The following is a 65,910-nucleotide window of genomic DNA, read 5'->3' as shown; positions in this document are numbered from 1 at the left end:
AACTTTATTTAACAAGGGCAAATAGAGCCTCTCAAGATAGCTTAGAAATAACCTACAAGGATGTCGAGGCATGGGAGCGCAAGTTTGGGCTTGGGGCTCACATAAGACAGGGGCGGTGGTGGTGCAACGCAGCGTGGGCAGTCAAGGATGCAGGCACTAGTGGCACATGGGGCATTGGGCAGGTAGGCGTGGAGGCATGGGTTGGGCTCAGGGCTCCTTGGAGGTGCGAAATCAAGACTAGAGTAGGGGCGATGGCAATGGGGTGTGAGGCGATAGCGAGTTAATTAGCGACACAGAGTTAGGGTCTGAGAGGGAGAGTGATTTGGGTTTGAGATCGAGGAAGAGTGGAAGTGAGAGGAGTTAGGATTCGAGAGAATTTATAAATTAAACATGAATTTTTTTGTCAGAGACGCTAAGTTGTGGGTAGAATAGATGGACGAATCGATTTCACATTAGCGTCAATCATTTCCAACTCTAAAACTGTCCGGATGCAAACTTAGCCGGTGAAATTAGCATCGACCAAAATCGACACTATTTGACAACTGGACGACGCAAATTAGAATCGATAAAACCAACATTATCTTTAAGTGAAATACAATTAAAAGTCAACGCGGCTTAACATTGATTTAGCTGAGGGTGCATTAGATATTTTTATTGTAATGAACTAGCTATACAATATTTTTACAAAATTCAAACCAAAGACATTAGTTTCTTTCTTGTACTCAGAAATGTATGTATAAATTAGTCACACGTTAAGTCCGCCAACTCATGCATGCAAAGAAACAATTTAATCGGGTTCTTAAAACTAGGGATCAATAATCAAAAAGATAATGCACATATTTTATCGTGGTTCATATCCCACACAACCCGAGAGGCTAGCATTTATATATAAGTAGTTGTATACTCCTTGTAATATCAAAATTATGGATTGAGTTGAGACAAACACTTGCCTCACGTTCCTGCATGACAGGCCAATCACACATCCCACAAACGAACAAAATTAAACTGGGATTCTTTCATCAATACTCTAACAAGCTTTTTGTCCTTCCACTAAGAATCACCACACCCTACCATGTGGAGCAGGCCTCTAATTTAATCATACATAACAATTAAATTATATACCACATGTTCATGCTCAAATTAATACTATATTATAAATCGTAACACATAGGACTCTTGAAATTAATGCCAACCCTTCACACTCGCTTTGTCACTGCAACTTCCCCCTTAAACTAATCAAATGCTTAGCTCACTAAACCCCTAATTCATTCACTAATTAGAATATATAATGTTTTTGGCTCTGCCTGTCACAACCGTGTTCATATGGGCACGCGGGACACTTGCCAAACCCCGTGACGCATGTACACATCACTTGTGTCTATATGTTAATCAAAAGAGAAATTATCAGTAAACAATTAAACATACAACTTTTTACAGACATTCATTAGTCACACATTTTTTTTTGGCAGTTTTTAATCTTCACATTTTGCGGCAGTTATAAACCTCTCAAAAAATTGTATGTTTAAAGGTGTTTACCTGAAATGATTGTATGTTTGTTCTTTGTTGTAATAAAAATTATTTGTAGCTTTTATTTATTGAAAAAATTGTACATCTATTAATTATTGAAAAAAAATGTGTATATATATATATAAATGCAAAAAAAACCACAAAAAGAAAACGCTTATCGTCGGATATCATTTTCAAATAGTAGTCAGAAGTCGACGCTTATTGGTCGGCCTAGGACTAACAATTCATGAGGTCAAGGTGTGTGGGCTCTTTGCACCTACGGATGCAAATTAAACTAAGTCATTCCCATCCCGACATGGTGGCCCGATTCAGCCTAGCCTGGTCGGGAAGAGATTCACAAAATATTATGGTTTTTGACCTTACCATCAAAATATTATGGTTTTCGTCCCTATTTTTATATATAACTTTGGTTTTATTACTAGTGATGTGTCGAACAATGAGTCATGTCACCATTGATGACATGTGCCTAGAGTAATCATATGGTGAATTTTGCTTCCAAATCAAAAGCAAAATATCAAAGCTATTAGTTACCAATGTTGTGTATTAAATGGAAAGCAAAATATGTCACATAAGATTAGTTTGAAAGATGGAATGTAGGGGGATTAATGTATGATATCTTGATTGAATCTTACAATATGAATAAGGGTATGTTTGATTACAGTTTTATTTTTTGAATTTAAAAAATATTTTTAGAAAAAAATTATAAGTTCATTTAAAAAAAATGGTTCGAGCATATGTTTTTCAAAGCTGAAAAAATTGTGATTTGAAAATTAAAAACCACAGAAAATTTCTTTTAAATATTTTAGTTTTTTAGTTATAAAAATTGTAAATAAGACCTGTTTTTAAAAATTATTTTTAAAATCCGTCCATACCCAATAATTTTTTTTAATCTTTCGATGTTCTAAAATAAGTTTTTTACTTTTCAATTTTTTAAAACTGAAAAATTGTTTTACAAAAATTGTTAACAAACATGTCATTATTGTAAGAAATGCTAGTCACAACACGTGATATTTCCGGCCAAAATGGTATTGTCTTGTCTCATGTGGAAAAGGATAAGGTTAGAAAAAAATTTATTTTTCATTTGAGAGATAAAAAAAGTGCAAAAAGCAATTGACAATAGTTAATTGCACATTATAACCTTCATATTAACACATTGCAATGGACGGCTTTGATCATGCATGCCACCTGTTTGTGGTTATGAAGAAGTGATTAACACATTCTAAATGAACCCCTCAAACAATGTCAAAGATGGGCTCCACTTCAATATTTGAATCTTTTAATTTCCCCTTCCTTTCTTGATTATTGCATTTTCCTAGCTTCAAGTGCTGTTTGCTTCAATATCTTAGTCAGTTTGCATTTTTAATAAGAAACAAACCAATAGCCCTCTACTCTATTAAAAAAAATCAAATTAAACCAATAGCAAAAGGACAAACTATATAACTTTATATCTGATAGGGTGGGGCTCTTAAACCCGATCACCAACCACAGTGCCTACTTAATAGGCTTAGCTGTAGAGTATAGAATTTTATGCTGGCTATGCACCATCATCACCCACACGTACATAATTCTAGTAAGGTGATGATACATAGATACATTGTTGTCCTGACATTATACCGAATTTGAGATTAGTGGGTCATCAACGAAGGAAGAGAGGAAACACCATACCATTAAATGTTAACAATATTTCCTACAGCCCACACACATATTTATGTCATATAAAAAAAATAAAAAAGCTTTCAGGTCTTGACACTATCATGTATTCTGTATTCATGTTCCCTTCTAAAAATCATCATAAGTGGTGTGTTTAAAGGATGTCCCATAAAAGTGCATGTCTATTTATATTTTCCCGTTATTAATTAGAGAATTTCAGATATATAATTTAGAATATATATGTATGGGCTTTGTCTAGCATCAACTACTTATTGATAGTACACTAATACACCTTTTATAACTTGTAAATGGAAAATTTGTAAACTAGTGGTAAAATTGTTACCCAAAAATTATTTGTTTCCCAGCTAATTCACAACAAATTAGGAGTAGTGTTTACAATCATCAATCATCGCACGAACAGGCGGCAGAAGTTGGACAATCCCATATGCACATATTTATATACATTGCTGCACTGTACATATTAAAATAACATTTAATTTGTAGTCACAATATATTATTGTGAAATGTGAAGTTATTGTCATTTGTCACCACATTTTGCTGCCTAATCTCTCTTAACTATAACTCCCCCTTCTATAGTAGTATTTGTTTAATATATAATTTCTGTAATTATAGTGCAGTTATTATCTTTAGTCTTTACTCTTTAGTCTTTACTTCACCTGCAATTTAACAACAAGAAGATACTCAAGGAAAAAATATACAAAACAAGTAATTGATAATATAGACCCGTTTCTACCGGGAAATGTGGGCATGTTCAGTATGAAATTGCTGATGAAGATCTTACTTCATAATTCATATTCATATATGCAAGATGATGCACATTGGTAGTTGCAAAATTGAGATCCCTTTCCATGTGGGCAATCCTAATTTTATTTTATATCATCTTTTAGTCCAACTTGATACACATCAACTGAAAAACAGGACTTAAACCCTTACGTTCTGGGTCACGTGGCACTGTTCCATGTGCTATAAATGACTTTAGTTCCAAGGGTGCAAGACTTGTTCAATCCATTGGCCTTCATTTGGGGGATTCATTTAGAGATCCTATGCCACTTCCTTTAGGTACATTTCAAGTTCAAGGAAAGCAACTTCTAGCCGTTTGTTCATATTTGTTGGGATGTCAAGTGTGAGTAAAGAAGTCCCACATTGGATGGTTAGAGGAGAGATGAGCACTTTATAAGTGAGAGGACCCATACACCCATTGCCTTAAGGTTTTGGGTGAAAGATGTGGTGTCCAATCCACTTTGGTGTGCTCATGTAAGCCCAATGTGATGATCCCCCGGTTTATCCTCTTGCGGCCCAACAATATCTTCTAGTTCCTTTTGTCTTTCATTTTGTCACACGCTTACAACTAAAAGATAATAGACCTAAATCAATTCTTGGAAATGATATACAAAATCCGATTTTATAATGAGTTGGGATGAAGAACTTCCTTCTTCATAAACAATTCTAAAACCAAATTACTCATTCTTAATTGTTTCTAGCTTCATGTATAATTGATTTTTGTCTTTAAACTCACTTATCAAACATGCACTAATTGATAAGCTAAGATAGATAAAAAGAGACAATGAATCTTAATATGTATATTATATATGTGCAGTATTGCTGGCAATTGCAGAGGCAGTGTTCCTTGAGTTTGAATTTGGCTACTAGAATTAATGCCACAATCCCAATGCCCGTACTGTGTAACATGTTAGTATAGTTGTCCTTGTGCAAGATGAAACGTGATCATAAATGAAGCCACTACACTTGGGTGCTGTTTGTCAGTGAGGGATAATTAACAACCATTTGCATATTTAAACTGTCACCAATTTGATGGTTGTTCGGTCTTATAATAGTTTAGTGATTTTGTTTATCCGCGAATCTGCCTCATATGAAAATAAAATTATTCTTAACAAAAACTATGGGCTTGAGGCCCATTATTCACCTCAATAATTGAACGGTCTCTACCCTGGCGAATGACCACAATATAAGCATATTTTCTGTATGAGTTGACTGACATTGTCACTCTTAAAGTTTTTGGGGCTTCTTATTTCCTTGTTTTATGACACTTGTTATGACGGTCTTCCACTTAAAATCAGTTTTGAGAGCTTAGAGCTTGAAGAATTTTCTCAACTATACTCTCACCTAACAGTTAACATATGCATATTCCGCTTTTATCAGCTTCATTGACAATCACAACTTTCATTATCTACATCAACAATTATAGTTCAAAAGAAGTATGATGCAATTTGAAACAATTTAACAGTGCACGAGTTTACGCCCTCTAGAGATTAATCCTTGAACCTTGCCCTTCCTAACCCGTATATTTTCAGCTTTTACTACTTGATCTATCATTTGGAGACAAGAACTAGGAACTACTACATTTTAATGAGTCAACAATTTGAAAAAGGTCGAATGATTAAATGAGACCTTGAAAACAAAATAGTAACAAAGTTGGTGCATGTATTTTTTTTTTGTCTAAAAAATTGATGTCTATATTTTCAATGGGCCGAACCTTTAAGGGCTTCCGTTAATGTCTCTAATGAGTAATGACAATAAACAGATATGACTGGAACCGTGTAAGATGGCATGTAGTTGGGCTTTGGGCTTGTATTTCTCAATATTTTGAAAAGGAAAAACATAAAATAAATACATTTTTTTAAATAGTAGTGATCAATTAGAACTATCATATAATATAAAATTAAAATTATTAAATTATAATATTATTTAATTATTCATAATATTTTTCCGCGTTATTAGTAATAATTAATATATTAAAGTAATTTTAGTATCTGATATTTAATTCAATTAATAAACTTAAATTTTAATACTATTTAATTCAAGTAGTAATTAGTTAATGTTATCATTACATAATTTTTTAATATGTATACATAAAAAATATTAATTTATTTTAATGATTAGTTTTATTATAATATAACTTTAATATTTACTATTTTATAATAAATATATTCAATAATATGAAAATTATTAAATAAATTTCACAAGTCTACCTTAAATCATTATTAGTTCAGACGTTAATACTCTCTCAAGTCAAATAATCAATAAATGAATTTAATATTTTTAACTTAAACCACAATTAAGTTTTGATATTAATATTTTCTCAATTTGATTTTACCAATATATATACTCAATCAATTAAATTTTTACCAAGTAGACAAGCAAGATCCATGTAAAGTCTTTTTTGAAGAGTCATGTAAAGTCATTTATAGGAAGAAACCACTTAAAATTTACACCCATAAAAAAAATTCAATTACATTTTAACTTTACTATATATTTCTTTGCTTCAATTTATTAGCTAAATTTAGCAAATAGCAAAAACACAATAAGAATTAAGAAATTGACTGTTAGTCAAGAAGAGGAAGGCAGTACTTGATGCATCTCCGTAACTGACCGTAGCAGTGGATCATTCGTTGACTGGTTGACATACATTCTTGTCATTTTCCCTAAAAATAACAAATCATCAAATAAAATAACAAAACCCAACAAAATGATGGTTAATTCAAGGGATACATGTTTGATTATTCTTAAACAATCTCTCGATCGATTTTGAGTTCTATGAATGTGACAAAGACTCCACTCAAAGAGTTAATCGCACCATTATGTGAATGTTTTCGACTCGAACATAATTATGAGGGTCGTGGCATAGGATATTTGTAAGCAGGAAAACAAAAGAATAAAAGAAAAAGAGGGAAAAGCAAAAGCGAGCGAGAGGGAAGGAAACAAGAGTGTGAGAGAGTCACTGCACACAAACACACACACACACACACACACTCTCTGCGCTAACCTACCTCCTTCTCAGATCTTCCATTTCTGCACTCAATTTCTTCATCAATGGAACAGGTTCGTGTTTACCTGCAATGCCGCACCGTTTTCCATCTCCGATTTCGCTTCAAACGCTCACCGATTCTGTGTTTTCTGGTTTGTTTGTTTGTTTGTTTTGCAGTATGAGAAGGTTGAGAAGATCGGCGAAGGAACCTACGGCGTCGTTTACAAGGCTCGCGACCGCGTCACCAACGAGACCATCGCGCTCAAGAAGATTCGTCTCGAGCAGGAGGATGAAGGTGTTCCCAGCACCGCCATACGCGAGATTTCACTCCTCAAAGAAATGCAGCACAGGAACATTGTTAGGTATACTCTCTCGCTCTCACTCTCTCAGTTTTTATTTTATTTTTAATTTTAATTTATTTATTTGGAGCAATGCAGTGTGAATTGGTGGTTTTGATGAAGTTGTTACTGTGTGTGATTTTTTCTTGCTATTTGGAATTTTGACTTTGATGCTTAGTGTAATATTGGATCTGCAAGCGTGTATCAATGCTTATCGTTTTCGTCATGATGATTGGTAGGAACCTAAGAGGTGGTTTGATTGTGATATTGTTCTTCATTAAGGTGTTGTTGGTGATTGTTTCTGACAGTTTATGTTTTCTTTTTTAACTAAACAAGTCTTTGCATGTTTTCATGTCGCTCGAATTCTGAGTGTTGATAATGTGTTTGTTATGGTGTGCTAACTATGAGTATTGTTTTTTGTTATGTCATCATCTCCTGATAGCCTGTGCTGACATTTTGCGGTGTTGGTTGGATACATGGATCAATTGAGACCTGCTTTTGATACTTCAATTCCATTATATGTTAATCTTGTGGGGTTTGGTTAACTGATAGTTGTAAAGCTATATGAAGATCTCATTTTAGTGACGGTATAGCTGTGAATAGTTCATGTGGGTAAGGTGACTGCGGTGCATCAACAATTATGTGAACACTTTCATTTTGAGTCCTGCTTTTGGTCTTGCTAAGTTCCCATATTTAATTTACATGTGGTTTTATATGTCCTGGCATTACACTCATAAGCATCATAGATTCTGTTTTATCTTCTATTATAGCTTTACAGAAGGCATGCTTCTGGGTTATTATATAAGTTATCCTATCAAAAATTGTATTGTATGACCCAAGAAAACTTATTGATTTTAAGTTTCTCTCACACAGCATCAATTCCTTTAAATTATGTTGTTTTGCTGTGTTGCTGTTGTAAATCTTTTTTCTGTCTCTGTAACCATTTCCTTATCAAGTTATGCCTGATGATTTTGTGGATGACAGGTTGCAGGATGTAGTGCACAGCGAGAAGCGATTGTATCTGGTATTTGAGTATTTGGACTTAGATCTGAAGAAGCACATGGATTCATCTCCTGAGTTTGTGAAAGACCCGCGACAAGTAAAGGTGGGTTAACTTCTATGGTTTTCTGGACTGATTAGTTAAGTGATACTGCTACCTTCCTCTCCCTTCTACTCCCTTCCTATCTGTTTTATGTTAAATTGTGGTTGATATAATATTATGTACACCTTAATATTCATCATTAATATAAAATCTATTTTGTCATGGATTCAAAAAGATATGCCAATTTTGGTGAAAAGGGGAAGTTAATTTGGAATTTGGAATTTGAATTCTTCAATGATCCTTTCTGCAGATGTTCCTTTATCAAATTCTCTGTGGCATTGCTTACTGTCATTCGCATAGAGTTCTTCATCGAGACTTGAAACCACAGAATTTGTTGATAGACCGTCGTACTAATTCACTAAAGCTTGCAGATTTTGGATTGGCTAGGGCATTTGGCATTCCTGTCAGGACATTTACTCATGAGGTTTGTGCACTGCCCTATGTACATAATCAAATTTTGAAATGAATGGGTTTTGCATAATAAACTGATTTATGATCACGATGCATTTTAAGTTACATATTTGGAACTCCAAACATAGCTGAAACTGTTACTCTGTTGTGAACTATGACTGTACGACTAATCTTCAAAAGTATATTTGGTAGTTTTTTTTTTCAGCTTCTGATCTAAAAACTATCTATATTTCGGCTTTCTTTTTTTGGTTGGGCCAGATTCATTGTCTGTTTTCTTCGTAGACGCAACGTTGAACTCAATGGTGTACTAGAATCCATGTGGAGTGCCTCACTTAGTAGAATAAGTCTTGACTGTAGTTTGTCTTTCCTCTAATATTTTAATTTGGATATTGGTTTTGAGAGCTTACCTGAATTTTACCACAAGATGACTATCTGACTTGTAAAAAATGAGTTTTCTTCATAATTTTGCAAATCAATGTCTGGAGATTTCCTCCTTAGGAGTGCTGAAGCCTGAAAGGTCATTGGTCACTTTCTTATTATCCACCTATCTGGTATGCAGAGATTGTTTCCGTGCTGAACTGCTGATTACATTAAATTGAAAATTTACTACAGTAAATATATTAATAGCATGAGTTCCACAAATAATAGGTGATAGAGAATGGTAGTAAGATTTTCCACATTGTATAATCTGCCATTCAAGGTTTGCTCAACCAATCAGATCAAACTGTGTCAACTAAAAGGTAGTGTTCGATTTCTGTTATGATCCTTCATTGGTAGGTCATCTGGGCATACTACTGTGAGCCTTCACTAGTGCCATGCCCTCACCTTGGATTGGGGAACCTACCCTTCCAAACTTCTATTAACCTAAAAATATCTGTTCTTACTATTTTGAATTAAAACATTTGAAATTACTTAATAACAAATTATGTCAGTATACATATAAAATATTGTTGGAAGGTATTGTGATAGTCTGGTGAAAATATTTAATATTTATCCCATATCAGTGTTTATAGTAATTTGTTATTGCTTCTAGGTGGTGACATTGTGGTACAGAGCTCCAGAAATATTGCTTGGATCTCGTCATTATTCCACCCCTGTTGATGTTTGGTCAGTGGGATGCATATTTGCAGAGATGGTAAATAGACGACCTCTATTCCCTGGAGACTCTGAGATTGATGAATTGTTTAGAATATTCAGGTGAATATCTTTACTTGCTCGTTGTTTAATTCTCTTCTTAAAAAATGGCACATTCTTAAGTATTTATTTGGGATTTAATAGTAGAATTTGAATCCTATTTGGTAATGGACATCTTTTTTTGGTGAGTATGCAGACACTCATACACATATAAGTGAAATGAGTTTTGACATGTTGGTAACATTTGATAGCCAAGGCTCTTAAGTTAGTTGTCAGTTTTGATATTGTCTTATTGAGCAATTTGCCTGCTTGGCCTCATTCTCACGCCACTGTCTTTTTTATTCCCCTTCTCTGCAAGATATGTTGGAAATTCTTCCTCCGTTGCGAGATAGATTAATTAAGCACTAATGATGAATATGTAGAGATTAGTGAAATAAAGAAAATGGACTGAACTGGTTTGGAGCTCTGGAAATGCTTTCACAAAAATTAATGGAAATATAAATATATTTCTTCATAAAGGGGCAACATTACTCATATGTAAAAAATATATGACAAAATGATTCTCTTACTGAACTATAGTTAACTTGATGTTTGTCTTCGCATGAAACTGTCCTCTCGCAATTAACAAAACTACGCCTGGGTTACAAGTGAATAATCAAAGCTACATATGTATGTTACTTATTTACATATTGTTCCTGATATGAAGAATCCTGGGAACACCAAATGAGGATACATGGCCTGGAGTAACTTCATTGCCTGATTTTAAATCAACATTTCCCAAGTGGCCATCCAAGGTAATTAAATAACTAGTTGTCTTTGACCTGGTTATCTTTGGTTCTTTACTGCAGAAAGAATTTAACCTTGTCTTTAACTTTGCAGGACCTGGCATCTATGGTTCCAAATCTTGATCCAGCTGGTCTTAATCTTCTTTCTGTAAGTGCAAGATATAATGTTATTATTTTTCTTAGCCATCATTTAAAAACAGTGCCAGTCAGTTTAATAGGTCTAAATGTCTAATTCTCCACTTTGACCTATTTCCTTGCGTCTCCAATTTACCCGTGCTGTTAAATAGTGGCTATTTGCTGTTAAATAGTGATTGTAGCACCACAATAATGCTATTGCCTTGTGGAAATTATGAAATCCGCTATAGCAACACATTGCGATATCTGCACAATTGGCATTTGAAACACATCATTACTACTTCGTCGCATTCTCTTAGGAATATTCAACTCCATTAAATTTTTAACTGAAGGAGAGATTCCTTTGTTTTTTCTCATCAACTTTAGAGGGAGATTTTAGTAGATGATCCTAGGAATACCTTATTTGCTTTTTAAACATAAGTTTGTTAAAAATTCGACTTCCTATCTATGGTGCTTACTATATTGTATGTGTCTGTATCTATTGCTCCAGAGTATGCTTTGCTTGGATCCCACCAAAAGAATCACTGCCAGGAGCGCTGTGGAGCATGAATACTTCAAAGACATTAAATTTGTACCATGATCCCTTATCTTCATGGCAAAGGTGTTTATAAATATGTGCAGAATTTATGGGTTTTGACTATGCGAGAATGCTTGCTATCTTGGTATTTTCTTCTATGCTTGGGACTCAGTCACATTTCAATTTTGTATTTTGTCCTTACAAATATTTCAGAATCAACTAGAGTGTGAACTGTGTGATCAAATTGCGCATTACCTTTTTGTCCTGTCCAAATCTCAATATAGTACACCAGCTAAATTTTCAGTTTGCTTATGTGTGGTGGTAGTGGTAGAGTCATGCCTTGTTTACATTTTCATCGATTGTTTGCAAACAGACTACCGACTCAAATGAAATCTATTTGCGCCAAAGTAACAGTACCTCTACGCATTTCTCTTGATCAAATCAAATAATTGATCGCAAATCTCGGAAGTTTAGTCAAATGCTAGGTCCTTTATTTTACCACATCAAACTACAAGAGTAGAAGAAGAAATCAGATATGCTTAAAAGTGTGGGATGCATTTGAGTGACTGAGAAGGATGGTAATATATGAGGAAATATGAAATGAAATAATTTTCACTAGTTGTCATAACCTGTTGCACCTCACATTCGATGCCTTATTTTAACAATCAATAATGAAAAGTGACACTATGTACCTTTTGTCTTTTTCCAAAAAGTTACTTTAGACTAAATCTTTCGGTGCGAACGATCGTCATGTTATGTGAGTTAGCCAAACATATCTCACTCAGCCGGAATGGATATTATAATGATTGTAGGAAAATTTTGCAAATGTTTGATTGAGATTTCTAAGACTACTTTAATGAAAGTTGTTATACATTTTCTTTTTATTCAATTTATAACACTCTAGCTAGCCTAAGAGGTCATTATTCCGGTAATATTACGTTATTTTTAGAGGTATAATATTACGTTATACATAGTGTAGGTTTGTTTAAAAATCTTTCTACAATTAATTCTAAAGTCAATATTAATTCAAGGATTCAAGGAAAAGGCTTCCGTATGTAAATTGTGTAAAGAATGATACAAAAAAAATATATCTAACCACGCTAAGAGATTGAATAGAGGCACAGTGAATTTTATATTCAGCTGCTTCCAGTTTGTATTTTCTATATTCTTGATCATATGAATATTACAATCCCACGTTTACCAAAATTAAATTAAATAATACAGAAACATATTTTATTTTATGATTATAATAAGTACACTAAACAATAAAGGCAGCCCAAATTAAAATCAATTTTAAATTTATAATAAATCCTTTAAATAGCATTATCTTATTTTATTTATTTAATACAAATCACAGACCAATTTTCATCTAACATCATTTCTTGATTCGTAAGCTCTAATTTCTTCCCAAATTTCTTGTAAATACACTCTTGATTTATCAACGATATATAGCTGCTGGTATATGTATAGCCAAGAATCTAAATAAAATGGAAAATTATTACAAAGTTTACAATTGGTTTAACAATTGCCAGCAACAATGCTACAACTATCATTCATATTATTACTCGGACCATAGCAGTTTTCTCATAAAAAAATAAAAAGAAAACAGGGTAGATAACTTAATATCCACACTCTTTGAAATTGTGTACTTGTAACCTTGAAACCCACCATGTTTAATTGTGATTGGCATATCAAGTTACTTGTAATGCTGAGATACCTCCCAAACTAGCTTATCCATAAAATGGCATTTCTTGTCAAATCCCCAGCCTGGGTTGCTCTGCATCATATCAAACCAAATATAAGAATAATATGTGCAGAATATTACTTCTACAAAGTTTTTTTTATGATGATATATATCTATTTGGTGTTAAATCGTTCATGATATCACAGCCACAAGCATATTATATGTAGTCTAATATAGCATTATATATGTGCAGAAAGAGTTACATCAACTATTAGCATTCACATCCTTCAAGTTAAAGGACAACAGATTTGTTTAACCATCACTACTGTAGTTCACATTTCACAACATAAAAAACTACAACTTTAGACTGAGGAAACAACAGCATGATCAGCTAAGCCAGAACCACTAGATCCAACCATTAAGTTAACTTCTAGTACTTTCTACTTTTTTCTTTTTCTTGAGGTTGAGACTGCTTCTAATGAGTTAGTGATCTCTTCTGAAGAAATTATGATAGCATTATTACCAAAGAAACCACAGCTACACAAATGAAAAAATGATGACATCAGAATGCCAGGTTTCCACATTGAACGCAAAAAAAAAAAAACAAGGAAAGCATTTGAAAATTTAGAACACTAAAATCCAGCTGAAGCATTATCAAAGGAACTATGAAATAATTCTTAGAACAAAGTACCAACCAACCTCTGAAAGGAAACAACCGTTAGCAGTCATTTCTATGATTCTGTCTCATACAGAGAATCTGCTGTCAAAATTGAATATCGCATATTTATCCTAATCCATGAAAGGATAAAAAAGAGACAGGAGGATTATGAAATTCATTGTGTGGATAAATTAACGCCAGCCTCAACTAAAAATCCTTACATGTCAGGATTCAGATAATAGAGATGCTCTCCTACTCAATGTGAGTATGTGATTAAGATCTGTCCAATACCAGTCACACTTGTGACTATGTCCAGAATAAATTGATTGCCCAAACATAAACGAACACTAAATAACCATAAAAATTAAAACACCGAGCCTCTGAGTGGCTTCTTTGATGTACAAAGCCACAAATTCTCCAGTAATGAATTTGTAATTACACCAAATTACTTCCAACCTAGATAACTAATGTAAAGGAACCGCATGGATTTCTACTAACATAGTCAATTTTACTGTATCAAAATTCAAAAGCAGTCACCTTAAAATATGTAAACTACAAAATAACCCATGGCATGATCTTCATTCTTTTCCTTCAGAAATGATAGCAAGTAACAACACACATTTAGGGACACTCTTCAACAATACAATCTAGATGATTGTTTCATTTTTTAAAAAGTCATCACATTTTTTAAAAAGTGGGGCAAATGTGTTGACCTTAAAAAAACCAAGCACGTGAAGTGTGTATAAAAAGAATGTGTTGCTCGCACTCTTACTTTCTCATATACTTGAACAAATTCTAATTACTTTTTTAGGCTGAGAATCGATTTTCTGATCACTGTCTTGCCAATAACAACAGCTCAGCATGGTACAGCATCAACATTGAGCTGATTTCAAAAACAATTAAGGTAGTAATACAAGAAATATTTTATCTCCATCTCTGTCTCTTGATACTTTTGGGATTTATTTTACCAAGTAGCATTTTGATTCTAAATTCCTAGAAAGAACTGCAATGTTTTCTTGGGTTTTCTATTGAATATACCACTCTTGTGAACAGAAAATTGTTTGTCACACAGCACTTGCTGTGGCCATCCCAAAAATAGATCACATACTAATATCAAATTATTATGAAATAATACTGAAGGAGGTCCATGAAACATGGAATAGCACAATAGAACATCAGTAGAGACACTTGTGCTGAGAGTACCAACATAATAAAGAAACAACTAGCGAAGTAAAAGGCATTTCATGTCTAACACAGCTCACAGTATCAATATTTCCAGTTTCAAACCTGAAGAGAGATAACAGCGCGGTCAGTAAATTGCTTCACGGAAGATGGAGCGCTTGTGGGAAGAGTTTTAGCAACTCTCTCTAATTCTCCTTGTTGCTTCTTTGCAGTTACCCTGTCTGGTCCACAATAGTGATCGACAATCTTTTTCATTAATGGAACTCGTGCCATTGTTTCTTCCATTGCTTCCTATAGTATATGAAGTTAGAAAATAATAGAGAAAAATATATCCTGACACGCACACACCCACAAATTAGACAACTAATTCAAATGAAATGCAGCAATACAGCCCTTATCTAAATGTAATTCTTAGTTTCTTACACATGTTTGACATAACAAAGTCATTCAGGCCTTAAGATTGTTAAAAAAGATGATGATCAATTAAAAATATAAAAAAGGACATTAGTGAGTAACGCATGTCCTAAACCTTTACAAGTAATGTTATTAAATATTGAGTAGTAATTCTCATTCATGGACTAGATTAGCATTAAAATATACCTCCCACTCTTCTTGACTTTGAATCCCCTCATATACCATCAAGAATGGTTTCATCTTCTCAAGTGCATCTCGAAGTGGCATTGGTTCCTTCTCATCAATATCTGGATTCAAATCAAACTCACCAAACATATATTCTGGCTCACATTCAATCTGCAAAATAGTCCATCAACAAGCAGAAAAAAAATTACAATATGCTTAGAAAGTAGATAATAGAAGGTTCATCTAGAAATTTTCCCATCAAAAGGGTTCTTTAGACATTTAAATTATCTCAATCAAGCCTAATGAGTTTGTGGGAGCAACTCAATTAAGCTAATCCTCTTTTTTATGTTCTTTCTGACAAGTGAAAACTTTCAGCTTGACACAGCTAAACTACAAATGAAATAATACTTCTATTTCCACTACTTATATTCATTTTTCAACAAATACATAACAATATCTGAAGCTGACCACTTACTGCATAATTGACGTCCATGGCTTCCACCAACTCATCCTCCAATGGTGAGGGTAAAACTCTGCTGGCCATCTCCTCAAATCCTTCAGTCAACTGATTCATTATTTCAGGCCCCAACTTCTTGGCTAATTTCTCACCGTCAGCATCATCTCCAAGATATAGCCCACCAGCATGGGAAATATCTGTATCCTGAGACCGACCAGACCTTTCTTCTCCATCCCTCCCCCTAAATCCCCTGCCACGACCTCGGCCTCTGCCACGACCTCGGCCTCGACCAAGTCCACCTCCCTCTCTTGGTGTTCTTTCTCTTCCAGTATCACTTCCATCAATGTCACCTTTTGACAAAATTTTCCTTGCATTGTTAATTGCATCATCTCGGCTCAGTTTTGGACGTCTCTCAGATACAGACTCAGATGGAACAGCACCTGGAACTCTTTGAGTGCGGATATGCCTGTTCACTTCTGCAACTGGAGTCTGTGGATCTGCCTGTTTTACGGGCTTCCCCCGCCCAGCTCCAGATAACACCCCTAGTATGCTCCCATGAAGTTTATTATCACTCTCCTGATCACTGGATCTGAGTGTTAGGCTAACAACATCCTCCTTTGGTGTTTCAACAGGTGAAAAGCCATCCCCGGCCGTATGAGGAGCCACATCCTCTCTTTTAACGAAAATGGGTGTTTTGGGTCCAGAATCTGGCGGCTGCGAACCATGTTCAGGTTGAGATGCTACTGGACCAATACCTCCTCGGCCACGACCAGCAGGCGGTTGTTTTAGGGATGACATAAACGATGAGAAAGAAGGAAAACCAGACGGAGGAAGAATTGGTTTGCCACGGCCATCACCATGTCCGGAACCAGGAGGAAGAATTGGTTTGCCACGGCCATCACCATGTCCAGAACCAGGAGGAATGGACGGCTCTGTTGTGTCAGATTTGGACTCGCTGGAATTAGTCTTCCCTGGAGCGAAGTTGAACGGCCCCGCCCCAGAGGGAGGGCCTCCACGACCACGACCACCTCCGAAATTGGAAGACGTAGAAAATGGAACTAGGGCTCTCCTAGTGGCATTGGAAATGTTGGCACCTTGGATCCTTACTCCAATTGTTCCTCTCATTGGAAAGATGAAACAAATGCTTTCGGCATGAAACTGACAGACATAAATACACTAGTGAGTGCTAACAAATCAATTACACCAAAAATTAATATTTCATAATTTCTCATGCTATCATATATGACAATTCCAAGTTAACAATACCTAGTGAGTCAAATAACATACTACTAAGCCAAAATACATCATCTCTAACTTTGAATCAGATATCATTTAATTAATCTCCTTCCCTAATACTAAGCAAAAAGCATGAATCTCCCAACATAAATACATACAGAAATGATGCATTCAACACATATTAGTGAGTTGTGATTCAATACACAAAACAAGCATTATGGTAGCTCTATATTACAATTTACACAAAGCAAAATGATAAATTCCCAACATGATATCAAGGAAAAACAGGTGAGATATTGAATGTAAACCCTGATTCTGATTCTATTGTGAATGTGAAAGACAATTAACAATAACTGGAGTGAGGGAAAACGATAGCAGCCACGAGAGTGGTGAGTGGCAGTGGCGAGAGATCAAGAGGGAGAGATCTCAAGCGAGAGGAACCCACCGGCGGTGGTAATCAACCGGCGACGGAAGGTGCGGCGGCGATGACAGTGAGTGGGAAGAGCGTGAATATTGGAAGTTGAAACCGGTGAATGGAACCTATCTCTATTCCATAAATCTTGTTTCGGGCTTTTGGTTTCGGCCCATCAATATACAAATCAACATTGAACTTGGTTCACCCTTTGCACAAGGGTGGGCTCAGCCCTTACCCGGTATTTCTTTTTTTTTTTTTGAAAAAAAAAAATCATGAAGTGGTACAGAATAAAGACTTGTGTTGATGTCTTGATGAGGTGACGAATTTGTGCAAGATACAGGTTCTGAACCAAAGTCATATATTCGGGTGCCATGGTAGACTGGGAATTATTCCAGTTAAAATCAGTATTTTTTTTCTTTGAAATCTTGTTGATTTGCACCTTAATCTTGTTGGTTTGCACCTGAATCTGTTGGTTTGAGATAAAAGATAATAGTTTTTTTACTGTAAAGATAAAATTATTGAATATTCTAAATTGAATACAATAATTTCTTTTTTGAAAATCTTAATTTTAATTTTTTTTTAAAACCGGGGAACCCACCATAGTAGGTCAGATTCCCCTTGTGCAAGGTTACACAAAGATATCTTTGTGCTTATTAGAATTTCCCCACCCTTTGGGCCTGGCCCATTTTGAAGTAATATATTCATCATCAATGATGATGACAAAAAATAAGTGTCTTTCAATATAAAAAAACATGGATTATCAGAACTAAGTATTTATATCTCTACATTAAATACTAATAAAATAAAATACTAAGTATCTATCAATCTATTTATAATATATGATTTTTTTTTTGTAACAGGGAGGGGCATGGCCCCGAAAAGCGAAGAAACGCTAGCCTAAAGGATACCGAAGAGAGGATAAAGCCTCATCAACGTCCCTGGACAAGATAGGACGGCATTTCGCTAACGGAAAGTGCAGGACCTGAGTACCAAAACCAAGGACATGGGCTGATTTGGCTAGGCAATCCGCCACGCCATTAGCTTCACGAAGGACCAGATTGAACTCCACCCCCAAATTCTGAGGGATTGCACGTCGAATCGCACGAACCATCTCCAAAAAAGGGGTAGCCAACGAACCAGAATCCGTAATAGCTGCGATAGCTTCTGCGGAGTCACTCTCTATCACAAGTTTAGTACAATGAACTTGGCTTACAACCTCCAACGCAGTACGGATGCCCCACAGTTCTGCGAGAAGGACATTGGAAGTGCCTAGCCGACGACAAAAACCTTGCAGCCAGTGACCTGAGCTATCACGAAGTACCCCGCCACACGCTGCCTCCCCGGTCTCCCAAACCGATCCATCCACATTGTATTTCACCCACCCCACTGCCGGAAATAGCCAACAGAGACTAGAGTAACTCTAAGGCCCTGTTGCCGCATCCAAAGTCAGCCTAGTGGTGTCGTAGAGATTAGAATTCACCCACCAATGGACCTGATTAATGTCCCACTGTGAATGGTTAAACACCACGTCGTTTCGCATGCGCCAAAGGCTCCAAATACTGATCGCGAACCGCTGCACCCACCTCTCCTTGTCCCGCGTAACTGTGTCTCCCTTCATGTTCCAGAAGATCCAGTCACGCAGGTCCAAAGAGAAGAACCTGCTAGATGATGAAACCGGTACCACGATGCTCCAGACGTGGCGAACAACAGAACAGTCGCGGAGTGCATGAAGGACTGACTCACGAGCTGATCCACAAAGGGGGCACGTATCATCAACAGCCAGGTGATTCAAGACCCTCTTCTCATTCACCATCAATCCACCTTGTACGACTTCCCAGATGAAAAACCGTACACGAGGAGCACCCTTCCAACGCCATAATAATCGCCAAAGAGGGTCAGCCGTGGGCACAACCAAGTCCTCTGTTAAGAGCTCGTACGCTGAACTGGTAGTGAACTGACCATGCGCAGTACGCCCCCACATAGGCAAGTCAGGATCAACCGAAAGAGACACGGGCAGGGACGTGATCACCTCCTGGTAGACAACGTTAGGGATAAACTCAATAATACAAGATATATCCCAACGACCATTACCTTGATAGAGGTCAGCAAGCACCCAGCTAAGGAACACTTCTGGAATGGCTTGTACTGCTACTTCCTCCAATGAGAGCCCGGAAGTCAACCATCGATCTGTCCAAATGCGAATTGTCCTCCCGTTACCAATCTGCCAACGTAAACCGCGTGAGAAAGCTTCCCAGGTATTACGAACCCCATTCCAGATTGATGATTCAGATGGCCTACGAGACACAGCAGGCATAGAGTCGTCCCCACAACCATATTTGTGTCGCAGGACCCTTACCCACAGAGCATCCGGAGCAGTGATCAAACCCCAGTTTATTTTCATGAAGATAGCTTGATTAAATTCGTGCAACCGCTTCAGGCCAAGGCCACCCAATGGCTTCGGTGAGCACACTCGATTCCAAGCCACATGGCTGTAGCTACGAGAACCTTCAACAGCGCCCCAAATAAAGCGACGTTGATCTCTCTCCAATCGATCACAAACATAGCGAGGGAGGAGCATCGTTTGCATACTATAAGTGGGGATTGACGCTACCACTGATTGGGCTAGGGTGACCCGTCCAGCAAAGCTCAAGGAAGCAGCTTTCCAAGATGCTGGTCGTTGTTGGGATTTCCGTAACAAGGAGTCAAACGTCGCTTTATTCAAACGCCGGTGGAGAAGGGGAACCCCCAGGTACTTCCCCAAGTCCGTTGTTAATGCTATTTGTGCCTCTCCACTAAGCCGTGCAGCCATGGTATGGTGAACGTTGCGAGAAACCAGCATGCGAGACTTCTCCAAGCTCACCTTCTGCCCTGAAGCCTCACAAAAACGCTGTAGGCAAGCCCGCATCACACCAATCTGCTCCAAAGACGCTTCACCAAAGAGAAGCAAGTCATCGACGAAGAATAGATGAGAGATTTGGGGACCTCCCCGGGATAGAGTCACCGGCTTCCAAGCACCCATACCCACCTCGTTCTGGATCAAATGGGCCAAACGCTCCATACATAAGACAAAAAGATAAGGGGACATTGGGTCCCCTTGGCGAATACCACGAGAAGGCACAAACGGAGTGGTTTTCGACCCATTGAACAAGACTTGGAACGAACAGCGGCTGACGCAGCTAAGAATCAGGTTACAGAAATTCTGGTTGAAGCCAACCTCTACCAAGGTATCATGTAAAAAATCCCAACTGATTCTATCGTAGGCCTTCTCAAGATCAACTTTGATAGCAACCCAACCTTTCTTCGATCTCATATTTCGCATAGAATGAAAGACCTCCTGAGCTATAACAATATTATCAGAGCTATGTCTCCCAGGCACAAAGCTACACTGGTTAGGAGAAATCAACGATCCTAGGATCGGTTTCAACCTATTAGCCAGTGCCTTGGTCATGATTTTGTAAACAACGTTACATAAACTGATCGGACGAAACTACTTTAAACTGTCAGGTTTATCAACCTTCGGAATAAGGACCAGAAGGGTTTCATTAATCTCCTTAATTTTATGATGATCAAGGTAGCAATCATGTATGAGTTTAACCACAGAATCCCCAACTATCTCCCAGTGCTTTTGGAAGAATATTGGTTGTAGCCCATCCGGGCCAGGGGCTTTGAGTGGGCCCATACTGAACACCGCCTGCTTCACCTCCTCCGCTGAGAACTGAGCCTGAATATCCTGGAGCACATCATACTCGACAGCCTGAAACGCCCCAAGAGAAGGGAGCGGGTTCACCACTCCTGAGGAAGAATACAACGAACCAAAAAACTCCACCGTCATGGAACGTAGGGTTACCAAATCCGTCACTAGAGTCCCATTATCATCTGTGAGTGCTTCAATCCTATTGCGTTTCCGTCTAGTCTTTGTCGAAACATGGAAGAAGCGTGTATTTCTGTCGCTGTGCTTCACCCACATACATCGCGATTTTTGCTGCCAAATTGACTCTTCCTGAACTAGCGTACGATTATAGAGTTTCCACAGCTTCCGCTGTAGGTGGTGGAGGAACGGGTTATGGCGCATATGAAGCTTTGCATTAATGCCCTCCAACCTGCGCATCAAGCGACGCTTCCTACGGAAGACATCCCCAAACACCTGTGAGTTCCAATCTGTTACGTTCATTCTAAAACTTTCTGAGGCAGTGAACCAATCATGGTTGTTTTTCCAAGCATTGAGCACTACATGAGGGAATCGGTTGTCCAGTAGCCAACACGACATGAATCTGAAGGGCCGGTCATGGGTATCCTGCACCTCTTGATCAGAACACCGAAGCAGCAGCGGCTTATGGTCGGACTTCAATTGGGGGAGATGAAGAATAGAAGATTCCGGGAAGACTTCCAGCCAAGCCAAGTTGCAAATTCCCCGGTCAAGTCTCTCCTTCACCCCACGCCACTCCCACGTGAATGGTGGACCCTTAAAACCCATATCTGACAAGTGACAACATTCCATGCAATCACGAAACCGTCTCATAGAGGTGGCATTAGCTGCAGCACCACCAAACTTTTCATCCGCACCGAGATAAGCATTGAAGTCCCCTATGACCATCCACGGAGCAGTGATAGAAGCACTCAAAACCTCAAGCGATGTCCATAGTAAGTTACGAGCAGCCATCTGTGGACTCCCATAAACAAAGGTAATGAGAGAAGGAGTAGTAGTACCCCCTGGGACTAGCTGGGCATGGACAAACTGGCGATGGGATTGGATGATATTAATGTGTACATCTTGACTCTTCCACATTAGCCAAATGCCACCCGCAAAACCCTCAGCATCCACTACAAACGAACTATCAAACCCCAACGAAGAGATTATCTTAGTAGCCTTGGACCCACTAACACGAGTCTCAAACAAAGCCATGCAACTCACATGGTGTCTTGCAACCAAATCTTTAATCAGAAAAGGGACCCCTTTCGCGGCAGCACCTCTTATGTTCCAGGTAAGGATGTTTATCATCATTAACATGCGTTAAAAGGAGAGTAACCAGGTCCTAGGACGACCTCTTTGTAGACCCTGGGGACAAGCTCTCGTCCCTCTCCCTTATCACCCCCTCATCCTTCTCCATATCCTTAGGATGAGGCTGTTGGGCTTGGCCCTTATGAGGGATACCCTTCAATGGGAATTGGGTGGACCCCTTCTTCCCCTTCTTGGCTTGGCCGGTGGACGAGTCTTCATGCACTTTGCCAGCAGAGGACAAATCCACCTGAGTTGACGTGCTCCCACGCGCTGCCTGCTTCAAACTCTTGACTGAGGCATGACTCGTCAGGGGGTCACGTGCGTTAACAGATTCAGGAGAAATTCTGTTTTGTTCGCGGGCCCCACTATCCGGGTCAACATCCTTAATAATTCCCAAAGCACCATCATTGTGTATAGTCTGAACCGTTACATAATCTTCCACGATCCCAATCTCCACAGAAATAGGAGAGTCATTAATTCCAATCACCTCAGTTTCCGGAACATTTCCAGCAGCCGTGGAAGTTGTTCCCTTTTCATGCGAACTACCTATACCAGGGTCCACATCATTCAGGGCCTGAAACCTCGAGCCGGATTTGGAATTCGAATTCAAATTGGAGTTAGAATTCAAATTGGAATTAGAATTCAAACCCTGATTCTTTCCTTTCTGGAATCCCGCGGGATTAGGCTTCGATTTGCTAACCGGTTTCCGCTGATTGCGCTTCACGATCATCCAGTCTCCAAAAGGGTTTTCTGCCACCGATGGCGGTGGTGGCTGGGGTCGGCCGGCAGGTGTCGCCGTCGCTGGAGACGACGAGCGTTGAGGATGGTAAAGTAAAGGGCAGGTTTCAACCTTATGGCCAAAGCGGCCACAGTGGAAACAAATCTGACTCAGTCCTTCATATTCGACTCTGTAGACCTTATCATTGAAATCAAACTTAGCCACCAAGGCCTTGCTCAGATCTACCTCAATACAAAGCCGAGCAAACTTTGCGCGCTCCGTCCCAGAAGGTATCAAGCCACGTTTCTGTGCAGCCTGTTGTGCAGCCACCGCAGCTTCCTGCATTCTGCTATTTTTCTCATCAATCTTGACCATTCTTCCCAGTTGCTCACCAATACGCCACAAAAATTGCTTGCTATGGTATTCCACTGGAAAGTTAGGCAGCCTGATCCAAACTGCAGCACGACCTAGCTCACCTTCCTCTGGGATAAACTCTGGCTGCCACTTTTGGACGGCTAGGCAGTGCCCTAGAATCACCCACAACCCATCATCAAACACATGTTTGTAGTCCTGCTTGTTCTCAAAACGAACAACAAAAAAATCTTGACTAAGATCAATTATCTCCATCGCCCCAAAGGGCTGCCACAACTTCTCCAGCCGTGGACGCAAGTAGTTCAAATTCATACGCTTACCCAAAAGCTTGATGATGATCGCATTTCTCCATGGCCTCCTCGCCTCCCATATCTCCTTTCGGGTCACCCTAATTTTAGGGCATAAGGGATCGTAGACAGCAGCATTCAGCGTCATACTCTCCGCTTCCTCAGTCTCCACTGGCTCCTCCTCCATATCAGACTCATCCTCATCCATCGTGGGGAGATCCAGTTCAGGAAGTTTATCCCTGCCATTGATTCCAGAACAAATGTCTTTGTAAGAAAGGGGCTTACGAGCCAAGGACAGACTTGTGGCTGTCGCCAAGCCACCCCCGCCAGATGACTGTTCCCCCTCCACAGTTTGTCGTTTGGCTCTGAAGGTACTCCGCCGGAGGATATCTCGTTCCTCCGGAGAAGCAGTCTCATCGCCGCCAGCCGCGCCAGATTGCACAGAGCCTCCGATAGTCATATTTGCTAACTCTAACTATGACTATAATATATGATTTTTGAAGTGTGAGTTACGACGATAACATTTCACCTATGTCATTAGGCTTTATTTTGCCACATCAATATGTTTGTTTTTGTGACATCTCTAATTTTCCGTTGTATTTTTCATCTTTTTTGAATGTACACCACTGATTACTACTTTTCAAATTTAATTTCATTAATCATCACATATTTGTAATATTATATAATCTTTTAGTCTTTCTATAATTCTATCTATCTATATATCTATCTATATTTTTTTTTAAATCAAAATGCCTAGACTTACGAATAAGGAGGTATAGAAGGCAAAATATTAGAGTTCACAAAGCGTAAAGTCTCGATAGGAACCTCCTCACCGAAACAACATTAGAATAAGTGGAGGTGTTCCTAGCAAGGAAATCAGCCACCGAATTACCACTCCGACAAACAAACGATAAGTGTACAAAATAAAAAGAACTAGAAAGCAAAAAACAATCTCAAAGCACATAAGCTAAATAAGAATTTCCATCAGGAGGTTTCTTTCGTCGCTAAAGAACCTGTAGACAATCTAACTCAAAGCACACTCGCTAGAAGCCCAATTAAGAAGCCAACACCATCGCCCATGAAAAGCACGATACTCAACCAAAAATTAGGATAAAACATGAATAGGGTGGACCGTCACTGACGCCAGAACCTCTCATTCATAATCATGCACCACCATACCCGACCCGAAAATTATGTTCGCTGAAACCATAACATCAAAATACATCTCCACAGTACCCATCCTTAGCCTACACCACGTAGAAGCTAACTAGGACATCTTGTGTGATGCGAGCACCACCTCCACTTGTAGCGATTGTATCGCTTCAAATCTGAACAAAACCACTGTAACCGTTAATCTCCAGCCTTGGAACACTGCCTTGTTCTGAGCTTCCCACAAAGCATACATCCATGTTTGCCATTGCGCAACACCATGGCTGTTAGTCGATCGTACCCATAACATGATCCATAAAATTGAACAGTGAGGAGAACATCTCGAACCGTAAAGAAAGAGTGGTTCCAAACCATAAGCATCTTGTAGCAGCACGCGCTACCAACAAATGATCAAGCGCTTCATATTCCAGACTACATAGAGGGCACACAAGATCCACAACTATAAGAGAGACGCGAACCAGAAGCAGATATAAAGACGTTTTGACAGTCAAGAGGGGAAATCGTAATTCAATAATTTATTACATTGCAATATGATTTTTTGCATGAGTGTTAGTAAAAATGTACATTAATTTTCAAATCTCATTTTTGAATTTATTATTGCACATTATTACATCTGTTGTATGTTGAGATCACATTTTTTAGTGGTTTGCTTTAGTGAAGCAGCTTTATGATAGTTACTATATAGTCTGACCCAAGTCTTTTAAATGCTATGTTATCCTATTTTGTGTACTCTAATTGTGTCATGCTTGTATGTCTTCACTTCTTTTAAAAACTTCATTACTTTAGCTATCACACTTTGAATTAAATCGATTTTAAATCAAGTTCTAATATAAAATCAGTTTTAAATCTGGTTTTGAACTTAAACCGGGTTTGAAAAAGATGGAATGGTTTATAAAACCAAAATATATAATTGAATTTTAATTTGATATGGTTTGGTTACCCTTATCCATGATTATCAATAAAAAATCAACTAGGCGAATAAATAACAACTTAATCTAACCCAAAGACCATTGATGTAACTATATCAGAACCATTTAAAAAAAAAACTATATGTGAACCAAAAATATCATAAATCACTTGAAACCTACCCAGCAAACATGAAAACATGAACATTTATTAAGGGTTTGTTTGGTTTTAGAAAAATATTTTTTTGTTTTCATTTTTTGGTTTCAGAAAATATTTTCTGTTCTCATACATTCTTTTCTATTTTAGAATCCAAGAGGGCTTAATCAATTTTTAGCATGGATGATGCGTCATCGTTGCTAGAGAAGACGAATTCATAATAACATATACATTTAAGCCTAACTAGTCACTATAATTATGTTTTTTTGGGTAAGCTATTAATCTATTAAAAAGACACAAGGGGTGTCATCAAATACAAAGTCAAGTCACAATACAGAGTAAATAAAAGAAAGAAAAGAACAATGAACAAAGAAGAGCAGTGAAATACAAAAGAAAATACAAGGAGTCGCGGGCAATTAAGTCCCACATCATCAAAAAAGGAGAAGCAACAGAGTAGAGGGAATGTCCACAAGCCTATAGCACAAACTAGCGTAAATAAGTGAGCAGCTCTGTTATGATTTCAGTGGAAAAAAACTGACTTTACATTTGTTGCAAGCTCATATATGTTTAACCCTTACTAACAAAATCCAATTGATTAGAGTGAAAAAAAAAACAAGCTAAACACTTGTTCTGCATCAGGTGCGGTAAATGTTCCTGAGGCAAGGCAGCAAGTGGTGGTATCCAAAAGTATTGAATAACACAGATACATAATGGAGGAGCAACATGAAGGTGGGTGTCTTGAGAAAATCATTATGGCGCCTAGTAACTCGCCTTCCAACAACGGCGGCACATGAGAGGTTGAAAAACGTTCGATGAGGTTCAAAAATAGTGGAGCGGAGCTGAAAGGTCCCTCATTTCTAACATTCTGATTTTACACAACCTTCTATAAAAATTCTCTCTTGTGCAGTGACTTGTTGACGAGGGTCACAACAACGAGCTTGAGCTTCTACTACGGTTATAAATCGTTGTCCGCATTCATTGCATTCATAGAGATAGAGGCGAGGATGGTGCTCATGGATGTACTCACACAGTCGAGGGTCTGCTAAGGCATTAAATCTCCTCCCGCGTGTATGACAATTCAAACCTTATGGTTGATTGTGTGCTGCGGGTCGTTGAGAGATACGGTAACGGTCTTCCCTCAAGGCCCCGCACCTGTGCCAATCAAAATGCGCACAAAATATAGCCCTTTCTATGGTATCGTACCTCATCCCGTATGCGAAGCAATCATACTCTTATGGAGATGGAGGGTGATTGTTCCAATCAGCTGGGTTCCAATCAACCATGGTTGGAGGAAGAAGAGTGTTCGAGAATGAACTTTCAGTCAGTAGACCAATGAAAATGACCAAGTGTGTTTGTATTGCACGAGTGAAAAATAAGATGCCTTTGATACATACAGAAGACCCCCTTTAATAGTAGGTGAGTCTCCAACCCTAGCTCTCATTCTTATTACACAGCCATTGACTAAAACGGTCGGATCGCACTGATCAGGGTGGACTTCTTGATTTTCCCGTCGGTCATGATGTGATGGCGAGTCATCTGTGTTGTGATTGCGAGTCGTCCGTATTGTGATTGTGAGTCATCCGTAATTGAGGTTGTGAGTCATCCGTAATCGAGGTTATGAGTCATCCGTAATTGAGGGGGACCTGGCTGTAGCATTGACTATGTCGTCATTCGCGGTTGAGTGAGTCTTTGGTCTGGTCAAAGCATCATGCCCGTGTTGCCCTACGGTATTTTTGGATGGATGAGCCTCTTGGAGTAACAATACCAGCTCGGTGTCAATGTTATGTCCGCGCGGCCTAGCCTTGAGACGACCCGGATGTGTCCCTTGAAATGGTCTGTCCAGCCTAATAATTGTGTCTCATCCGGTCCAAATCACGGAGCGGTCCACAGCCACCCCCCAAGGCTTTTAGTCCCCAACCTAATTTAATTACACGGATGGTCCCTGACTTTAATGCACGTCTGCAATGTTGGTCCTGCCGTTTATTTGTTAACGGAGGAGGCTTACGTGGATGTCCAATTGGAGAGAGAAAGAAGGACTAAAGAGAGAGGAAAACACGTGAGTTGCACATGAGACCTGCAACGATCATCTTCTACCCTCTCCCTCCTTAAAAAACAGAGCTCCGTGAGAAAGATGTTTTGAAGCTTGAGATTTAGCGAAAAGGGAAGAGATAAAGAACGAACGAGTCCCTAGAGGCGAGGAAGAAGGTTGAAACAATTGCTGGTCTTTTTCTCTCTCCAATTCAACTTCCACATCAGCTAAGTGATCATCCACGTAAACCTCCTCCATTAACAAACAAACGGTAGGACCAACGTTGCAGACTGTCAGCAAAGTCAGGGACCATCTGTGTAATTAAATTAGGTGGGGGACTAAAATCGTGGAATTGGTAAATGTCAGGGACCAAAGTTGCAATTAAGCCTAATAGATAAATTTAGTACAATGGAAGAACGAAGAGTTGTATTAAAATAATTTATTATTATTTATAGTTTATATAATATTCAATGAAGATTTTTTTGGTCTTACACCCCCGAACAATAAAATCCTGGATACGCCCCTGTATAAATTTGCAAGAAATTAAAGTAAAATTCACAACAAATATTTGTGAATAAATTTAGAAACAAAATTCACAGGTAGGTAATAAGTAATGAATGAGGTGGAGTGTAATATTTAAATAAATTTAGAGTTATTGACATTATATAGACAAACCTCAAAACAGTGGAGTGTTATTTACTCATAATTTAAACCAAGTTTATTAAATAAGATCATAAGCTTTAGAAGGAAAACAAACATATGCATATGACTTCGTATCTCACAAAATTGCAGATTTCACTCGTCCTTTTTTTTTTTCTTAAATCACTTGTCCTCTTGATGTGAGATATATATAGGCCTAGGTCTTATTAAGTGTTTACTTTTTCCTACCTTAAGCCATCATCCCACCCTAAATTTTTTTTGTTATAAAGGAAAAACAACCATATAAATATCAATAATCACAATCCATAGATATACATACTCCTTCTTACAAGCTGATAACAGCATTTCCTTGCTACTCACTTAGCTTAAAAGAAGACTTCGACTATAGTAAGATATTAAAATTGATGTTGAAGAAGTTGCTTTGAAAACGGAATATTTTTTATCAATGGGAAAGTGAGTTGTCTCTTTCTTTTATAGTTTCTTAATATATTTTTGGGGTACTCTATCTCTTTCAAATTAGAACGCTATCAAAGGCTACAAAATTGAAAAGTCCACCAACTCGCACCAAAGGTCCCTTCATCCGCAAGAAGTGCACATTAAGTTAGGCATTGAAAATTCAAATACTGCCTAATTCCATAATTGATCAGAGCACCTATATTATCCTTTGATTATACACATTATCTTAATTGGTCATTTCTTCATGACGTATGAAATGGAAAGTTGCTTGACTTTGCTATATTCATAGGCTAGTTAATGTACAGAATGGCCACCTTCCTTTTAATGTCCATGTCCACAAGCATTGACGGGAAGAAAACAAATTTGTGTTAAATGGTTCTTAATGGTTTCCTTCCAAGTGGGATAAAGGGAATTCATGTTATTTTGTACTTTTGAGTTTATTTTATGAGATAAAAGGACATGCAACTTCAACGTAAACACAAATTTGCACTCACATCCAATTATATTATATTACTTAGAATAAATAGTTATATTTTCTTTTAATTTCAACTAAAACACAAATAAATTTTCAAGAGTTTAATAGATATGCAGTATCGGTGTAAAACAATTTTACACTAACAATCAATCACAATATGCATGTAGAATGATTGCTTTTGTTTTAAATTTAAATTAAAACAAAGATATATTTTATGATATGACAAAATTTGATTGAATGTTTGTGTAAAATTTGTTTACACCGACAATGCATATCTTTTAATTTAATTTTTAATACGACGGAAATTAATTAAATGAATGTGTAAAAAAAGTTACACTCGCTCACAATATAATAAGTATTAACCATTCTTTCTTATTTTATTTGGGGCATAAGACATTTTCAAATGAAATAATTGATGCTATATATAAATAAGAAGGAAATGATTAATAAAAATTTTGCAGAAAGAATGAGATGGTTCTCACGTGCTTCTCAATGATTAATCAGAATTAGGAATAAAACATTTGAGATAATTGTTTTTTTTGTTTGACTTCTTTTATTATATCTTTTCTACACTATATATATATATATATATATTAATACCACCAATTCATCATTTTCTGCGTAGTATGGATTATTCATTTGAGAGGAATTTTTTTACCCATCGCACATATAAATTCCTTTTAATTTCAAAAACTCCACTTACCTTTGGTTTCAAAATAAATAAATAAACTTACTAGTTGTTGTATTGTGACACCAGTAATCCAAATTAGGGTCCCCACGGTTTTGACATGCGGGACCAGTAGGCAAAGTAGTACTAGTCTACTACTAAACAAATGGTTGCACATTATTGGACACTCTGAACGTTCTTTTCAATGCGATCTTATTTTTCTTTCCAAAATAGATATGTAAAGACATAGATTCATTGTCCCCTGCAATTACCGTTATTTTTATAAAATATAAAAATAAATTAAAAAGATACTCATCAAAATTAAATGTTTAAGATTTGATTTTTTAACTTCTAAGGACTAAGATATATTACTTCATTGTCGACATAATTATTTTTTTATGCATCGGAAAATTGTCGACAGAATTATTTAATGATAAATTAAAACTATTTGTAAATGTGGAGATTAACATCATAAAAATTAGATGAAGTACATTAAAATGAGATATGACGATATATTCAAATTCAAGTCTTAAATTATTATTTTTTGAAACTAAGTCTTAAATTAATTGGTTTTTCTAATTTTATTATTCAAAATATTTATATATAGTTTCAAATTTTTATTTAATTTACATTTTTTTAATTAAATTATTAAGGTGCTTGTAAATAATAATTAATTATTAGGTTACTTTTGATTTATTAAAATAGTATATTATTTTCTATAACTTTCTTTGTATTTTACAAAAATATTTTTTAATGATACTTACTAATATGTTGGTAGGCATACATAAAATAAAATAGTTTAATAGTTGTGCACTAATAGAATAAATAAAAATGTTAGCATCACTCTTTTTTTCCAGTGCTCTTTTATTAATTGGTTGAAATTCAAGGGGATCCACCCCCCCACTATAATAATTCCCCTCTCAATTTCCGCCGTTCCATTTCATTTCAGGGGTGCCACAGGAAGCTCATCATAAAGGAGAGGCACTACATCGCCATCATCAGTGGAATGAAAGTGAATATGAATGACTCCTGGGCACATAGGAGACAACTACTTTGCATAGAATTTGGTGGACGAAGGCGCTCGCATCGATCAAAATCGTGACAAGGAAGACCGGTTCCATTGATTATTCATGAGTCCGATAACATATACGGTTGAAGATATGAACAATTTTTCATATTTTTAATAGGAAAATATCACAATTTACAGATTCACCATTTATGATGAGAATATTCCATGAGTAATTTCTATATATCAAAATCAATGATTATAAGGAAAGATAAGTTGCTCATAACTCATGCTCTTGTATCCTACAAATACCATTTTTTTGCTACTATTTTCCTTGTTAGTAAAAACTCATAAAAGGAAAGGTTACACATTGTTCAAATTCAAAGCATCTTTATCAAAAAATATCACAAAAGGGAATCACAAAAAACAAGAAAAAAAAAAGAAAAGAAAAATTTCAAGTCTACGATGTTGTTGTTGTTGTTCCTTTTGTGTTGCCGTCCTGTAACGCTTTGACAACATGGACGCGGAGAGAAGTCTCCACCTATTAGAAGACAACCCCTTCTCTCACCATTTTCATTCTTCTCTCTTTCATTCTCTCTCACCATTCATTCATTCATTCATTCTACTCTGCACCTGCTCCCACTTTCCTCATTCTCTTTCCAACTCATCCTGGTTTCTGCTCAGATTCTGGTACTTTATTTTCCCTTTACAGGTTTTCTGACTTTCTTTCTTTTTAGCCTTCAAACGGTTAAAGTTATACTCTTTTCCTCCTTACTAGATCTTATGCTCTTCTGGGTAGTTCTATGAAGTCATTTTTCAAAAGTATTTTCCGTTTTCAAGTTTCAAGTACAATTCTGTTATTTATTGCTCTATGTTTTGTGCTGTTTAAAGGTCTTTAATTCATTTTTTTCATGACAAATTTGTTGTTTTTCTATGTATGGTTGGCCCTTGATGTTGTTAGGTGATTCTCTGATGTTTTCTTAGGCTTGGTTTTTGGTTGTTTATTAGTCAGTGATGCTGCAAGAGCAAAAATGATTTTTTTTGGGTTTTTGAATTGCTGGTTAGTAGTATTTTGGTATTTTTGGGATGATTGGATCTTGAAATTGCTTTGGTCTTCTGATTTGTTGTGTTTCTACTGTTTGGTATTTGTTGATTTTTTCAAGCTGATTTCTGATAGATGATGGATTCTCTGATGATGTTTGTTTTTGAAAACCTGGAAAGGGATTGGAATGTGAGTCTCTTTGGTTTGCTTTTCACTTTTTTCCCTTGTGTTTTCTACCTAGTGCAGTCTGACAGACCATTTATGTGCTTGTCGTTTACATTGTTGTTATTGTGAAATATGCAGGGGATAATCTTTAGTTTTTTTCTTTATGCTTACTTTCCATGTGGCATGATTTACTTCTTCTGGGGTTGTCTGGATGCATTTCTGAATCCTCTTTTTCTCACCACTCACCAGCTTTGTAGTTTTGAATTAACTGGTGAATTGGCCGGTTCTTTTTTGTTTGCACAAGTTTTATGGTCTTTTTAGCTCTTTAGTATCTGAACTTTTCCAATCCATTTTCCCATTTTCATTGTGGCCGTCAGGCCATTTTTTACCCTTCACCAATAGAACTTCAGTCTTTTTTACCCTTAACAATGTCATCCTCGAGTTTGTTTTTTGTTGTGCTGGTTTTTTATTTTAAACTCCTTTAAGGGTTTTTTCACTCCAGAGTGAAAGAAAAGAAAAACTTACATGGTCTGGTTTTCACTGCAGCATATCACTCAAGACCCCTCTGGGAGTGGAACTTGATGTGATCATTGATATTGGGGAATAAGACCTTGTTGATTTTGCAAATGCTAAATTTTGCCAGGTCCAGAAGTCAGCCGAGGGCAACTAGAGCTATGTCATTAGGAGGTAAGGTTACTCTGTCAAATTTGAGCATATATGGTGGTTGACCAACTCTGTGTTTGTATTGAATGAAGCTGGGGTAGTTAAAGCATCAATATCTCTGTGTTTATAGGATAGATTGGATGCAAGTATATGGCATGAGGTGTTCATAAATTAATTAGTTGTTGATTTGTTTCATGTTGGTTGGGTTTCTAATTATAATTCATTAATATTTTACATTGAATTTTTAAGATATATTTTCACACTTATGCTTTCTGTCTTGTAGGCATGGACTATGTGGATCCAAAAAGGAAGGGCAATGTTGCTGGAAAAGTTTTTCTCGTTGCAGTATTAACGGCATTATGCATTTTGATAATCAAGAAATCTCCATCTTTTACTTCTCCTAGTCCGGTATTCCTTCAAATAGACAAACAAATATCATGGTCAACCATGCACATATATTTATATATTGTGCATGTCTATATATCTCTAGATTTTATTTACTAATGGATGTGGACATTGTGATATTTAATATCTTTGTACACATTACAAACTTGAAAGAGTTAGCCGGCTAAATATCCTATTAGACATATTAAAACAAATTTTATCAGTCGCTTCTTTTTAATCAATAGATGATTAGATAAATGATTTTTATATTTTCTTATGCCATTTATAAGTTTACAGCATGATGCTTCCTTTTGTGGTGGTGGAATTTGATTGGAATTCAATGCGATGGCTGTATGGAATTTTTCCGGGGGCGGGGGGGGGACTTCTCGGGACAGTTTTTGTAGTCTGTTCTTCCAGCTGAGTTAGATAAAACATCCGATGTATCTAAGTTTCTATCTTCTTTTCACGTTATGTAAATGTTTGAAGTAAAGCACTATGGACTATTCTAATTTACGTCTTGTTGTTTGACAGATTTCTATGATAGGTCGGCTCTTATGGCCTTTGGCAGATATAAAAATTCTGTGTAGTTTCTTTGGCTGTTTGATTATTTTACTGCTCAGAGCCACCTTGATGTGTAGATGAATCATTGTTAGAGATGATGAGCTGTTTTTACTCTTTATTTATTCAAAGAATAATGAAACTTTTCTATTTTAATTGGGTTTTCACCAGTGTTGTCAGAAGGATACAAGAAAGAAAGAAAATAGATGAAAGAAAACTATAAGGATTTACAAGGGGGAATTTATAAAAGATAGGATGTATTATTTTCAGTTGATAATTTTCTTTTTCTTTTTTTGCTATTATTTGGTATTCAAATCAACATCCATCTTACCCTTTTATTCAATTTGGTGATTCTGCTTCTTCTTTTTTGGGCCAGTTTTCTGTCTCTGAACCAGGGGTCACTCATGTATTAGTGACAGGAGGTGCAGGCTACATCGGCTCACATGCTACCTTACGGCTACTGAAGGAGTCTTACCGTGTCACCATAGTAGTATGTCTCTTCATATTATTGAAAACTTCTCTGACAAAATAAATGCACGGCACTCATCAGTCTGACATTTTCTCCCTTGCAGGATAATCTGTCACGAGGAAATTTAGGTGCCGTCAGGGTTCTTCAAAACCTATTTCCAGAACCTGGAAGGCTTCAATTTATACATGCTGACTTGGGAGATTCGAAATCTGTATCCTTGTAATATTTCCTTGTTGCCTGAAATAATTTGGTGTTGAATGTTAACTTTGATTGAAGCATAGTGTTAGAGAATGCCCCAGAGAAATTGTGTACTTGACTGGTTATCAGGTTAATAAAATCTTTTCAGAGAATAAATTTGATGCTGTGATGCACTTCGCTGCTGTTGCATATGTGGGAGAAAGCACACTTCACCCTCTTAAGTAAGTACTTGTAACTTTTATTGGGGACATTATTTCCAGTTGAACAATTTGTGGGAAGTAGTAGTATACAATTTGTGTGCATTTCTAATTTCCTCCATAAGTAGCATGAACAACAGATTGGCTTTTTAGACACAAATTGAAATTCTCAATTTTATATGAATTCTCTTTCAAGGTTTGTTTAACTAAGGTCTTGGTTTTGTGGATTCAATATGCTCTGCCTTTGATAATATACCTCTCTTAGTTAAGGTTGACATTCCTATCATTACCTTCATAGTGGTTTACTCAAAAGTTATCTAGGCCCAAGGAAGTTCCAAATAAAAAAAGTACATGATTGTGAAATGAATGTTAAGGTTGGCAAAATCAAAATTGATTCTAAGTCTAGATTATTTGGGATAAAGACCTAAATTTGTTTTATGGGATTATGTCTATATGTTTTATCTACTATGACTTATTTTAATTAGATTTAGCTGAGATGGATCAGTGTTAAAATTCATCGATTTCAATTCTACTTTTTTATGTTGTATAACTTGTTTGTCAGGTATTATCACAATATTACATCAAATACCTTGTTGGTATTGGAGTCTATGGCTAAATATGGTGTGAAGACGTTGATATATTCTAGTACATGTGCAACATACGGGGAACCGGAAAAGATGCCCATTACAGAAGAAACGGAACAGGTGTGAAATATTCTAAGTGTGACTGAATGTGAACTATAGTTGAGAACTTTCGTTTTTAACTACAGTCTATGTCTAATGTTTATTTGGTTACTTTAATGAACATTGAAACCTATGTTAAATTGATATTCTTCAATTTCAGAAACCAATTAATCCATATGGAAAAGCCAAGAAGATGGCAGAAGATATCATCCTTGATTTTTCTAAAAATTCTAAGATGGCCGTAATGATTCTGAGGTTTGTACTTTGCATTTAAGTTATTAGTGATTTCTCCAATGTTTCAAATAGCTTTTTTTTATGTCTTATTCATGTGCCCTTTGTTTCTTAAGTTATTAGTAATTCTGAACATATCTTACATGTAAGGAAACCTTGCAACAAGTGTTCCACGGTTTAAGTCAAATGCATTTTGTGATTTTTATTTTCTTTGTTTTTTGGCATATAGATGTTATGAATCCTTATTATTAATGCAGACTTCTCATAATCTGCTATTATATATGACATTTTCTTCTGGGAAGGTTTGATTTGAAGGTGACCTAGACATGCACCTTCATGTGACAAAAATCTTTATTGCCATGTACTGATAGGAAAAGAAGTATCAGTACTTTTGGATTTCATAACATAAGTAATTGTTAATTTCAAGTTAATAATTCCTACTATCTATGGTTTGTGATTATTGATAACTTTTCTTTGGGGAACATTCAGATATTTCAATGTGATTGGATCAGACCCTGAGGGCAGATTAGGTGAAGCACCGAGACCTGAACTTCGAGAGCATGGTCGAATTTCAGGCGCTTGCTTTGATGCAGCTCGTGGCATTACATCTGGCTTAAAGGTATCCTGCTATTATAATTTTTACTTTATTCTTGTGCTGTTTTATTTTATAGAGAAGCTTAAGCCATCTGATTTTCCATTATGTAGAATTCTTCTATATATTATAATTTATTTCACTCTAGTCTGCTTTCACAGCCAACTTGAAAACCAGCCAAAAAATTGTTTCTGAACTAATATGCCGGTATATAATGAATGTGTACTCATTGTATTTGTTGCCACAATTTGCAGGTTAAAGGAACAGACTATAACACCCCTGATGGAACATGCGTTCGAGATTATATTGATGTAACTGACCTGGTTGATGCTCACGTCAAAGCTCTTGAAAAGGCACAACCTGGTCAAGTTGGGATCTACAATGTTGGCACTGGAAAAGGTAAGTTTAACAATTTGAATATAGCATACTTGGACCAGCTTCTCTTTCACCAGAATCAATTCTGAAACCCGAAAGCTACCCACAGATTGATTCTGGCTTCAGAGTCAATTGTAGAAGTGTTTCCAAACTTGGACATAGTCTATCCACATGTTTCATAGTTATCTCAAAAGTTCTCATAGTGGGGTTGTTTCCCAGGTAGATCAGTGAAGGAGTTTGTGGATGCTTGTAAAAAGGCCACAGGGGTGAACATCAAAGTAGACTTCCTTCCCCGCAGGCCCGGTGATTACGCTGAGGTTTATAGCGACCCGGCTAAGATCAGACGTGAACTGAATTGGACTGCACAACACACTGACCTTCAAAAGAGCATACAAGTTGCATGGAAATGGCAGAAATCGCGCCCTGATGGTTATGGTGTATCATCTGCAATCTGAAGTTTTCTGTGCTGCTCTCATACATCATGGGGCTGAGGATTTTTTGGTTCTTAGGGAGTTAGTAGTTCATTCATTATACTTATATGTATTCAACATCTAATCATTCAATAATATAATGCCTAGGCTCTGGTATAGTTTTCCTAGATCTTTTGATTCTTCCATTCTAAATAAACATAAGGCATTTACCTCCCTCTGTATATGTTTTTTTGGTGGCTCTCTGCTTGATCAAGCCAATTAGAATTTGCTTATTTTGCAGACTTCAGGACAGGTTGCAAAATTGATCCTGAAAGTTTTATTTTAAGACTTTCATCTTTCAATGAACATTATCAAATATCATTATTCCTATTAGGTTTTTTATTTTTTGATACAAAAATTGAGGAAGTCCAAGTCTCTGTAGTCTGCAAAATAGCAAACTTTGGGGAATAAGTTTCAAAATTTTGTATAAATTTTCTCAAAGTTAAGACTGAGAAATTCTTATGCGTGTCTCAATAATTTGGCACCAAGAGTCCTTTACATAAGTATGAATATGATTAGTTAAAAGAATAAAAATGAGGTATAGTCATCTCCAAAAATAATTTTGACATGAATTTCATAATGTATTGTTATTATACACATTCATTTTTCATACTTATTTCTGTAACAATTTCTTCATATCAAGTAAATTACTGGGTAAAAGATCTGAAAGCTATTCTTGTCTGATTTTGAGACCTGTAACAGTTGAACGTGAAAGGCTGATTCTGCTGCTTTTTATGTCTCCTTCTGTTGGAACAACTCGAGCCTACGAATTAATTTTACCGACAATATTGGATACTTGGTTTTATTTCTTTTGAAGCTTGAATGTGAGATTCAGACAAAGAATTTTCAGGTTCATTGAGGAATTTCGTTCTTCATTACATCAAATATATATATATTTTTCTAAACGAAGGTACTTTGATCCCGCTCCATGCCGAGCTCACGGCCATTCGTACAACGATTGATAATAGCTTTCTCATAGTGATAATAGAATCTGATTGTCTGGAAGCCATTAACCAGATTAATGCGGAGGCCATCACTAGTGGTCCGTATATGGAGATTGTGGAGGCTATCAGAAGAGGGATTGATTTCCATGGAGGCATCACTTGCTATTTTGTGCAGAGGGAACCAGGTAGCTCATTGGCTAGCTAGCGCCGTGTTGTAGTTTCAGCTTGGAATTCATGTGTTCCCTTCCCCGTTTGGAGATTGTCATCGATTGCTGTCATTGGACTTGGCTGAGGCTCGAGGGAGTGCCCTCTTGGTCAGCTGTAGGGCCTAGTATCTAGTTTGTTTCCTGGGTTTAGCCCCGCCATGTAACAAAAAAAAATTAGGGGATGACCAATGAGTTTTTTTTTCATATGTAATAGTTGGAATGAGTCTCATCCACTTGCTAATTTATACTTTTTGAACTTACTTTGTTATATCTGTTAAATAGCTTTTCATTATCATTTGGGAGTTGGTATGTAAAATAAATTTATTTAACAGTGAGTAAATAGTTTTAAGATTTTAAATAAACACTTTCAAATATAACTTGGATACATAAGGTTTTTTTTTCTCTTCAAAATACATGTGTTTAAAAGTAATTGCTGTCTAGTTTTTTTTTTTTTTCAGGTACATCGGAAAACAATTGCTGTCTAGTTCTGATAAACTTAACATTCCCAAAATCCCAAATACTATAAGAGATGGAATTGAACGTTGAAAACCAGAAAAGCCCCAGCACATTTGGTGGATAACCTTTGAATCCCTTAAGTATGTCAGTAAATGTTTGATCATTAGTCTTGTATTTTGAAAAAGCTTTGTAGAGAGGAGCAAAACTCTTTTGACATAGAACACTTTTATACATGATAATCATCCACGCAGTTGTAAATTTGTTTTACTATCCCATAGTTATTTCTTACATTTCCTGTAAAAATATCAAGTAAATGAACTTGCATAATAATAATATTAGCTGTAGTTTTTGCAACATCAAGATTCAAGTAAGACAAACATCGTCATAAAATTTGAATCCTATGACACATTTACCCAACTGGTTATGTTCTCAGATAAGTAACCAATACAATAGCTACAATGAGGTGTAAAAAATTGTATGGGAAGACCTCACACCATTAACTCTTTGAAGAAATAGAATCATTAACTCATTAAGAGAATGATTGTAGGGCTCGATCAAAGCTTTCTTCTGCTGTTGATACCCGTTTGACAAGTACATGGTCTGGGTGTGAAAGCTTCAGTTGGCTGCAAAACAATATACAAGTCACCCCTTTGTGCAAAATTTTCAATCACAATTATATGAACTAAGCATAGTCTTGGTTAGTTTATATTATATCTTGAAACGCACATGACACAGAAAAACGTCACAATCAAAGTTCAGTTTGTCATAACTCATAACTAACTTCATGGATCTGACACTTGATACGAGCAATTGATGTTTGCATACAAATAACTTTCAAAGTAGTCACAGGACCATAAGATAAGAAACTTATTGTCAAACTTAAAGAGTGCATCCATTTCACTGATTGTACGGATGCAAGCTATTTACAAAGGAAAATAACAAGTAAAAGAAAAGTACAAGTATGTTGGTTCATCTAAGCATAAGATCTTTACACTAGAGTCGTTCAAAATAGTTTCTTTCCAGTATGTTCTGGTTCAATGTTATGAAGCATAAATAACCATCATTTAAACTGAGCAGAACTGCACATACACATGATAGAATATATCGACATATTTTGCATATATTACATATATATGACGTGAGTTTCGGACTTGCCATTTTATCATTTCAGTATTGGAGATGTACTATAGTATTTGAATTATCGATACCTACCTAATATATTCTAGGTAATATTATAATTTGAGATTTCTTGATGTACTATAATTTAATTAATTGATGTTATATTAAGTTATAAGTTACTATTACTATTGAATATGATTAAAATGTAACAAGTTCAGTAATGATACAGTAATAGTAATATTAGACACACCAATTAATCATGCTGAGAAACAGCCAAACTCAACCATAATGTGGTTTAGTTTCCAATTGCTATCCGTGAAATTAATGTTCTGTTCAATATTAAGCCTTAAACTGAACCAATCTGGATCATGAGATCCCATCTACTTATGACCTCCTACTTCGAGGACCCAACACCAGACCAGGGGATGGACCAGAATGTTAAAACCCAAAAAAACATAAGGATTTGAATTTGTATAAATTCTAGCACAATATTCCACAGCTTTTTACAAAAGTTTGAGAACATGCTTCAAAGAATTTTAACAGAAATTGGTCCATCTATGACGATCATAGAATTCACATTTACAACTGCTATCGTTTAACACTTGAGAGCTACAAATGGATGTTATTAACAATGACCTAAGACACTAGTTTGGAAGATAAATTTCATATATAAATATTACTTCAAGGGCCTGGCTCATACAAAATACATAATTCAAAATTTAATAGCACTTCTTTAGGAACAAATAATTTAGCTAGCCTATGCACAACAAAGGGGTTCACACATTCATCAAAAGAAAGGTGATATAGTGAAAGATATTACATGGAAAAATAAAGGGGTTCATCAGAAGACGTGATTGCTTATTCAGATAGAAAAACAGAGAAGCAAACAACAAAGATGTCCTGTGAGTTTACCTGAATGATTTAGAAGATGGTTTGCCAAGATGAAGACAGCACACAACTAGATTGGCTAGAGTTTCTGGATCCCTGGCATCCTGTACAAATCACAAAGAATTCCTTCACTACACCCACCATTTTTGGAATCAACAATAAACTCTATTTCAGTACAGCTTAAAGGTTCAAAATAATTGAGAGCTACTACAAAACAAAGGCTGAAAAATCAATGAGACAGAATAAAAAAAAAACCATTGAAAAGTTGCTGAATGGAAAGACAACTGAGATCATTTTGAACTCTATCGAATCAATTACTTAACAGAATGAGAAAACATGATGCAATATTCCAATACCACTTAACAGAAGCAATCAATACAAATAAACAGCACAGTTCCAAGCACGCGGGATTGATTCTATGTAATAAAACATGCCTTGTTGAGTGCTTCAACCAAAAGAGTCTCGGCTTCGTCAAAGTTGCCCATGTGCATGCAGCATACAGCCTTCCCATTCAAGAGCAAACTGGTGGACTGATACCTCTCAGACAAATCTTGGAAGATCAGATATGCCTCCTGGATCTTCGACCCACCCTGAGATCCAACCACGCAACATTAAATCCCAAATTCACCCATCCCCTTCTCCACCCACCAAACATTAAAATCTAAAACAAAAATAAAATACTGATGACATATGTTTCTGATCCTGAATTTTTTTCAAAACACCCTATTTTAGTCTCTTGTTTTTCGAAATAGCCTCACCATGTTCACAAAAGGGTAAATCTAACCATTAAAAGATCATTTCGATACCACCAAAGTCGTCTATTACTGTTATTCAAGATATATCAATTTACACTAGAACCTAAAGAAATAATGAAACAAGCACACATTAAGAACTAAAATTGAACTAATTTGAATACCACAGCCAAATCTAGCCATGCATTGGCAAGTTGGGTGAGAGTGTGATCCTCATCAATCTGCTGCATGATCCTGAGCTGCCTCTCAGCATAATCCGACCTATGCATCTTGATGAAGATCTGCACATTCAAAGCGTGCCTACAAAACAAAACAAAAAATGCACAAATCAGAATCACTTTCTCCATGGCAAATCAAAATAACTGAACACAGAGAAGAACAGTGAATGGAATTACAGCTCCAAGGTTCCACCGGCATTGGTGTGTTTGAGCGCCTCATTGAAATCCTGCTCGTGCAGGAAGATGAGACCAGCAACGAGCCTGAGTGTAGAGTTGTTGCCGATCGCTGGATCGGAGAGCCATTCCTTGAGGCTGGCAATGACGGATTCCTACGAGAAATTGAAGCGCGAGATGAGAAATTGAATGCGGAAACGAGAAATTGAGGAGGAGGAGAAGAAGGAGTGGATGTGGAGGTACCTTGTTGTCGGGAGCGGAGAAGTAGAGAGCGAGCAACTTCACAGCTTGGAGAGGTGTAGGGGAGGAATCGTGGATCTCGGAGATGACGAACTGCAACTGGCCGAGGGCGATGTAGCAGCGGTGGACGAGGGAGTCGCGCTCGACGGCGTCGTCGTCGGAGAGGCCATTGACGTCGCTGCTGTTGATGGCGGCTTGGAATGCGCCGAGGTAGAAGTTGTTGCGGAGGTTGAAGAGGTGGTCCGGTGTAGCCATTGATCTAGATCTAGATCTTGATTTTCACCAACGATCACTGGAAGTTGCAGATTGCGATCGATGGATGGAGAAGTGAATTGCAGAGAGAATGGAAGTGAAGAGAAATTGAATATGGAAGCCTTTTGTGTTCGATCTTGATTTCTCTGATGAAATTATTGTGGGCTTTTGTTCAAATTGGGCTTGGGTTTTTTTTCTCTATTTAATAAACTAGAGTCCATGGGCCCATATCGTAAGTTCGACACACTTGCGAGATATAGGTTTGTGACGGTTTGTGCTCCGTTTTGTTTTAAGTGAAACATAAGTATGACGGTTTCAAATCGCCACAAAATGCGTGTATATCTTATCTTGTATGCGCTCGCGACTCAAGAGAAAATTACGTATCTCTTTTGTAGTGGTGTCAAAATTGGCTAGGCACAAAGGCCGGTCCAAATAGTTCGATAAAAAAGTGTGGGTTGAACTACCAAAATTCAACCGATTTAAATTAGGCCAAACTCCCTCCTCTTTATTCTTCTTAATCCGTGGTAAACTTGTAAATTCATCTGACCCCAGCCTAACAACCCTCATCCCCCTCTATTTTTTCCACCCAACAAACCATAAAGCTATAAATCAAATAAAAACATGAAAGAGTGATGGATTCAATGAATAAAAATAGGGGAGTGGGAAAAACAACAGAAGCAGAGAACAATAGATGAAGCAAGAAACTTATTTTCATGGTGGTAAATTGCAAACTGGTTGGCTCAAGTTAAATTTCAACGCTGCTACTGCAGTGGGTTTGCGGACGCTATGGAACTTGGTTGGCGCGAAGTTAAATATGGACGCTTCTTTCTCAAAGAACGACAATGTAGGTATGGGTTGCGTGGTGCGAGATGAGAGCCGAGATGAGACTTTAGGATGGTTGTATTTGAGACAGATTGTTCTCTTCTTTTTAATGTTTTGCATCCGCGGGTTGAACATGGTTCCTATATACACATGGCTAAGGAGGATTGCAATTTGCAATGCTTTATATGTATCTTTAGAAGCGTGCAAGTCAGTCCATGTTAAAGGTTACATGCTCATTCTACATATTCAAACTTACTTTAGAGGAGCTTTTTCCAAAAGAAAACATGAAGAAAAAAATAGAACAACTGCATTTACATTCATTTGCATGTGACAGCTATAAGAACTGAAGGCTAGCCCACTATGTCTGCTGTCAATTTGTCCAAAATGTTCAGCTCCTTCTGAGAAGCAATTACCACCGTGCATCTGCATTACAAAATCATAGAAGTAAGTTCCCATTGAAAACAAACAACTTCACTCTGCTTCTTTCATTTCTGGGAAGAATATTACTAGAATCAATGCAATAACTTAGCAGAAAAAGTTGTTTATGGTGGCTAAATAAATAGATGCATTTGAAGTACACCCTGCAGCTCTAAATAAAAGAAATTAAATTTATAACCTATGCATCTCTTTTTGCCCATTGGAGGTAATAAAACAACAGAAAAAATAACTAAAATGAAGAAGATCTGGACTGGCTATAGTTAAGCTTGTAACATTATTTGAAGCATTTGTCAAGCACTTCTTTTCCATTGAACTCTGACAGACTGTTAAAGATAAATGAAAGTATTAGAGTGGATCATTGGATGTTTTATGTGTTGTATACCTTCTTGATGGTTCTAAACAATTTTTAATAACATTTTAAGATAGGGCACTAGATAAAGAATTTTGGAAGCCCTAAAAACACATCAGGTTTAACTGAAAATCCTTCCAACAATCATTTCAAGTACACCTGATACTTAAAGCTCTATCAAACCTTTTGATTCAATAGCTATCTTATGTATTTCAATCAGTGAGAGAGTCAACTACTTATAAGAGAAGTATAAAGTAGAAGTAAATAGAGAAAAAAACTAACGGTATTTTAGATATGACACCATGGTCCACAACACCATCAACTTTGTTCAGGCTTTTTGCTACTTCAGCTGCAAGCAACACTAAGTCAATGAATGGATCTGCCCAGATACTGAGACTAGGCACTAGAAATGCATCATGAACTTATAGAACTTACCAAGGCTTACTATTGGAGATGTAAAGATAACATCAAGAACATTATGTCCTTCTCTGGTGACTAGTGGGAAATTACCTCCAAGTGGACCAGCTTGTCCAATAGACGGTCTTCTCCAGACCTTATACAAAGTTTAACAGTCAATATAATTGGAATATGCAGTTTTTCATTTAATAATTAAGATAATGAAGAGAAATATAAGATCATAAGAAATCTTCCTCTAGATTAACTAAAAAGTAAGAATGAAATACAGGACACAAACAAGGAGTGCATTGGCTCGAAAGAACTCTCCAATCCCTCAATAAGTCCACAATATAAACCAAGCTAAATAACTATATTTTGTCATCTGGTCAGAACTCAGAAGCCAACAAAACCTAGGGATATAGCTAGACCAAGTTGACTTTGTGAAACCATTAGAAAGGAGCTAGAATTAAATTTCCTCTACAAAGATTTGGTTATGGAAATAATAGTGGGGTTATTTGATTCAACCTTAATTAGTGAGAGAAGGCTTCGGTTGTTATGAATCATAAGTCATACCTAAATCCTAAATCTTTAAATAACAACTATGATTTTTCCACACTTCATTTTGTCCACCTCTCTCTATTGCTTTCCCATTACATCTTTCATTTTCTCTCTTTTCCTATTTCGCTCATCTCCTTATAAGCATCATTTTTCTGTTAGTAAAGTAGTTATACAAACAAAGTCAAAATACCCTTATCTTTGAAACAAATATGGAGATCTTTATATCATTGTCACTATTTAAGTTGGTAAAGCAAACAATCAATTCTTACAATTTTTTATTACATACATGAAGAAAATCTCAGAAAAAGAGTGATTTAGTGAACCTCAGCATCACCGAGAAACATATCATCAATCTCTTCAGCAGTTGCCATCCAGTTGATCTGCAAGCAAAATTTTGAGTATTGAAGACAGATATACAGAAGAAAGGATCAATAAGCTAATAATATGCACAGCTGCTTACAGACTGAATTAAAACTGGAATAGAACCTTCCAGACCACGTTTGTACTGGTTTTCTTCGATAATGAACACAAGTTTATTGGAAGCATTTAGTATGGACTGCAAACAAAAGGAAAAAGAGGGAAATTAGTGATTAAAACATCAAAACTGATCTTCACAAATAAAGTCAGAAAAAATGGTAAAGCTACTAACCTTCTCCTGGATTATGGATTCTTCACCTTGCAATTTCCGGCGCCCAATGATACCAACAAGTGTCCCTTCTTCTATAACATCAGCATCATCAAATGCCAAATCAATCTACATCAGAGCGATTGCAAATGAATCTACAATAAGAAATAGGTTCTATCCGAAATAAAATAAAAGGGCACCTAAGTTTACACATCAAGATATTTTTTCCTTTTTAATTTTATTTTATCAAAAGATTTTTCTTTAGTCATGCATTTATGCCAGATACTTCTTTTTTTCTGGAAAGTTTTCACCAGGGATAGCATGAAAGACTTCATGTTCTCCTAAAATTTCTGGCAAGCATCCAAGTGCCCTCTAAAACAAGAAACACTCAACATTAAAGGAAAATCTAGAAGATGATTATTTTGTTTGCACACTTGAGAACTGTCTTGGTAGGTATCCAATGGAATCCCAGCCTTGGCTGCCTCACTTGCACTTGAAATAGACCTGCATTAACCAATGCATCAAGGTCAAGTGGTTTGATGGAATTTACTTCTTGAATCTTGACCTACAAATTGGAAGTAATATGGCTTTACAAAAAGAATGATCCTTGGTTGCATTGTATAAAGAAATTCCGATCACATTAGCAGTCAAATTTCAGAAATGGATAGTTGAGCTTCCATTAAATAGTACTATTTTTTTTCAAATAAAACAAATAGCATGGTAATTTAAGTGAAAGGATGGGAAGAAGAAACATAAGGAGGCAGAGCTCACATGGGAGTCCCAACAATATCCTTCAAGTTACCCGTACGAAGCTGGCGACCCAAATGCTGAATGGCCATACCAGAAGCATGACCAGACCCCAATCCTACAACCATGCCACTTTTCACATATGTATCCACCTACCAAACAACACATATCTACAAAATTCATTCATCACCCATTAAACCAAACATCAAAGAATGAGTATTTGAAACATAACAAAGATATGATTATGATTTGTGTCAAACATACACACTTTTACTAAACAGAAAACCCTCTTTAACATAAGCATAAAGTTGCATGAAAGTTGCAGAGTGCAGACCCTGAGAATCACCATTAAGTACATCATGTCCCTATTTTGTCAACTAATTCACATAGAATAACCAAAAGGGGTGTTGGAAACATAACAAAAACACGATTTTGACAATGATTGCAAAAAATGAAAAATCTAACAGCAAAATAATCATTGAAGCTGCTGAATAAAACTGGCATGAAAAACAAGATATTGATGCCACTCAGAAAAGTGAAAACACAAAATTCGAAGCTGGAGACAATGAGAATGATAAATTCATACAGTGTATTGAGCTGCTCGGAGCAGAGCAGAGCTGTCATCGAGACATGAGCGAGTCACCATCCTCAGAACATTGGACCTTCTTCTTCTTCTGCCCAGTAGAGTTGTGGGTGAATGCAGAAGAAGCCTTGTGGAAAACGAAGAAGATGAAGCAGCTGAAGCCATTGCTGTTCAACTCTCCCTCTGCAATTTCATCAAATGTTTTGTGGTAGTGGATAAGGGGCTACCAATATGTCTACACCAGTGCAAATTCGCACATGAGATTTTTAAAATAAAATTTCTTTTAAGGACTAGAAACCAAATTTATTACTAAAAAAAGTTTATTCAATGTAATATGTCATAACTATTCGTGTAATGTTTCAGCACTTCATCTCTTAACTAAGAAGTTGAAGGTTCGGTTCGTAACTCTTGTAAATCGAAAAAGCTCATTGTCTAGCCCCCGTGAGACAAGAGATTAGTCTGACAGTCTGACGGTTAACAGCTATGGGATACATTTTCACACAGTTGATATATAGTTGTGCTCTATAACCATTTTGTCAAGGGTTCAATCTTTGAGCGGTGTGCATGAATAATATTTGTTCAGAGAAGTCGGATACCTTGGTAATACCAAACAATTGAATTAATTTTTTTAAACATATGTCCAATTATTTCTCTTCATAATTTATTTTATAAGCTCATAATTTTAGTTTTCATCTATTCACACTTAATTATCCTAAGTCCTAACTCATTTTCATCCACTTTTACTTTTTATTTTTCTCTTCTTTTTCGATCACAACCTATTTTGGGTTAGTGTTTGACAAAAGACTCTATGAGCAAGTGCTTGGTTGCATGCCATGCCCTTCACGAAAGATAACAGGCAGCATATGCATGAATAGAAACTGCCTTGGCTCTTAACTCCTGATTCTAAGCCTAACTTTATATCACTTAGTTATTTATACAACTAAATAGAAACAAAGCTGATACCAAAGTGAAAACCACCACCAATGGCTTTCAATAGTGCATCCTTTTCCATTGTTCTTCTTTTCACATTGCTTATTCTCTTCAACTCCACTTCTTCTTCTACCACTGGTCACAGTGTCTCTCATAAGCGAATCGAGGAAATTTGCGGACAAACTCAAAATCCAAACTTCTGTGTAACCTCCCTTGAAGGCTATTTAGGGGACACAAAAGCCGATTTGAATCGACTCGGCGTTGTCTCAATACTCTTGGCCACATCACAAGCTCGATTAAACAAGTATGTTCTGGAGCAGCTTCTCCAAACCACGGTTGGTCTTGATCCCGCCGCAAAGGCACACCTCGAGAAATGTCAGGTGGACTATGATGTTACACTTGACAAGTTGAAGAGTGCACATCGTTTATCAGACCAGAAGGATTATCAGGATATGGTTGATTTGGTGAATGATGCTAACATTAGGACAAATGATTGCACAATCGAGTGTATGCAACTACAGAATTCAATACTATCCTCTTGGGATAATCAAAAGATGATGTGGCTCAATAACATTGCTCTTGTCATACTTGGCATGCTTAATGCTTAAAATTATGAAGTATTGTGAACACAATAAAGACAATGGTTCAGCCAGTGTAATTCTTCAACACTTTGAGTCTGCTTGGACACGGATCAAAGACCACTAATGGGAGCTTTTCCACTGAAAAATTAAGTAGAGAAGCTTCAATATGTTCTTTGTGGTCCGCCTCCAAACAAGCTCTTTGAAAGAATGCATATTGCCTTTTCTGTTTACCATCATAAGAGATGAGGGAAAGAAATGCAGAACTTTTAATATGTTCTCATCATTTGACTTATGCTTGATCAACTATGGTCTACAAATTATTTGAATTAAGACCTGCTTAGATTCACAGGACAAAATTAAGTGTTTCATAAGTGTTGTTGTTAGAACTCCAATTGCCTTAAGGTATTATGGACCATATCGCACCACCATTAGACCCAGATCAGATGCATCAAAGAAGCAAGCTACAACTACACAATCAACGACGAAAGCAAAGACAATTATAAGATCAAGTTCGACTATTGCAAGATTGAAAACCATGCAAGTATGTTCATGAAAGCTCTGCTGAGACTAAGATTCAAAGACATGTGCACTATGTGTGGAGTCAGAGAAATTTACAACAAGGAGGAGTTAGAATACCCTTGCTTGTTATAAAATATCAAAACACTAGATAACACTACACATAGTCTACCTGCTTCTAAAAAGCAAGTAGATAAATCTAATAATTAGAGAAAATGTAAACGGACAATGAAAGGTCGGTGAAGGTAAGCCTATAAATAGGGCATGTAATGCAACATTTGTATTGTGTAGAGAAATCATTTCTTTCTTTTTAAAAGTGAGAAATCACTAATCCATCTCCACCACCATGTGTATGTGCTCTATATAATGGATGAAAGCCACTCGGCTAAGTTCATAACCTCTACTATTATCCATTTTCTAACAAGGTGGTTGACACATCAGTACTAAAACAGTTTGACCCAAGTTTTGGATTAATCAACAAAAATTGGTCGTCGAACAATTTATTTTTCAGGTAACAACTTTACAAACATTTACGCAACTAATTGCAGGATTGACTCGAGAGTGTGGGTCTCAAGTGGACCAAAATCAGTTATTTTTTAAGTGTGAGGTATGTTTTTGAAAATTATGCCTAGAGGGTTAAAAATTAGACTTAGTTCAAAGTTGATAATCAAAACATAGTTATTCTTTTTAAGTATATATTATATATGTTGATTCTCTATATGTTAGTTCTCCTTAGGTAAGGTCTCGATTTAAGTCTTGTAAATGAAAAAAGTTTCGTCGAGAGAGTTAGTTCCACCATGATAATGTTTCATACTTGAAAAGGATAACCTCCGAAGAAGAACACAGGTCTTAAAACATCTCTAATTCTAGTGCTTAATTTTTAGATTTTAGCACTATTGAGAGCTCGTAATATCACATGTGCTCTAAGCAACTCTTAAACAATTTTTGCATATTTCGCTCTAACCACAAATTTTTAACTTTGAGTTCTTAACATTATTCATTTAATATAACAACACCACATTATTTATACTTTTTTATTATCATAGAGTAATAAAACAAAACTCATAAAATAATAAAATAATTTAAATAAGAGAAAAGTAATGTTTTTTTTTTATATGGTAGGAACTCATAAAGCATAGTTACGTTGTTTATATAAGATTTAGTTCTTATTTTTAAGAGATTAACCATCTCTCATTCGAGATTCTCTTGCTCACAAAAAAATGAAAAAATCTTCTCAAGAAGTGATTAAGTCACTTTCCCCAAAGATTACACACTACGCACAGCTTCGTCATTCTCATTTCTCGGAGAATCCTCTCTTTGCTTAAGCTTTTCCATGGAAGCTCTCTCGTGAACATTTGTTGCTCTCATTCGCATAATTTGCCGTTTGGTCCCCGATCGCCCAAGCACAATCGCATCAATCGTATGTTTGGTCCTCAATCGCATCAATTGGTTTTGTCGAGCTCTCACGAGTCACGCCCTAGGTCAACATTTATTCAAAGCTTAAGCTCTCTCTATCGGAGAATCAGGTCAGGTCCTTTGTTTGATCAGGTAAAATATGTTTCTCTCTGTCTGGCTCCAATTTCTTCCTCTTATGGTTCTACGTTTTGATTTTCTACTTCTTCATCAAATTTTCTATTCCCTTTGCGGATTTAATATGGATATATATCCTTTATGAGAGTGTAGCTCTGGGTATTTGTGGGCTGAGATCTAGGTGTAGGAGTACTGAAGTAGTTTCAAATATTAACTCATATTTTTGAAGTATTACAGATCTGTTTGTTAGTGGTAACATTATCTTGTTGCTAGTTCTCCTGTTTAGCTAACCATGTAATCTGTTAGTTTCACTCTGTTAGAGGGTAGTGCAAACCTCAACTCTTGAGCTAGCTTTTGTGGTTGAGTATAAGCCTCCCAAATACCCTTATAAAGCTTATCTTTGCTCTATCTCTAGCCAATGTGGGACTTCTAACACACTCATATGTACATCTATATATAGATATAGATACACACTTACATTGTATCATTGTGCAATGATTGAAATACAAACCATTATTATTTTTCCTATATGTTTCAGATTAAGCCATTTGCTTCATCAACTTCTTCGATGCAATGGCCTCTGACTCTTCCATTCATGAAGCTGCTCTTACCCCTTCTTCCACTGATCCAAAAGATCTTGTGGGATTCAACACCACCATTCAACAACCAATCAAATTAACCTTCTCCAATTTGGTTTCTGTTGCTCGTGATCTTGACTTATGTCACAGGTGCCCCACCTTGTCCTCCCAAAACGATCACTGTATGGGGCACTTCTTCCTCGAGTCCTGCCTACAATTATTGGATTCGTCAAGACAAATACCTCTATATAGCCTTACTTGGCTCCTATGATGTCTTCCGCAGCCAGCCCAAGACATGCCTGGCTCTTCGTGAGAGCCTAACCACCCGCAAAGGATCCACAAATGCAGCATCTTATTTACAGACCATTCGCTCTATTGCAGAAGAGCTAACATTGATCTGTTATCCACTTGATGATTTCGACTTAGTCATTTATGCCTTAAGTGGCTTTGATGATTCTTACTAGTAGTTCACTGCTTCCATCTGAACCCGATATACTCCTCTCACCTTCGATGAGTTATATGTCAAGCTATTGGGTTATGAGTTGTTCCTTCAACGCGACAGTCCCTGCATTATAATCTGTCAGCTTTGCAACAAAAAGGTCACACTGCTCAAACATGTTACAAGCTGCCCAAATATAACTACAGAGCCTCCCCATCTGTAGCATATGCCGCTAACACCGTCGGTCCACTCGTTGATTCGTTGTTCGACTCTGGTGCTTCACACCACATTACCAATGATCTCAGCCACCTTTCTCTGAAAAGTGAGTATGTTTGTAATAACCAGCTGCATGTAGCTAATGGTATGGCTCTACCCATCACTCATGTGGGGGAGCTTTGTCTATCAACTCATCTCCTTGTTCATTGCATCTTTCCAATGTCTTATATGTTCTGTCTCTCAGTTATGCGCCTCTAACAGGGGCTCAATTGATTTTTTTCCCATCTTATTTTGAGGTGAAGGATCTCAGCACGAGGGGTGCTTCTGCTTTGCGGATTGAATGAAGACAATGCTTACAAACTACCATCACAACCTCCTCAAGTCTACTCCATCTAGTCCACCACCTCTTGCGATCTTTGACACACCATACTAGGTCATCCTTCCTCTCAAGTACTGCACCATTCTCTCAAGACCATCGATGTTTCTCTTCGTGACTCGAAAATTAAATGTACTCAATGTCTGGCCAATTAATCCCACAAGTTGCCATTCAATAAAAATCTTCTTTGTCTTGTTCCAGTCTATTGTGTACTCTAATGTTTGGAGTCCTTCTCCTTATAATTCAGTTGATGATTTTTGTTACTATGTCATTTTTATTGATCATTATTTCGAAGTATATTTGGTTGTTTCCCATGAAATTTAAATCAGACGTGACTTTAATTTTTCCAATTTTCAAAAAACGTGTGGAAAGCCGTTTCCGTTGCAAAATAAAATGCTTTTATTTCGATAATGGTGGGAAGTTTATTAAGCTCAGATCTTTTTTTCCAAATTCATGGGATACAACTAGGGATGTCAATGGGTACGGGTGGACATGGATACCATATACCCGCCACCCGCTCCACATGTAAAAAATTATACCCATACCCGCTCCAAACCCACATGGATATCCACTAAGTGGGTTTTAATCGGATTTTAAAATATCCGAGGATATCCATGAGCACCCATAGTGGATTTTTATCCGCGGATATCCACGGGTGTGGGTAATTTTGACATCCCTAGATACAACATCTAAGTCCTCCTCCTCACACAACGGAACACAATGGTCTATATGAACGCCGACATCATCTTCTCGAAACAACCAGGTGCATACCTAACCAGGCTTCTCTTCCTCCCCCTTTTTGGACCTTTACCTTCCAAACAACTTATCACATAAACCACCGTTTACTTACAAACAACAACTTTTCTCATAAACCGCTTACCAACTCCAACTCTTAACATGCAATCACCCTTCTTTGTCCTCATTCAGCATCAACCTAATTATTCCAAAATGAAGACATTTGGATGTCTTTGTTTTCCTTGGCTTAAACCATACACCACAAATAAGCTTCAACCTCGAACCTTGCATTTTTCTCAGGTACTGTCTTACCTAGAGGATAACCAACAAAATATTTCAAATGAGTCCAACATCTCATCTCAAGAAGTTTTTGAGATCAATGCTCCACCACTAAGCATCTTCATCCTTGTCCTTCTCAATCCACCTTCGTGTCCATACTCAATAATCAGCCGTAATGATGACCACCGAAGAGTTGCTATAGCCTATAGAGAATGGAGAGGAGGCTACACGAGTTGGAGAGGTCGGTTCACATTTCATAGCATCCAAGTCATGACTAGCGCGTGGACCACAACGTTCATGAAGAACGCGTCAGAAAACTTGCAGAGCCGACACACAATCATGCCAAGGTGCTAGGGGACTTGGAAGAGTCTACACAAAATTTCTGACTCTTTTCTACGTTGAGATCTTGTTAGTGGAGATTCCGAAGGAATTCAAGAAGTTGATCGTAATAGAGGTGTACGTGGGAGATGTTGATCCTACGAAGCATCTTGATACGTACATTAAATAGGTTTCGTTTTGAGGCGCGACTGATGCTTTAGTTTGTCAGATGTTCCCGCTGACACTAAGGAAAACAGTGTTGCGCTGGTACAGGTCCCTCCGGTGGAACTCAATAAGGAGTTGGGAAGAATTGTCTCAACACTTTGTTCTTCACTTCATCACAAGCAAAGATTTACCCCTAAGACCTTGCATACCTTGGGGGAAGCTAAAGCAAGGAAAGAAAGAGTCGTTGCGAGACTTTTTGACGAAGTTTTACAAAGAAGCAACACTTGTCACAAGCTTGGATCTGAAGGTGAGACTTCATTTGCTATGTGAAGCGATAAGAATGGGAACGTCATTCTATACATCATCGGCCAAAACGCCATCGCAAGACATGGATGAGTTCCAAAGGCAATCAATAAAGTAATGTTTTTATGGAAGATAGTTTGGAAGATAGTTTGGCCGCGTGAATGGCTAGAAAAATGATGTCAATGAACACAATAATCATAATGTATTGTATAATTTCATATGGTGGGGCAACAATGGAGGGTGGTGGTGGTTGTGGCTGTGGATTCAATAATTTCAAGTAGTTTCACAATCTTATCAGGTCTTATTCATCATCTATATATGCTGGATTATATAATCTATTATTTTAATGTTTAAGAGTAGATTGATTGATAAACATATACAATATAATGTTAGTACCAAGCAATGAATAAATTTATAATGTATTGTATAAGTTTATACTATAATGTCTAATATGACGTACCCAATGAGCCTTATATAATTCAAAAAACAAATCTAATTGAAAAATTATCAAATCACTTTTTTTATTTTTACTCAATAGTTTGAAAAATTCTGGCAGAATAATAGAATAGAACTTGCCCCGGAGGAGGGGATAAGGATTTTCCATCGGCTCTAACTTTGTGACAAACCGTTTCTGATGGAATAGATAAAAGAAAAATCATAATTTTAAATAAAGAGACCAAAGAGAATTATAATTATTTAATAGGACAGTATTAAAATTATGTGATAAATCTATTATTTGATAATATTTTATAATTTCTTATGATTGAGTCATTCCAAATCTATATATATGGAAAACATATCTCATGTATCATCTCTTTTCAAACCCTAACCCTTATTTCTTTTCTCTGTAGAGACAAACGAGAGTATCCCAGAAAAGGAGAAGAAGCCGGCCGGTCAAAATCAACTCTATTCCAATATGCATCCAATTGGAAACTTCAAAGATTGCGATTTCTACGTCTCAGATGCAGAAGACAGATCTGGAATTGCTTTTCGTATTGCATACAAAACGGCCAAGCAGTCTAAGAATAACAAGGAGTTATGTGCTTCTTGGGGATCTATGATGTGCGCTATGTCTGCCGGACGACTTAGAGTGCCGGTGGATCTTGCATTGAATAGAATAGGCCTTATACCTCGTGAGGTGAAGTTACCATCGGAGGCTGAAAAATTCAACATAAATGTCACTGATGTTCCTGAGATGGACTGGCCATCCATCCTTGTCACATTTGGTTGTTGCATCCTCTTCCTTTTTCAGAATAAAAGTTTTCAGAACGAGACACTTTACATGATCTACATGTGCGACCATATTCGTGAACTGCAGAAGACAGTTGGATATGACCCGGCGAGTGCGAATCTAGGGGAATTAGATTTCCCACCCCCTGTTTTAGAATTGCCACCCTAGCCTTTTTAAAAAAATGTCGGGACTACCCTCCGGGACTTAAACCTCCATACCAGTCCAGAGGTTGATGTTCTGGACTAGTCCGAGAGTTAAAAGTTCGGATTCTTTAGTTACAGTTAAAATAACATGATCGGTGTCGTGGCCGTCTTGGAGGACTTGCCTAGCGAATTGTTGGGTTGAAATGTTTGGTTTGTAATTGTGGTGGTGGTTGAGATTGTAATTGATGAATATGCCTTTTGGTTTGGTTTTAACTTACTGCATTCTGCTGCTTGGTAAGAGTTATCCAGGACTTTAAGTTTCGAATCTATCCAGGACTTTAAGTTTCGGATCAATCCAGGACTTTAAGTTTCGGATCAATCCAGGACTATAAGTTTCGGACTGCTTCATAATTAAATTTACCACCCCCCTTTTTTAGACGTCCGAGAGTTGAAAAACCGGATTAATATGAAACTTCAAGATTCGGATCTTTCAAACCAGATACTGTCACAAAGACAGAAACGTGAAAATGCAGTGACAATAATATGGGACAAACAGACCTCGTTACAATACTGAAGGAAAATATTCTTGCTAATAATATGGTTACAGACATGGTTACAGACATGGTTACAACATTACAAACATGAATCATATTATCAATCTTCTGTTATGTCTGTTAAATCAAAGTTGGTAATAACACGAGGACCCATCCAAACAGTGTGTTCAGCCATAAATGGGGGGTGGTTGGGTGGTTGAGGAGTTTATGCAGGTCATAATGGTGGTGAGGTAGGTGAAGCTATGGAGTAATGGTGCTGAAAAAGGTGGTAGAATCTGTCAGAGGTGTCCAGAAGTTGAAGTTTCATACTAATCCGAAGGATGAAGTTTCGTACTGATCCGAAGGTTGAAGTTTCGGACTAAAACACGGAGGGACAATATTGGTTTTTCCCCACTTTTAAATGGGGTGGGAAATCTAAAACAGGGGGTGGGAAATCTAATTCTCCGAATCTAGATGTTCCATTTGACTTCGAGAGAGCAACAGCAATAAGGAGCATGCTTGGTGTCACTCAAGCTCTAAGGGAATCTGCGATGAAATATATCATAGACATGGCAAGCATCAATTCGGAGGAGGATTCAGGAATTGGCGGTTTGTGTCAATATGTGTCCGGCATGTTATATTGGTCCGGGAGGATGGATGAATTTAACATTACGAATGAGATGCTGGTTACGCCTCAATCCCCCGTCCTCAATGACCCTCGTGTTGCTAAGGAGGTGGCAGATTTAACCGTGGCAGTTGAAGCTGTTGAATCTCATCATCCTCACTCTCAGTATTTTATGCACATGGCTTCCGATGCTGACCTGTCAAAGGTGGACAGTTCAAGATTTCCTACTCTAGTTGCTGTTGCGCAGTCTCTGGGAGGCAAGAGTTATAATTATGAACTAACGAGCATGGGAGAAAAGGGCAGACCAACAGTAGCGGCACTGGTGAAAGTGAAACTTCACCGTGAGAATGAAGCCAAGGCAGGCAAAACTGAACCCCAACTATAAGACCCCCTATCTCACTCCGATTTAAGATTTTATTTTCCCTATTTGTTTGCCTTATCATTTTAAATAGTAGAGTGTTGAGTGTTATAATGATAAATTTCAGTGGAACTGATAGAGGTTAGTGTAATGTAACCAATAAAATAAAAGTGGTTATTGTCTAAATTAAATTAACGGAGGGCAATGCAACAATGATAAACCTTGTGAGATATTGGTGTAATTTTACCTTTCTGTTTTTCAAAGTTGTTGGGGTTTATCTCTTCATTTTAGTTTGTCAAATTTTTGGGTTTATCTCAATGAATATTGATGCTTTTTATTAAGGTTTAATTATATATTTGGTATTTTTTTGACAGTATTTATATATTTGGTCATTCTAATATATTTAGGGAGCGGTTTTAATTTCCACATTATTTCGTGAGCAAGGTCAATCTTTTTTCAATTTTTTTTTTTCAAAAGTTTAAAGATTGATAGACCACTTAGGTGTCTAACAAACCCAAATATTAATTAGAGAAAAGGAAAATAAGAGAGAGAAAAGGTGAACAAGAGTGTGATACTAAGAGAAGTCAAAGGTGGAAGGTGATGGTGATGGTGGCGGCGGCAAAGGTGGCAGTGGTAGTGGTGATAGTGGTGGTGGTGGAGGATGGTGGTGGCGATTGCGGTGGATTAAATATATTCATGTAGTTTATACATCACATTTTTATCATGTTTTATACACCATCTATATCAGAGGAGATTGATGGCATAAACGTATACAATACAATTGATTGGGGAGAATCCGACCAAGACTACCCAGGAAGGGGTAGGAGGAAAGGGGCACGGAAGAACGTGGAGGTAGTTGTTAGAGTAGGGTGGAAGAGGCCAGCTACCCTCCCCCCGTCCATCATCTATTCTACAGGCCAGCACATTAGCAAACTCATTAACCATTGGACTATGTTCTCTCCATAACACCAACAAATCCTACACTATACATGATCCAGCAGTCCTCCTCCTCCCCTAAAAATGAGGCATTATACAATTCAAATTTAACCCATATTTCAAACAAACTATTCTTCTCCATAGGGCACCTTTCTCCCTTCCGAATCTCCACATCCACTTAAGAAGAAGTGCTTTATTTTTCCAGCCCAAAAAGCCTATACCCAAACCCCTATAGGTGCCTTGAAATCTGACATATAATATAAAGGTATTGCACTGATCACTACTCTACCACTCAGCGAGAGGAATTTTGAGTTCCAGCTAGCCAGCCGATCAGCCATAGTCTCCAACACGGGTTTCAAAAGCTTACCCTCCTTGGCCTTCCCCCCTGGTGGAAACCCAAGATAAACAATAGGTAATTGTTCTATATTGAAGCCCAAAACACTTGTAGCCTGAAACTCTATCTCACTGGACACGTTAACCCCGATCAAGGATGATTTTTGAAAATTCACTTTCAGTCCCGAAACAAGCAAGAACACTTCCATTATCATTGCTATTCTACTCACTTGCTGCAGATCACATTCACAAAGCAATAAAGTGTCATCAGCAAACTACACGTGATTGATGATGAAATCGCCTCCTATATTAACGCCACACGGAAAATCTCCCTCCAATAGTTGATTTAGCATACAAGATATGCCATTGGCGTACAAATTAAACAGCAGAGGGGACAAATGATCTCCTTGCCTCAAACCCTTCTGAATTTGAAAGAACTCTGTAAGCGACCTATTCACTAAAACTGCCAATGCTGCTGTTAAAACACAGCCCCGAATCCACTCACACCACCTATCCCCAAACCTGATCTCCCGCAACACATCTTGTAATAAACCCCATTCTACATTATCGTATGATTTTGCGAAGTCCAACTTCATTAAAAAAATTGTCTACTCTGTTTTTCTCCTTCGCGACGTGGCCACACCCATAAAAAACTTTTGCTTGAAGTATGGACAACAAATCAGCTAAATGAAAATCCAAGGTAGTAAAGTGTAATTTGCTCAATAAAAATCTATATACTTTGAGATTTCAGTTTTCGAATTGAAATTGTGGAGGATGGACAACAAATCAGCTTAATGGAAATTGACACGGGAATTGTGATGTGGATGGGTAGGTGGATAGCATGGAAAGATAACAATGCAATTTTAAAAAATAAAATAAGGGGTAATTGATTAAAATACTATTAAAATCAGTCTTACAATTTATATTGAATATATATCTATTAATTAACATATTAAAAATTAAAAATATAAAGATAAAAATAGTGGTTACAATGTATGAATTAATATCATTTATCCTTTAAGAGTTATATAGAATTTAAAAATATTGAAACATAAAAAAATGGATTTAAATCCCACTTCAAAGCGCATAATGATGATAAAAAAGTTATGGAATTTAATCAATGGAAAAAAACCTTTTCACTTCTACAATTTCATTTACATGTGCTTAACATTATATAGAATTTATTTTCAAAAAAAAAAACATTATATAGAATTTAAAAGAATAAATTATTATTCTTAAAATGGTAGTTCATTTTGTTTGTAAAATATAAAACATCAAATTCGAAAATAAATTAATAATATGATTTTTAAAAAGGGAACACTTATGTTTTGTTTGTTTGTTTGTTATGTTTTGTGTGAGTGAGTGAGTGAGTAGAAGAGAAGAGAAGAGGAGCATTTGAATGAAAGAAGATTGGAATATTGGTAACCGCCTGAGGTAAACTTCACTAAAGTGTCAATTTTAGTCCGTTTTGTGGGTGGTAATGTGAATTATGCAACTCTCCAATCCCTCAGTAAGTCTACAATGACAATTATGGAACATGATTTACTTTTGTAAATAAATATTTATATACATGTTGTACTAAGTCCTTCATGAAAGCTGTAGGAAAATGATTTTCTTTTCAGAATAAAACACTTATTATTTTTTTTGATAAGCCAAATGAATTATATTGAAGTGAAGCACAAGGGGTACTTCAACCCAATACAAGAAGGAAAAGAGGAGAAAAGAGAACTAAGTAGTAAAATTACAAGACAATAACAATAATCCTACTACTAGTGCCCACCACCCACAAATTTCAAGAAAGAGCCAATAGACTTTCTCCAAACATCAATGCTACTTCACATCTTCAATAGCCAGTATGTAACCCCAGCACCTGCCCTGCAACAATCCACTTAGATAGAACATGACTAGAATTTCAGTAACTACTATGATATATTATATCAGGTAGATTCCCCTTGTCTTTGTTAGCATACAACAGTAAGACCCGCAAAGCAAGCATAGTTTACACTCTGCCATAGTAAAGCCAGCCAGGTCCAGTCCAAGAAAATGATGAAAATCAAATTTCCTAAAGCTTCACGAGAGCTAACAAATAGAGTGTCTTTCTTATTCAAACAATTCCAAGACCATCTTGCCTAGTATCCACAAACCAGTAAACGAGATCAGAATTACCTTCTAAACCAGCAAATTAACATTACTTATTATTTTAAAAGGTAGTCATTATAATTGCTACTTATCTGCAGAAGTTACTCAAGATAGACACTCAAAATAAGCAGAAATCTGATTATTCCCTAAAGCTGAAAGGACTTTCTTAATTTTTTTAAGTGGTTTTTCAAAAGTAAATTCATGAAAAAAAATATAACAAATGGGCTCAAAGTTAATGTAGCATCAATTGAGGAAAAGATGGTACAATTGTGCTTAAAATGGTTTGGACCCTGGAAAGAATAATCGATTAGATGAATGATGGTCCAAAAACTAGGAATAGAACTAGACAAAGTTGACTCTAAAACCATCAGAATTAAATTGCTTCTTCAAAGATTTGGTTATGGAAATAACACAATGGTGTTATTTGATTCAACCCAATCTGGTGGGAAAAGACTTTGGATGTTATGAATCACAACTAAATCCTGCGTCTTTAAAGAACAACTATGATTTTTCCCATCACAACTAAATCCTGCATCTTTAATTCAACTCTATTGTTTTCCCATCACATCTTTCATTTTCTCTCTTTTCCTATTTCTCTCATCTCCTGTAGATGGATACAGACCACTTGCAGGGTATAAGCATATTTCTTCTATAAAATAAAGTAGCCTATACACAGTTATACAAGCCAAGTCACAATACCCTGATATTTGAAATAAATATTGAGTCTATATATATCATTGTCACTATTTAAGTTGGTAAAGCAAACAATCACTTCTAACAATTTTTTATTACATACATGAAGAAAAACTCAGAAAAAGAAAGTGATTTAGTGAACCTCAGCATCACCCAGGCCAGAAACATATCATCAATCTCTTCAGCAGTAGCCATCCAGTTGATCTACAACAAAAAATTTGAGTGTTAAAGACAAATATACAGAAGAAAGAATCAATGATCTAATCATTTGCACAGCTGCTTACAGACTGAATTAAAATTGGAATAGAACCTTCCAGACCATATTTGTACTGGCTTTCATTAATAATGAACACAAGTTTCTTGGAAGCATGCATTTAGTATGGACTGCAAACAAAAGGAAGCGGGGGGGGGGGGGGATAAATTATTAAAACATCAAAACTGATCTTCCCAAATAAATTCAGAAAAAATGGCATAGCTACTATCTTCTCCTGAATTATGGATTCTTCACCTGGCAATTTCCAGCGCCCAATGATAGCAACAAGTGTCCCTTCTTCTATAACATCAGCATCATCAAATGCAAAATCAATCTATAACAGAGCGATTGCAAATGAATCTACAATAAGAAATTGGTTCTATCCGAAATAAAATTAAAGAAAGCACATAAGTTTACACATCAAGATATATTCTCCTTTTTACTTCCTTGTATCAAAAGATTTTATTTATAGTCATGCATTTATGCCAGAAACTTCTTTTTTCAGGAAAGTTTTCACCAGGGATTGCATGAAAGAATTCATGTTCTTCTAAAATTTTGGTAAGCATCCAAGTGTCCTCTAAAACAAGAAACACCCAACATGAAAGGAAAATCTAGAAGATGATTATTTTTTTGCACACTTGAGAACTGTCTTGGTAGGTATCTAATGGAATCCCACCCTTTTGCTGCCTCACTTGCAATTGCAACAAACCTGCATGAACCAATGCATGAATGTCAAGTGGTTTATTTGAATTGACGTCTTGAATAAAAATTGGAAGTAATATGGGTTTACAGGACAGAACTGTCCATGCTTGCATTGTGTAGAGGAATTTCTATCACATAAGCAGTCAAATTTTAGAAATGGATAGTTGAACTTCCATTAAAAAGCACTGTTTTCATTAAACAAACAAACAGCTTGGTAATTTAATTGAAAGGTTGGGAAGAAGAAACATAAGGAGGCAGAGCTCACATGGGAGTCCCAACAATATCCTTCAAGTTACCCGTACGAAGCTGGCGACCCAAATGCTGAATGGCCATACCAGAAGCATGACCAGACCCCAATCCTACAACCATGCCACTTTTCACATATGTATCCACCTACCAAACAACACATATCTACAAAATTCATTCATCACCCATTAAACCAAACATCAAAGAATGAGTATTTGAAACATAACAAAGATATGATTATGATTTGTGTCAAACATACACACTTTTACTAAACAGAAAACCCTCTTTAACATAAGCATAAAGTTGCATGAAAGTTGTAGAGTGCAGACCCTGAGAATCACCATTAAGTACATCATGTCCCTATTTTGTCAACTAATTCACATAGAATAACCAAAAGGGGTGTTGGAAACATAACAAAAACACGATTTTGACAATGATTGCAAAAAATGAAAAATCTAACAGCAAAATAATCATTGAAGCTGCTGAATAAAACTGGCATGAAAAACAAGATATTGATGCCACTCAGAAAAGTGAAAACACAAAATTCGAAGCTGGAGACAATGAGAATGATAAATTCATACAGTGTATTGAGCTGCTCGGAGCAGAGCAGAGCTGTCATCGAGACATGAGCGAGTCACCATCCTCAGAACATTGGACCTTCTTCTTCTTCTGCCCAGTAGAGTTGTGGGTGAATGCAGAAGAAGCCTTGTGGAAAACGAAGAAGATGAAGCAGCTGAAGCCATTGCTGTTCAACTCTCCCTCTGCAATTTCATCAAATGTTTTGTGGTAGTGGATAAGGGGCTACCAATATGTCTACACCAGTGCAAATTCGCACATGAGATTTTTAAAATAAAATTTCTTTTAAGGACTAGAAACCAAATCAATATACTCTAAGAAAAGAATACCCTGACTGGACAGGTGTCACTTTCTCCTAATTTTGCTTATTATAAATATTTTATTTTCTTTGGTGTTCCCGTTCCAATTTTCAGCTTCTTATTTTGCTTAAAAAATTTCCTTTTCTTTTATGTTCCCGCTCCAATTTTCATGGTTTGCTCCAAATTAGTTGCTTTTGAGTTTTGAACCATTTCAAATTATTGACATGAAAGTAGCCTAAAATTGGCAGACCCTTCTCTCTCTTGGTTCTCTACACAGGTTTCTTTCTCTCTGTTTGTTGGTGTTTCTTTCTTCCCAAACCCTCCTTTCTTTTTCTATTTCCCTTTCTCTTTGCTACGATCTGGCTCATGGGTTCGAGTGCGTCATTTCTTTTTGAAAGTAAATGTTTTCTTTCATAAATTTCTTTGTTTTTAATTTTAATTTTGCTGGAGGATTTTGGTTCAGATTTTGTTTTGCTTTTGGGTCTTCCTTTGTTTTTTATGTTCATTTTCATTACTATGTTTGAGCATGATTTTGTTTAAAGGGTTTCTACTTTTGGATTCTGCTATGACCATGTGTTATTTTCTACATCAAATTGTTTACCTTGTGCTCAAACTGGATCTTTTATTTGTTTGTTATGATCTTATGATCCTAATTTATACCATTTTAAACTTAAATTGCAGGGTTTGTTGCAACAACAGGTAAGAACAATTTGTGAGTTTAGTGACTTAATTTGATGGTTTCAGGATAATGACGAAGATGCACATCTTCTTAGTCCTAAAGCTTTGTTCCCCTATCTCCATCTGGTAATGGACAGACGGATTTGCATATGAGGTAGCCAGATCATGTAAGGTACACTTCATGTCTTTGTAACCTTGATGGATATTGCTTTGAAGTGTCTACTCATTACTCAATCTCATTAGAAATTCTGTTGTTTCAAAGCTTTTGGTTGCTAAATTGCTTTGTATTTCTCTGATGTTGTCTTTGTTCATATAAATTTGTCTGACCTTCTTTTCATTATTTTAGTGAATACAATCTTAATATGTGTTGTTGTTTGTTTCAGGATGAGCCGTACGTTCTTCTGAAATCATACTTTCTATTCAATATGAGAAAAATTGAGTTTTTTAAGATGATTAGCATGGTCTTGGTGAGTGCATGAAGGAGGAAGCAAGTTAAGTTAGAAAGTATAATCAATTGTGGTGAGTACTCCTAATGACCACAAGCTATTTGAGTAGGTGTGTAAGTTTCTTATGAAAGTTCTGTTATAGTTGCATTTTTGCCTATTTGTATCAAGGTTGCTTCCTTAAGTTGAGGTGTTATTATATTTTTTGTTGCTTATTTATGGTGAAGTGTTTTTCCTGTTACCATTTTTCTTTAAATTTCTTCCCGTTCATGATTATTTGTTCTTGAACTTGATGAAGAAACACAAGCTGTTACAAGAGCTTTAGTTTGTAAGTAAGCTCCTTGGTTTTCTTTGGTATCTTTTTTCTATTATTGTTTTCTCAATTCTTTTTATCAACCAAATAGTTATATTTTGTAAGCCCCCTAATGATATAAACACCAGTTCTGGAACATTTTATACTTAATGCCTCTTTAAGTTATAACTTGCTATTGCCAGCTCTTTTTCAAGCTTCAGTTTGTATTCTGAATTCTGAAAATTGATATGCTTGCTCCTATCACACCTAGAAAAGTCACTGATTTTAATCCCTTGATTATAGAAAGGTCCGGTGAAACTCCTTGCTGTGCTTTGATTATTCAGACTACACATTGTAATTCTATTTATTGGACTTAATTCCCCTTTATTGTATGACCTGTTAAGTTCAAGAGAAACCCAAAGAAAGTGTAGGTGTTGGTGAAAAATTAGAGCCTTTGCAATTTATATTACCCATGAATTGAAATTCTTAAGGACTTGATTCACATGCTTTGCAAAATCATGAACAATGGATTTTTTTCTTATTATTTTTCTGAACATCCAAACAAAAGAATTTCTTACACCTTTAGATTTACTTGAGTTGAGCTTTAAGACTATAACACTTTTAACTTACATTACATTACAATGATAGTAAAGCAAACTAGCAGCTTGTGCTCTGTATACAAAGTGAGTACATTTTTCGCTCATCATTAACCAATTTTTTCTGGACTCGAAGCAGAACTTGCAATACATCACTTGCTTTGTTTCCTCCATATTTACTTGCAGGCAAAATGGTTTAGCCACCATATACCTGAACCTTTAGTAGTGATACAAGGAATGTTGAAGATAATGAAATTTCTAATATTTATGTAAGATAACGCAACAAGAACTGCTTGCTGCAGAGATAGAGATGGGTAGGCGATAACTAAGAAAATGCTTATCCTCTAATTGCAGTCTTTTGTACATGGGGTGCCTGATATATAATTTAGAATAAGATTTTCAGTGTATTGTTTTTGCTGTAATAGAATGTGTTTTTGGAATTGTAAGATGTTGTACTACATATCTAAATTGAAATGAATTGGGATTTACTTGAATGTTTGTCTCCTAAAAGAATTACACTTTGATTTGTTGTTATTCAATTTTTTTTTTCTGTAAAGATTGTTTGATGGTCTGTTT

The 65,910-nt window shown here is 36.6% G+C and overlaps 10 protein-coding genes across 17 annotated transcripts; 4 read left to right on the top strand and 6 right to left on the bottom strand.

The window, feature by feature from the left end:
- The first annotated feature begins 6,879 nt into the window (after window positions 1-6,879).
- On the top strand, window positions 6,880-11,692 carry LOC130726053 (cell division control protein 2 homolog). Its single transcript, XM_057577268.1, has 8 exons — window positions 6,880-7,038; window positions 7,142-7,326; window positions 8,287-8,407; window positions 8,655-8,828; window positions 9,849-10,012; window positions 10,656-10,743; window positions 10,829-10,882; window positions 11,360-11,692. Exons 1-8 carry the CDS (start codon window positions 7,030-7,032, stop codon window positions 11,447-11,449), a joined length of 885 nt encoding a protein of 294 aa, XP_057433251.1. The 5' UTR covers window positions 6,880-7,029; the 3' UTR covers window positions 11,450-11,692.
- A 1,157-nt stretch (window positions 11,693-12,849) lies between these two features.
- On the bottom strand, window positions 12,850-17,784 carry LOC130722966 (uncharacterized). 3 transcript variants are annotated; one of them, XM_057573865.1, is made up of 5 exons: window positions 17,628-17,784; window positions 15,965-17,104; window positions 15,511-15,660; window positions 15,016-15,201; window positions 12,850-13,163 (listed from the first exon to the last, which is right to left on the bottom strand). In XM_057573865.1, the coding sequence occupies exons 2-5, from the start codon at window positions 17,069-17,071 to the stop codon at window positions 13,083-13,085; spliced, it is 1,524 nt and encodes a 507-aa protein (XP_057429848.1). In that variant the 5' UTR covers window positions 17,072-17,104; window positions 17,628-17,784; the 3' UTR covers window positions 12,850-13,082. The 3 variants fall into 3 exon arrangements, with proteins under 3 accessions (XP_057429848.1, XP_057429849.1, XP_057429850.1); XM_057573866.1 differs by having other exon boundaries at window positions 17,537-17,686; XM_057573867.1 differs by having other exon boundaries at window positions 17,491-17,630.
- A 3,300-nt stretch (window positions 17,785-21,084) lies between these two features.
- Window positions 21,085-22,605, bottom strand: LOC130725635 (uncharacterized). Its single transcript, XM_057576850.1, has one exon. It carries the CDS (start codon window positions 22,603-22,605, stop codon window positions 21,085-21,087), a length of 1,521 nt encoding a protein of 506 aa, XP_057432833.1.
- Window positions 22,606-22,630: 25 nt separating this feature from the next.
- LOC130725634 (uncharacterized) lies at window positions 22,631-24,433 on the bottom strand. Its single transcript, XM_057576849.1, has one exon. The coding sequence runs from the start codon at window positions 24,431-24,433 to the stop codon at window positions 22,631-22,633; it is 1,803 nt and encodes a 600-aa protein (XP_057432832.1).
- Window positions 24,434-32,022: 7,589 nt separating this feature from the next.
- On the top strand, window positions 32,023-37,700 carry LOC130723236 (probable UDP-arabinose 4-epimerase 3). Of its 2 annotated transcripts, none has more exons than XM_057574210.1 (11): window positions 32,023-32,188; window positions 33,252-33,392; window positions 33,652-33,776; window positions 34,687-34,800; window positions 34,883-34,990; window positions 35,107-35,198; window positions 35,737-35,878; window positions 36,018-36,112; window positions 36,578-36,707; window positions 36,935-37,079; window positions 37,275-37,700. In XM_057574210.1, the coding sequence occupies exons 2-11, from the start codon at window positions 33,332-33,334 to the stop codon at window positions 37,508-37,510; spliced, it is 1,248 nt and encodes a 415-aa protein (XP_057430193.1). In that variant the 5' UTR covers window positions 32,023-32,188; window positions 33,252-33,331; the 3' UTR covers window positions 37,511-37,700. The 2 variants fall into 2 exon arrangements, with proteins under 2 accessions (XP_057430193.1, XP_057430192.1); XM_057574209.1 differs by having other exon boundaries at window positions 32,024-32,210.
- A 1,734-nt stretch (window positions 37,701-39,434) lies between these two features.
- On the bottom strand, window positions 39,435-42,905 carry LOC130722754 (coatomer subunit epsilon-1-like). Of its 2 annotated transcripts, none has more exons than XM_057573581.1 (6): window positions 42,526-42,905; window positions 42,286-42,437; window positions 42,058-42,190; window positions 41,573-41,728; window positions 41,163-41,242; window positions 39,435-39,754 (listed from the first exon to the last, which is right to left on the bottom strand). In XM_057573581.1, the coding sequence occupies exons 1-6, from the start codon at window positions 42,775-42,777 to the stop codon at window positions 39,661-39,663; spliced, it is 867 nt and encodes a 288-aa protein (XP_057429564.1). In that variant the 5' UTR covers window positions 42,778-42,905; the 3' UTR covers window positions 39,435-39,660. The 2 variants fall into 2 exon arrangements, with proteins under 2 accessions (XP_057429564.1, XP_057429563.1); XM_057573580.1 differs by having other exon boundaries at window positions 42,055-42,190; window positions 42,526-42,902.
- An 855-nt stretch (window positions 42,906-43,760) lies between these two features.
- On the bottom strand, window positions 43,761-47,542 carry LOC130722753 (probable ribose-5-phosphate isomerase 4, chloroplastic). Of its 2 annotated transcripts, none has more exons than XM_057573578.1 (9): window positions 47,296-47,542; window positions 46,734-46,861; window positions 46,397-46,466; window positions 45,987-46,091; window positions 45,798-45,893; window positions 45,661-45,717; window positions 44,819-44,936; window positions 44,666-44,732; window positions 43,761-44,019 (listed from the first exon to the last, which is right to left on the bottom strand). In XM_057573578.1, the coding sequence occupies exons 1-9, from the start codon at window positions 47,455-47,457 to the stop codon at window positions 43,947-43,949; spliced, it is 876 nt and encodes a 291-aa protein (XP_057429561.1). In that variant the 5' UTR covers window positions 47,458-47,542; the 3' UTR covers window positions 43,761-43,946. The 2 variants fall into 2 exon arrangements, with proteins under 2 accessions (XP_057429561.1, XP_057429562.1); XM_057573579.1 differs by having other exon boundaries at window positions 46,734-46,879; window positions 47,296-47,432.
- Window positions 47,543-48,275: 733 nt separating this feature from the next.
- LOC130725633 (uncharacterized) lies at window positions 48,276-48,830 on the top strand. The gene has a single exon (XM_057576848.1). It carries the CDS (start codon window positions 48,276-48,278, stop codon window positions 48,828-48,830), a length of 555 nt encoding a protein of 184 aa, XP_057432831.1.
- Window positions 48,831-50,480: 1,650 nt separating this feature from the next.
- On the top strand, window positions 50,481-55,930 carry LOC130722755 (uncharacterized). The gene is made up of 2 exons (XM_057573582.1): window positions 50,481-50,867; window positions 55,110-55,930. Exon 2 carries the CDS (start codon window positions 55,175-55,177, stop codon window positions 55,655-55,657), a length of 483 nt encoding a protein of 160 aa, XP_057429565.1. The 5' UTR covers window positions 50,481-50,867; window positions 55,110-55,174; the 3' UTR covers window positions 55,658-55,930.
- A 4,081-nt stretch (window positions 55,931-60,011) lies between these two features.
- LOC130726488 (probable ribose-5-phosphate isomerase 4, chloroplastic) lies at window positions 60,012-63,279 on the bottom strand. 3 transcript variants are annotated; one of them, XM_057577764.1, is made up of 5 exons: window positions 63,032-63,279; window positions 62,470-62,597; window positions 62,179-62,211; window positions 61,758-61,836; window positions 60,012-61,633 (listed from the first exon to the last, which is right to left on the bottom strand). In XM_057577764.1, exons 1-4 carry the CDS (start codon window positions 63,191-63,193, stop codon window positions 61,803-61,805), a joined length of 357 nt encoding a protein of 118 aa, XP_057433747.1. In that variant the 5' UTR covers window positions 63,194-63,279; the 3' UTR covers window positions 60,012-61,633; window positions 61,758-61,802. The 3 variants fall into 3 exon arrangements, 2 of the variants coding, with proteins under 2 accessions (XP_057433747.1, XP_057433748.1); XM_057577765.1 differs by having other exon boundaries at window positions 60,016-61,453; XR_009014875.1 differs by having other exon boundaries at window positions 60,015-61,453; window positions 61,758-62,211.
- Window positions 63,280-65,910: the final 2,631 nt, after the last annotated feature.

This window comes from Lotus japonicus, chromosome 6 (assembly GCF_012489685.1).
Source record: "Lotus japonicus ecotype B-129 chromosome 6, LjGifu_v1.2".
NCBI classification, from domain to species: domain Eukaryota; kingdom Viridiplantae; phylum Streptophyta; class Magnoliopsida; order Fabales; family Fabaceae; genus Lotus; species Lotus japonicus.
The sequence above is the reverse complement of the archived record's forward strand: the minus strand, read 5'-3'. Positions and strand labels throughout refer to the sequence as shown.

What these genes read in the sequence shown, in the direction of transcription:
- LOC130726053 (XM_057577268.1), top strand. An exon ending in TCAGGACATTTACTCATGAG is followed by an intron (nt 8,829 to 9,848) that starts GTTTGTGCACTG and finishes TATTGCTTCTAG; the next exon opens with GTGGTGACATTGTGGTACAG. An exon ending in TTCCCAAGTGGCCATCCAAG is followed by an intron (nt 10,744 to 10,828) that starts GTAATTAAATAA and finishes TTAACTTTGCAG; the next exon opens with GACCTGGCATCTATGGTTCC.
- LOC130722754 (XM_057573580.1), bottom strand. Translation starts at nt 42,777, where the DNA reads ATGGCTACACCGGACCACCTCTTCAACCTCCGCAACAACTTCTACCTC. An exon ending in TCTCCGCTCCCGACAACAAG is followed by an intron (nt 42,438 to 42,525) that starts GTACCTCCACAT and finishes AATTTCTCGTAG; the next exon opens with GAATCCGTCATTGCCAGCCT. An exon ending in CATGGCTAGATTTGGCTGTG is followed by an intron (nt 41,729 to 42,054) that starts GTATTCAAATTA and finishes GTTGGATCTCAG; the next exon opens with GGTGGGTCGAAGATCCAGGA.
- LOC130722755 (XM_057573582.1), top strand. Translation starts at nt 55,175, where the DNA reads ATGCATCCAATTGGAAACTTCAAAGATTGCGATTTCTACGTCTCAGAT.
- LOC130726488 (XM_057577764.1), bottom strand. Translation starts at nt 63,193, where the DNA reads ATGGCTTCAGCTGCTTCATCTTCTTCGTTTTCCACAAGGCTTCTTCTG. An exon ending in TCCGAGCAGCTCAATACACT is followed by an intron (nt 62,598 to 63,031) that starts GTATGAATTTAT and finishes GTTGTTTGGTAG; the next exon opens with GTGGATACATATGTGAAAAG. An exon ending in GATATTGTTGGGACTCCCAT is followed by an intron (nt 62,212 to 62,469) that starts GTGAGCTCTGCC and finishes TGGTTCATGCAG; the next exon opens with GTTTGTTGCAATTGCAAGTG.
- LOC130723236 (XM_057574210.1), top strand. Translation starts at nt 33,332, where the DNA reads ATGCTAAATTTTGCCAGGTCCAGAAGTCAGCCGAGGGCAACTAGAGCT. An exon ending in CTTACCGTGTCACCATAGTA is followed by an intron (nt 34,801 to 34,882) that starts GTATGTCTCTTC and finishes TCTCCCTTGCAG; the next exon opens with GATAATCTGTCACGAGGAAA. An exon ending in AGCACACTTCACCCTCTTAA is followed by an intron (nt 35,199 to 35,736) that starts GTAAGTACTTGT and finishes CTTGTTTGTCAG; the next exon opens with GTATTATCACAATATTACAT.
- LOC130722966 (XM_057573865.1), bottom strand. Translation starts at nt 17,071, where the DNA reads ATGAGAGGAACAATTGGAGTAAGGATCCAAGGTGCCAACATTTCCAAT. An exon ending in CCATGGACGTCAATTATGCA is followed by an intron (nt 15,661 to 15,964) that starts GTAAGTGGTCAG and finishes ACTATTTTGCAG; the next exon opens with ATTGAATGTGAGCCAGAATA. An exon ending in AAAGTCAAGAAGAGTGGGAG is followed by an intron (nt 15,202 to 15,510) that starts GTATATTTTAAT and finishes CATATACTATAG; the next exon opens with GAAGCAATGGAAGAAACAAT.
- LOC130725635 (XM_057576850.1), bottom strand. Translation starts at nt 22,605, where the DNA reads ATGTTAATGATGATAAACATCCTTACCTGGAACATAAGAGGTGCTGCC.
- LOC130722753 (XM_057573578.1), bottom strand. Translation starts at nt 47,457, where the DNA reads ATGGCTTCAGCTGCTTCATCTTCTTCGTTTTCCACAAGGCTTCTTCTG. An exon ending in TCCGAGCAGCTCAATACACT is followed by an intron (nt 46,862 to 47,295) that starts GTATGAATTTAT and finishes GTTGTTTGGTAG; the next exon opens with GTGGATACATATGTGAAAAG. An exon ending in AATCCATAATCCAGGAGAAG is followed by an intron (nt 45,894 to 45,986) that starts GTTAGTAGCTTT and finishes TTTTGTTTGCAG; the next exon opens with TCCATACTAAATGCTTCCAA.
- LOC130725633 (XM_057576848.1), top strand. Translation starts at nt 48,276, where the DNA reads ATGGCTTTCAATAGTGCATCCTTTTCCATTGTTCTTCTTTTCACATTG.
- LOC130725634 (XM_057576849.1), bottom strand. Translation starts at nt 24,433, where the DNA reads ATGACTATCGGAGGCTCTGTGCAATCTGGCGCGGCTGGCGGCGATGAG.